Raw genomic sequence first — 51,756 nt, forward strand, 5'->3', positions numbered from 1 at the left:
AAAACTTCCTTGATGAATGTAAGGTTAAAACTATGAAAGAATGCTAGTTCCAGTGTCCAATATGCTAATCAAATTTACGTTACCACCACTCATGTCAAACCCAAGTATCCAGATGTGTAAACAGTTGCCTAATTTAAAAAAGGCAAGGCTACAAAACCTCTACCGGCATCATGACTTACATCGCAACATGCACTTCGAGGGTTAACAGTTAAATAAAAATTGTAAACCGCAGAAAGTTCATTTTTATATGTGTGAGATCATTGTAAATTTAAAAGAAGGGTGTAGCACTCCTCATGATGTATTTGTATATTAAGCCTTTAGGCTTTAATATCCAAGAAACAGGTTCTGATACAAAGATAGTTACAGATGACTGGAGTATGAAATATAACTCACAGTGGCCTAGTTATGACTGAAGGTGCATAGCACTAATCATGATGTTATCTAAATAACACTTGACAAGATTATGAAGGAAAGGGCATCTGAGAGACAACAATCAAGATAAATACAAACAGTAAGTGCTGATGTTAAATAAGCAGCATACAAAAAACACAAAAAAAACAGCAGTAGTAACTCATTAGTAAACAATAATTTCAAATACAACAAAACTTAAATTTCAGCTGGAGGAGATAACAGGAGAGTTACTGACGACTAAAGAAGGTAAACAAAATATAGTACAGTCAAATGATGATGCAAGATTTATTTTTTTATTGCTTGACATAAATATTCATACAAGTACTAACTACCTTGCATCTGCAAATAATGTGTATGTAGCAGTGAACACAAAAAGCTATAGAATCCGTACAACTCTTAACAAAAGGCCCACATCAGCCTCAGATTACTGACCTGGCTGATATGTGCCAAGTTTTAGTAACGGTCATGGCAGGCTGGCATCATTTCAACAAAATTGTACGACTTCATAATACAAATTTTTCTGTTAAATTTTGCTCAATTTTCTACGCAGTTTATAAGATCACTCAGTAGTTAAAAGGTTTTTCTAATTTTAGTAACAGCAGTCACATTTCATGGTTGACATATCATTTGTACAAACATGAAAGGCCTATATGGCAGAATGCTTACAAATCTGGTAAAAAAGTATGGTATCAGTTTTTGAGAAGTCATCATTTAACATTGTTTCTGTTTTAGAAACAGTGGCCATATCTGATGCCAGATCAGCGTCTTTTGTATAAAATTGGAAGACCCTCACATGAGGATGCTCTCTTTCAAATTTGTTCAAATTCTATTAAGCGGTTTTTGTGAACAAGTCATTTATAATGCTTTCTTTTCTTGTAATGGCAGACAGGTGAGCTAAATTGATTATGTCATGAATTTCTGCATCTGGTTATCTGTTTAACAATAACATATTACAATACAAATACATAATTCACAAAAAGCAGTATAATTTGACTGCTTCATTGTTTACAATAAGTATATATCAAGTTTATTCTACCAACATGACTACAAGTGTTTCCATTTAAATCTACTTACACCCTTAATGCACACATTACTTTTTCAATTTCAGATATGTGATTGAGATCAGTGTCAAACAAGAGTCCCTCAAATGGACTTCTGTTCTAATAGCCGAAATGTATTTCCAGGGATTCAAAACGATTTCTTCTTAATAATTACTAAGTGTTGAAACCATCCCTGATATTCTTGAGCAGTAAGATCATCAAATCAGCCACGGTGTCAGCCATAATGGATTAATAAGATTGGCACCATTTTCATTTAAGACTCCATGAAAAGACTCAAGGTGAAAAAATCCAGGTTGATAATGCCATCCATTCTGGAGAATTAATGACAGGATTTGTTAGTATGTTAATTGTGCCAGCCAGACATACCTTTTTTTATAGGTCAGATTGGCATCATTTTCACTGAGAACCAATCAGGTATTAGATTTTTGGTGAAAACCCCATATTAATAAGACTTTCCAAAGATGGTAGCTTTGGTGGCCATTTTTGATGCCTGGGCAGCACCATTTTTGGGGGACTTGGTGAAAACGCCATGCCAATATGACTCTCTGTTCAGGCAGAAGAACAATAACATAATAAAGATGGCTACCATTGCAGTCATTATTATGTCAGATAGCATTTTCATTTAGGCCCCCCAAAAACATCATGAAAAGTCTCTTAGTGAAAGTCATGTTGATATGACCATACATTCCGGAGTAACAGGTGGCCATATTGGATATCTAAGCAGAAAAATTTCATTTAGAATCAACTAGACACGATAAGAAGTCTTCTGCTAAAAAAAAAAACAACATGTTACTATGACTCTCCAGTCATGAGAAGAGATAAGATTTTAAGATGGCTAAATTGGCAGCCATACTTGACACTCTTAGGACCAATTAAGCAGCATCAGAAGTCTTTTAGTGAAACCCCCATCTGAAAAATCATACATACAGGGTAACACAATTTTCAAGATGGATCCTATGGTGGCCATGTTGGATGTCCAAGCAAAACCATTTTATTTAGGACCAGCTAGAGATAATGAGAAGACTTCTGGTAAAAACCCTATGTCGATACACACATCCATTTAGAAATAGGAGGATTTTTCAAGATCTTGGAATTAATGTGTGCAGAGTTTTAATGGCAATCCTCCAAGTAGTTCAGGAAGAGTAGTGATAACAAACTTCTGCTAATGGACAGATGGACAACAGACCATCACTGACCAGGAGAGATAAATTATTATTGGGGTTTCATCTCATATATTGTCTAAGTTGTCTTTGTTTTTCATAAAACTGTGATTTTCAAGTTCTCAATTGCATTCTCTCTCACTCTGTCCCTCACCTGGGGAGTTTCAGTAGCTCAGTAAAGTATTGGGCTCATAATTCATGGGCTGTTGTTTCAATACCCACCCTGGCCAGTCCAGATTAGCTGCCTCTGCAGGTCTGTCATTGGGAAAAGCACTTGACTCCCATTTCCTCAGCATGCCATTAATAACAAAAACAAAACCGAACTGCTCTCTCTCTCTCTCTCTCTCTCACATTTACCAATACAATAGCCAATGAATCGCAGCATAATGCAAAGTATCAGTAGGGACATGATGATGGATCAAGAGTGGTGTTTTGACTGGACAAATGGCACACATCCCATGGTATATTACCGACCAATGAAAATGATTCTTCTGGGAATTTAATCTAGGAAGAGCCTTCAATATTAACCTTTCTTCATCTCCACAAGCACTGATTTATTCCTAAGAATTACACTTATGTTCTGGAAGGGATTTTAAATATGTGAAACTGAATGGCTATGGAATGTTTCTGATTGCATGTATCTATCCATTATCACATTACATAAAGGTATAACATCTAAAATACATATAGAAGAAAATATTAGGTATGGCGATATGACAAGAAAATATTTATAAAGATGAAAATGTGCAACAATAAATTCTTGTTCTGGAACTCACATCTTGCTTAAGTGACCATGATTTAATGTTTGCAACAATGGTGGACTAATCAGCACCAAACTTAAAGATTGCAGGCAATAATTAAAGTAACTGAGTAAGTTTGTCCAAGGACTGAGCTCAGTATGACCTAAATATAATCTTTTCTAATAAGTTAGTGTTAGAAAACCACCTGTTGTTGCCTTATCAATACCCATCCTCAGTCAACCATATAATATGAAGTTGTTCTAACAATACAAAATGAAAAGAAAAAAAAAAAATATGAAAGAAAATCTCTAATCTCTTTATAAGAAAAAAGAAAAATACATGAGAAGAGGAGAAATACTAAACTCATGGCCAAATTATCGTTTTACTAGTTATAATTTCTCCTTTTCAAAACATGGTTGAAACAAACCTTGAAGATCAGGTGCTTGAAATTTACATGTAAATATGAAAACTTGATTATGTAATGAACTTTTAAGATAAAGGCAGATGCACAAAGCTACCATACATATTTGCTTACAAGTCATGCAAAACTGGAAACAACAGAGGCCACAATTGGCCATCAAATAATGTATTGACAAATTAGGGTCTCTCTTATTTGTTCTACTGATCACTCCAAACAAACTGCATTGACCCAGATATGCTGGCACATATTGTGATGGTAGGTCTGGGTTTATGAAGCTGGATCCAACTTAAGCAAGTATGTATGATATATAAACTACTGGTTATAGTGTACCATATGTTCTTCTGTCTATACAAATATTAGACCTAAGTAATGATCAGACGATAATGTGAATTATCATCAGGGCTGTTTCAACCGAAAATACATAGCATCATAGAAAGCACATGAAAAGAAACTGCCAGGGTACTTTGATTACAAAAGGAGTTATATAAAAACTACAAAACTGTGAATTGCATCTATAGGTGGTTACTGCATGTCAGGATCGCCTTCTCTAGGTCCCAAATATATTTTACTGGAACAGCACTTAATACAATCCCTTTGAATTTATTGATATTATATTTTAAAAGAACCATGACATATCTGACTGGATGACCAATCTACTTTGACAATGTAAAAACTTTTTAATGTCAGTATAACTAGCTTCAAGATGAGCATCAAGTGCTGTATGATGAACATAAATCAGTACAAGTTTTTTTAAAACAGTTGAATTTTTGGACATTGTAGTTCAAACTACCTAGGCAGCAGTTTTCCATCTATAAAATATTTACAAGAACATTTTTATTTCAGAAATAATGAGAATCTGTCTTTTTTTGTTTACAGGAGGAAAAACAAAGATGACAAATGCTCAGCAACCAGTATGTGTCATACCCGACCATCCTTACTGTCCCTGATAACCATGTGAAAAAGTAATGGTTCTTCAAATTTTTCTCATTAGAATATTTCATAAATATTGTGATCAACCACGCATCACATACCAAATATACAGACAATATACAGACATCATTACTGGTTTTCTATGACTAAACTGATTTGTCCTCCAAATAAAACAATTCTTGCATTAATCTTTCTTCAGTCTGGTGGTAGTCATACGATAAATAATGCTGTCACGTCCTGGATCCATGTTCCATATTCCATAAGCAACAGCAAATACAGACAGAGACATTATGATCATCATCCACAATGCTATGTTGAATATAGCAGGATACATATAATTATAGTCCTGAGACAGATTGAGGTCTGTCTTGGTTAGTATCTGAAAAAGATTACCAAAAATTTTAGTTTACTGGAATATATATATTTAACTAACAAGTAAATGAGGGCTTCAAAACAAAGGTGGGGGGAAGGAACTGGTCTCTCCCAATATTTACAATGAAAAAAAATTTATCTTAAAACCCCCATCCTCCTTTTTCCCTCCAAAAGGACTTCAGGAACAAATTCTGTACATATTATTCTCAATGACAACAAGAAAAATATTTCCACCTACAGATATGGCAGAATATCTTTTGTTTCAAATCTGAAATTTTTGTGTGTAGTGTGTGTGTGATTTGGATTTTTAACACAGATTTAACAGCTTTTAAGTCATATTGCTACAATATCTGAAGTGGTAGTTTACAGTGATGCCTAGCACTGAGGCTTCATACCACAGATATGCAGCATGATGTCCCATCCAGTCACATTATCCTGACACCAGGCCAAACAGTCCTAACACTAACCTCTCAATGTTGAGCGCCAAGTGAGGCAGCTGTTAGTACCCTTTTTATAAGTGTTTGGTAAGACTCAGCCAGGGTTAGAACCTGCAACCTCCTGCATCCAAGGCGGTCGCTCTAACCACTACGCCATCGGAGCTGTCAAAATATGAAATTTAGTCTTGCCTATGATATATTGTCCTTTGTACTCATTAACTCTGACATCATAACCATGAGTTTCTTGAGATCTATGCGCAAAGTCTGAAGGCTACCAAAGCATTTGTACACAAAGCTTTTCACCGAAACAAATGTCAGACACAGATGAAACACCAGATCTTACCACCTGTGGCATTCATCAAGGCATGAAAAAAATATGTTGCTTGCTTTGTACAGTAAAAATCGCAAGCATGTTTAAACTAACTCACACTGACATACAACAGCAACTTAGAAATATAGTGCATCAGCCAAAACTGATGCAAGATATGTAATGAAATGAACATACAAAATACTATATTCTGCATTAATACAAACTAAAGTTGTCATATTTGTTAAAAAATATTCTGCTGGAATTACCCAAAAACAAAGCAAATGCTTTATTTTCAATATGAGAACAAATGATCAAATACTTCATCAGGGAATATATTTAACTGAAATGTGATGATGTTATATTTCTATAGTACAAAACTGCAGTCAGAAATTCAAAGAATATGTCAACTTTACTACATATTAAACTGTTGCAGCTGTCACCACAGCAATGATGCTTTTCTGTCCATGAGGATTTAAATGCCATCTATGTAACTATCATGGTACAGCTGGATAACATCTATATAGAAACTTACAACTAACAAAAAAGCTGAATCTCATTAGGTAACTCTGACAGGGTTAATATCAGCAAACAGACCTACACTATAAGATGACATTTTAATGCCTCGTCTGCATACCATGATAGCTATGTATGTAAAGAAAATGGAGAATATTATTTGTACAAGTGGTATGTCTTTAAAACAAGTTACATCAAGTACTTACTTTTGGAGTATCTGTAACATCAGCCTTCAGACTCCTGACCTTCCTTAATTGTCCCTGAACTGGGACAGTGGTCAGAACTTCAATTACAACATTGTCTTTGTACAATTTCCTAAAATCTTCTGTGATCTGAAAACATAACATTGTAACATTTTTAAAAATTAATGTTCAATACTCTGACCTCCAACTATTCAATTTACAGCAATCATGTGTAAAATGACAATCGAAATATGCCTAACTTTTCTCCCAATAAAAGAGAAGACAAATAATCCAAATGTTGAGAATAAATCAAACTTCTGCTGGTTCATAGAACCTCAATTCTAACAGAATTCTGTTGTGATTCTTTTGACTATAACCAGGTTGCCTGTAACTTAAAAAACCAAACATGTGCTTTACAAAATGACCCTGCCATAACGCACCACACAAAAATGCGAATTCAGATAGAATGCAGTCGTGGCATGGCTCCGAAACTTTGTGTATTCATTCGCACATGAAAAAATATTTTTTGTTCCAAGTATGTGAAATAGTGTATAAAAATTTTATTATTATTTTGGCGAAGAGATCACATTCGAATTTGAATACAATACGATCATGGCGTTGTTCCTGAAATTATAAATACATGTACATGTATTTTTCTCGTACCGGGAATTTTTCTTTTAAGTACAAGAAATAGTGTGTAAAATGTTTATTATCGTTTTGGGGAAGAGTTCATGTATGAATTCGAATATAATACGATCATGGCGTGGTTCCTGAAATTTTAAATACAGGTACATGTAAGCAAGTTCACAAACACAAGTCGTTCTCTTTGCGCAATGATTAGTAGAGTAGTTTTCACACGTTTCTTTTGATATTCACAAAATCTGAAGTAAAAGTTATATGCACGCTGAATGCATGTGTTGATTGTTAATTATTCTTGTTGTAGTCGTTCAAACGAATAGGCGTACAAGCGTTAATTATTGGAAATGTGCAATGGATAAATGTACATGGCAACCAATACGAGAAAATTTTATCAGCATGAAATTTGTACAGACACCGTTCATAGACCCTGGAATGTAATGAACCGTACACATGCTTAGTCTTTCTTGCATATGTCCATGACATGTTGGTGCAATGTGAGAGATGTGAAAGTACTGTCCAGAGTAATACCTAGATTTCATACTGACTGTGTGAATTTGATGTTGCTGATATTTATTGTTTGAGGTAAAGGATGTGAATGAGAAAGTCTCTGTGTTGTGATCAGAATGGACTCATTTTACCATTAATCATCTGCAGCTTGTTGCATGGCATCCATGATTTCACATCAGAAATGCACATCTCTACACCTTGGATGGAAGCATCAACTTCAGTTGGGTGGCTAGATTTGTATATTTGGGTGTCATCAGCGTACAACTGGTGAGCGAGTGAGTATATAGAATGAAGAGAACAGGTCCAATAGCAGACCCCTGTGGAAAACCACAACAAAGATCAACTGGGCTGGAGTGTATTCCATTTGCAGATTCAATTTGTGTCCTGTTGACCAAGTAGGACTTGAACCACAGTAAGGCTGTATCATGAATGCCAAATATATGCTGGAGACGGTGAAGTAATATATCATGTTCTATTGTGTCAAATGCTGCAGACAAATCAAGGAGGGTGAGGACTGTAATCTTTCTGCTATCCAAATCAGAGAGAAGTTTCAGTACTGCGGCAAGGGCGATATGCATATCGTACATTGCTAAAAAGACTGTTTAAATTCAGATGAGATACAAGTTGGGATAGAACAACTTTTTCTAAGATTTTTTATGTGAATGGGAGATTAGAAACTGGGCGGTAGTTCTTTAATCGTTATGGTCGAGTGTTGGTTTCTTCAGCAGGGGCTTTACAATGGCAGTTTCGAAAAATGATGGGAATTCCCTGGATGAGAGAGAGGTATTAATAACATCAGTTAGTGAAGGCAATACTGGACACTCAAGCAGCAGTGATGTTGGACTTTGTAATCCATGACTTTGTAATAAAATAACGTATTTATTTCTGCAAGCTTACTAATTTCTGTGTTGTGAAAGAATGCCATGGGTGATAATCTGTTCTCCAGATATCTTGTGGCAAACAAGACCAGATTTTTAAAATTCTTAATCCCTAACATGAAAGGATTATTCACTTTTACAGTCTTTGCAATCACATGATCTTAAGTCACACTGGTAATCCCAATGGGTGTGCCATATTCCAGTCAAGGGAATTATTTTCTCCATTTTTCATTAAAGTTAGATCCACAGTTACTCTTTTGTGTTCTTCTTTCACTTTCTTTAGTGGTTCTGAGTGTAAGCTGTTTTCATCTGGAGATCACTTTCTAGTCTGACAAGCATTGAGGTTGAACATCTGGACAACATCTTGCTGAGCTTGATAGAAATTGCGTCAGAGCACACATGATTTGGAGAAGCTACTCCGTCATAACATTGCCTATGCTCCAAGTATACATGATGCCATCCCTCATCGTAAGGATTGGATATTAAATAAATCATGATCGCATTATGTGAATCCTTTGCATCAAAAACACACATGGCAACAAAATGTGTGCATCTATCATCTCCAGTGCGAGTCTGATACACAAATCCTCAAATAAAACATAAATGTTATAACAGATATATATCTGTATGGCTATATAAAATTATTTTTGAGATGAAATTAATACAATGTTTTAACAAGAACAATCACTAAAAAATAAAATACATGTACAGTAATTGTGGGAATTCCTCATTCTCAAATCCAACTAATTTACGACTTTGAAAACTGGTAATTTTGCGCACACCTGTTATGAGAATCCACCTGTTTGAACGACTGCTCTTTACTGACAGAAAAAGTGGTCTATCAATGGCATGGATGTGATATGTGTCACACTGTCTATACATGGTGTATAATTTGCAAAAAAATATCAATAAATAACTTTAATTAATAAAAAATTACCCTCATGATATGTCGGCTAATCACAATATCAAATGTTCCCTTACTGTGGCCTTGACTTTGAGACAAGGGTCATAGCTATGATACTCAACACACCATCAAGACAGGATATATACTTGAGCAAAGCTTCACTGAAATATATTTTGCAATTCAAAAGGTATAATTTGGACAAGGATACAAGTCACTGAATTATATTTTCCCTTGTCATGACCTTGAGCAGGTGGCATGGCTATGTTATACAATGCACCTTCTGGTCATCATATACACTTCAGCAAAGTTTAATGAAAATTTCTACAGCTGTTAGAACATTATGAAATGCACATGATCATAATATGCCTGACTCTAGATGGCTATATAAAAGGTGATAGCAGGCAAAACAAACCAAAATAAAACAACGTACTTTGTGGATAAAATCTGTTACAAGCTGGGAAGCATCTGCTGCTTTGGGAGACTGACTGCCATCTTTGTCGTGAATGGCCTGCAATCCAGTCACACTGAAACTGAAAAGGTCTGGAGTCTTGCTTGCCAACAGGTTGGGGTTAGATGTTAACTGAAAGAAAAGTTTGTTTTAAAAATGAAGTGACACCATGAAAAAAAGTTTATACTTAATCGATTCTGAAGTTAAAGAGCCAAGCCTTCAGGCCTTTAAACGAAAAAGGTCTAAGCAGTATATGCCCTACAAGTTCCTGTGCCCTAGTACGCCATAAATAACTCCCCAATTTCATTCTCAATTAGATTTGTGCTTGTATAACAAGTATATGATAGTAAAGACCAAAAGTCATATCCAGCAAGGTTACAGCTTGTAAAAATAATCTCAAGAGCTGAAATAATGGAAATCTAACTGGGTCATCAACATATGCATGTCTAGCAAATTTAGTGTTTCTAACTGAAATGGTTTTTGCTTATGGCATGAACAATGTTTCTGCCAACAATTGTCAACATGCCACAAATTCCCCCACTAATCTAATGCAAGAGAAGGGCAAAAGTCAAACAAGAGCCATAAATTAGTCCACTTTCATCAGAAAATGATGAAAATCACACTTAACCTAAACCTTTTCTTATATAAAGCCTTATACTAAATTTGGTTTCAATCCAAGTATTCCTTCTAAAGTTACTTTGGAAAGCGGGGCTCCAAGTGGCCGAGTGGTCTAACGTGCTCTCCGTTATGGATCACTGCCATCTCACCTCTGTCTGCATGGGTTTGAGTCTCGATTCAGCCAATGTGGGTATGTGAGAAAGCTTGCCAGTAGCTTCTCGTGGGTCAGTGGTTCTTTCCAGGGTTTTCCTGGGTTCTTCCTCCACCATTAATACTGGCCGCCATGTATAGCCTATCGTGAGCTGAAAAATGGCATTAAACCAGACAACAACAACAACAAACTTTGGAAAGCAAACGTTTCTAGTAAATTATGCTTCTCCAAGAGTACATAGCTGATCACATTAACATTAGAAATATAGGCCTGCTATCTCCCAAATTCAGCCCTTAAAGACAAAAATTCATCTTTTCTGTCTATAGCCAGACCTGACAAACCTAAGATATCCTTCTCAGTACAGCAATCAATGTTTCCACATGTAAAACCAGATTTCATTAAGGCATAAGAAACTTGTCAAGTTGTTAAGGAATTAATTAAAAGGTTCACATGGTTCCCAAGCTTTTTTAAAAATAAATTTCCAGGTCATTTCCTGGATGAAATTACTTTTTTCAAGGTTCACATATGATCATTACTGAATGGAATTAAAAAACATTTCAGATTATAAAACATGCATTTTCTAAATCTAAAATTGTTTCTCTTTCAAGGCTCTCCAAAAACATCGAAGTCAGAAAAGATGATCATGTACAAAATCAATATTTACCACCTGTTTAGTTAGGAATATTAATCCAAATAAATCCAAACTTCTGTATCGATGGTTCAAATTTAACACTAATTTGGCATTCAATTCACAAGGTGTCTCATACGATGTTGTACAAAAGTTTAAAAGCTTGCGACACCTGGTGGTGACAAAGGGCAATAAAGGACAGAAGTTATTGTCCTTTGTCTATATGAGAAAGACAGAAAAGATAAATTTTCATCTTTTTATTGGGATGGTTTCAGGCGGTAGGACGCTTATATTCCTAATGTTAATGTGATTAGAGAATGTATTCAAAGGAGAATCAAAATTTGTGTGGTACAGAACATCACATAATGTGATGCACTGACATAGGCAACACCTTCCATCATTATGGTTGAGAAATCAATTATTGAAAAATTGCTACAATGGTTTAAAAAATGAAACAGGTCATCTTCTACATATGCATACCAATATGTCTGCCAAATTTCATATGCTTATGTTGTGTATGTTTTTGAATAATGTCAAACCTGCCAAACCTATCAAGACCTTCTTTGTAAGTCAATCAATATTTTTCTGAAGTTATGCCAATTTTGAACGAAGTGTTATGAAATATCATGTAATGCTAATGTCAACACGGAAAACACAAATTTGTTAAGTTCAGAAGAGTGATCTGATACAGCAAAGGCAATATCATGCTCAGCTAAATATTCTAATTTAACTTGTATTTTATTTTGCTATCATTTGTTACATTCATTAATTTAAGGTCATTTCGCTAAAACTTTAAGGGGCTTCCGATTCCCTTGCTTTCTGAAAGACTTGGGAAATCAGACGGGTTGGGGGAAAGGTAAATGCATCAAGACCATTGCAAATTGGGGACAGGGCATCAGCTGCCCAGGTTTTGGGATTGGGGTCTGGGTGCAAAAGAAAGGTCAGAAGGCTGGCATTCCACCATATTGCAAGCAAATGTATTGGAGGTCAATTCCAACAGGCATAGATTTAACATTCAACTTAAGACTGCGGGGTGACTCGACCATTCTATGTGAATTGGTTGATTCCATCAGGACAACAAGTCCATTAAACCTGCCTGAGATGTGACAGACTTAAATGTGGATTTGTTGATGATGACACATCCTAAGAAAATCCCAAAACCTAACGGCCGAGGTCTGAGGATTCGGTATCTCCAAGACTTCTTATGTAATTGATGATAGATGAGTTGCCAAGCAGAATGAAAGCAGAGTCCCTAGCATGACCAAAAGCATTCACTGCGGCCTTCATCTCTATAAGAATGATGTGCAGCAAGAGCTCCTGAAAGTATAAAACTATGTGCAGTTCTTGTAAGGTATAAGTTGGTCACTCCAGCCAGTCATGGTGGCACCTGTCAAAATTGTGATTTCTGCTGGTTGATCCTGTAGCAGGTTTCCTGGGTAGTGCAAAAATCTGCTATCAACTATTGTGGGAATGATCGCCAAAGTCAGTATTTATATCTGAAAGTGGTGAATGGAATGTCCAGGACAGGTTAAGGTGGGCCTCTGTACTGGTCCAGAAGTCTGGTCCATGATGGTTATGTTGTGGTTGTGACACAGTGGTAATGATATAACTGGGGGAGAAGCCCATAATGTTAAAGATTGTCAGATCTTTTTCTGAATTAATAATCTCTCCATCTCCAGTGACTTGTTCATTAGGAAAATATTAATGAGGTGGCATTAACAGCAAACTAATGGCATCTGCACCCTTCTGTGTGTGCTTTTTAGCTGTCTTATTTTCACAGGTTAACTAATGGACTGTGTTGGCCACCAATTTCTCTTTGAACCAGTGAGAGCAAACACTGTAAGTATGGTTCAGACTGAACCTCATACAATTAATATAGATGAAGTGATCATCTCCAGCCAGTGTTTGCACAACTCACTTTCGATCTTGACCATCAGTACCTGTAATCTGAGAAAGGAAAACAATGGCATATACAAATGAACTCTGTCAAGTATTGTGCTGAGTGAAGTGATTGTCAAATGATCATCAACTTGAAATAACTTACAAGTAAGTTAAAAGTATTGTGATAAACTGTACGTACTACAGATAATAAGGCAGGCAATTAAGATGGCACAAACTAACTTACTGTATGATGAAGTCTGACAACTAAAGTGTAATTTATTTGTCAATGATGAAGAAAGACCGTGATTTTGACAGAAAACACAAGTATTTTATTTCCTTGATGGGAAAGAACTCCAAAGGAGCACTCAAGCTGATGAAAGGCACAGTGTTGAAGTAGTAACTGAAAACTGATGGGATTTGGGGAAAATCTCTCTATCCAAGGCAATATCACTCTTGTCTGACTGCTCTCTTGGCAAGCAGACTTAAAAAACATTTTATTACTTCTTTTTGTTTGGGAGAGCTGGATTTGTTTGGTAATGGATGAACTCCTGAAGTATTATGATTGGGGAGGGCTGGATGCATGTACGAGTTGTGGATGTACCCCCAAAGTATTATGATTGGGAAGGCTGGATTTGTGTGGTAATGGATGTACTCTTAATGTATTATGATTGGGAAGACTGGATTTGTGTGGTAGTGGATGTACTCCTATAATTATTATGGTCAGGTAATGTATCTGAAGAAACAAATATCCATGCATGGCTCACAGCTAGCTACATTTTGACTGTGAGTGTCTGTCATCTGATGACACTCACTAACATTCTGTGCATATATGGCTCACAGTGAGCTACCTATCAACTAGCTACTTTTCAACTGTGAGTGTCTGTCATTTAGCGCCACTCATTAACATTCTGTACACACATGGCTCACAGGGAGCTACCTTTTGACTTTGAGTGTCAGTCGTTTAGTGCCAGTCGCTAACATTCTGTGCACACATGGCTCACAGCGAGCTACCTTTGGACTTTGAGTGTCGGTCATTTAGTGCCAGTCGCTAACATTCTGTGCACACATGGCTCACAGCGAGCTACCTTTTGACAACAAGTGTCTGTCATTTTTTGAAACACAAACAAGATGATAATGTAAGGGTCCCCATGGTGACAATAAGGTAAGAAATGGAATTACCAAGTTCTGTGCATTTTTTTTTATATCCATGGTTTTTAAAATCAGTAGGGGAATAGAAACTGCTCTTAGGGTGTAAAATATTGTGATGCTTACCATGATAAACACAGTACTGGCAATCCTTTAAAAGCTGGTTTAATAAACAAATGGTACCTTACTAAGGCTTAGCAAGAGAACCAGTGTCTACTAAAGCTTAGCTTCAGGACTAATGTCTTACTAAAGTTTAGCTTCGGGAAAAACAACAACAATGGACAAGGTCAAAATCAAACTACCAATCTCAAGGACTGAGCACTGGAATCGAGTTCACAGCACCAAGCTGCATCCTCCTCACTCGCTCTGTGACCAATGAACATGTCAGAGGGTTTGACCATGCCTTTGTGTTGAGGACTTTGTTCAAGGGCAAACATTCAATGCAGAATGGCACAAAACTGGACTGTCCATTGGCCCATGACAACCTAATTATTTTGCTCGTTCAATAATTTTTATCATTTGCATAGATTTTTTGAAAAATATATAAAATATGAAGCAAAAATCCAGACTTTTGTGCATATTCATGAAAATATGGGTGCTTGGCAAAAAGACTCTTTAAGAACTTTTTCTTAATTTTTGAAGTATTCATCACAGGGAACTGATCAAAAGTCAAACTGACAACTTTGCTCAATTCTAGTCTTCTTCTTACCATGCTGATGACATCTTGTATCATCTGTAGCTCTCCCATAAGGGCCAGATCCTGATCCAAACTGCTGTTTAGGGATCCAGTTTTAAGGGTCTGCAACAGGGAGTCTTGGTTCAACAAGCGGTCTGCCATTTTCAGTATAGTATTTGGCAACTTGCGGAAAACATCAAATTCAGTTCTAATATTAAACATCTGCAACATAAAATAAGTTATTTCAAATTATGACATTCATGAGCAACTGCTACATTTTGTATTAACAAATATCTGGTTATTTATAAAATCATTCAATTTGTGTATGCTGTTATAATTAGGCAACAAGTTTAAAAATACAAAAAAAAGCCTGAAACAAAGGTGGCATTAATTGTACATTAACTAGGAACAAAAATCATGCAAAACACAATGGCATTGACAACTGACCTTTTCACCCACAAATCTAAAGACCTCTTCTGTACCTTAAGCCCTCCACAAACTTTGACTAAGCTATATGGTCTAAACCTGAAGTTATTATACAAATATTTTACTTCTTTCAGTGAGTGACCTTGACCTCTAACCATCTGATTCAAAAACAGACTTCTTGTATAAAAAAATTTAACTTAAGTCAATTTTACATTTTGAAAGGTCAAACTTTTCACAAATCACAGATTGAAAAATACGCATCATACAGCAAAAATTTATGGAAATTATGAGACATGAAGGATTTTGCAGTCATAGAATAATATGTATAAAAAAAACTCAGTAAATATGTACCACCTTAAATAAATCAAAATCCGTAACTGCTATAGCATTTTATGTCTGTGACATATACCTACAACATTACATTGTACATAACATTTGGAGTTATTATATTTTATACATTAGTTTCCAAGATGAATTTACTGATATTTGATGGACAAAAGCTGATTCATTGATTGAAAGAAGAAATAATTTGCAATTAGAAGAAAACAAAAGTGATTATCTCACATTACTGTCCAATGCAGCATCTAGAAGAAGTGGGTTTTTATCATAGAAAACACCTTGCATAACTGTCATAAGATCGGACACATCTGGCATTGGATCATTCTGAAATAAATAAATTTGTATACATGCTCAATCTGAGAAAGAAAAACCAAGAACAATTCCAAATAAAATCCTTGAAACACTGAGAAAACCCTCTCCATTTTCTATAAATATCACTGAAGGAATTTGCGACAAGGGTTCCTGTGTACTATACTATGTTGAAATATGAATTCGTCATTATTCATAGGGTACCAATGTTTTATGGATTTCTTTCCTATTACAAACCATAAATTCTATGACCCAACTACACCCAAAGTGTAACCTACTTTCGACAATGCACAAACTTAAGTACCAACAGTTTTCTTTGCCAAACCATGAAGCCTCAAAAGTACAATAATTAACAACATTGTACTATTCACACTGTGTTTAACAAACAAAACATTAAAACATAATCTTTCAGATTACAATAACGTCACCATTGATGCTGCAAAATTGATACTCACATCTGGAAAATTTGCTAAAACAGGTGACGCATAATTCTGATGCTAAGTTTATATTTTGCAATGAATGTACATGCTGTAGGAATGCGATAATATTGTGCTCTAATAACTTGCTCTAATAACTACACACTAATGTAAGACAATATGGAACAGAGTCCATGCTAGAGAAACAGTCATCCCATTGCCTACCAATTTTGTTCTGGCCTTTAAATGTTTTCATATTCTGAGACCAATATCAGTTCCTGTGCCTTTATCTGTTCAATGACCAATGTAAAGCAGTTTAAAAAATTTAAAGATTATCAACAACTTTTGTCTCAATTTAATGATTATTTATGTCTGCAATTATGTTTTAGTCTACGAGATTACATGCAGTTGTAGCAAAAATAAGCAAATTATTAATCTGCACATTTTTATAGACTGACTTCTGGTAAAGGTAAATCTCATTCTGTAAAAACTGGGACTTGTACATGTGATGTCTTTATCCCTCATAAGATCAGGTAGAGAAATTGTATACTTCAATAACTGTCACCCTTCCTGAGGTTAACAGTTTTGTAAAAGGAAAGGCATGCAACAATTTTGCTACATTAAACAATGAAAAATGTTGATATTTATTTTTACATTTAATATCTTCTGTTTTCATATTATTTGGCTGAAAGTTTAGTAAAACTGCAGTTTTAACCAGCCTACATTCTGACCTCCCCATATTCACTTCACTTTGTACTATCTGTCCACAACTGTGCCCTATTCTGACAAAGACAATGAGTAGCTTCACTCAAAACTTTGCATCCAGCAGAACCATCATGAAAGACTTGGAAATGGCTAAATGTCTGAATGGTGCCGTTTTAAGTACACCTGTATCAAGAGCTTAGTGATGGAAGTATCACCAAGGTCCTGTACTTCAATTTGCTCCATGGGGATAAAGCAGAGAAAACTGGGTTTGGAGTGATTTGAAATGCTTAAAATCCAACTACTTCAAGAACTTATCAACCCAAGGAACATCCTCTGCAAAGATATGAAATTGAGACACCAGCACTACAGCTCTCTCCAAAACAGAGCAGACAAGAAAAACCGTTAAAAGACCATCGAGGTTAATGAAACATTATCAAACTGCATCATAATAGGCTGCATGGTTATTCTGTCACGCTTATTACAATCAACATCCCACAAATATTCTGAGAATATGGTAAACGATTCCTGAGCTGGTTACAAGGATCTGATGCAGTGGAGATTTATAATCAATGGAAAAAAGGCAATAACTCTGTAAAAACTGGTCATGTAAAAGATCAAATATACTAAAAAGGCACATTCATGTGTTACAGGCAACTCATTCACCAAATGGCATTCAACAATGATCTTTGCTGTTACAAGCAGAAATAAATATGGAAGGGCCCTGGAAAATGTCCAATATTTGTTGTCTTCTTCTTAAAAGTTTGTTTTATATATTCTGTATAGACATGCTTTGTCTTTAAAATTTTTTAATTTTTCATATTTTTCACATGTGACGACATCATCGGTGGCCGTGTGTGAGGTGTCGAATAGAGAAAATGTGAAAAGTGCAACTGATTGGAATGTATTAATACAAATTAAACTAGCCATCGCAGTTATGAAACAACACGAAACTTTCAAAGTTTTCTTTATCAGACAAGCTGAAATCTATGAGAAAGCAAATTTTAAAAAATTATGTTTCTCCAAGAAGACCCATTCACATTACCTTAGGAATATTAGCCTGCTACCTCACGAATCCAGTCCTACTAAAAGATGAAAAATGTCTTGTCCTGTATATGTTTTGATAGACAATAGGCAGTAACTCTTGCCCATTACCTGCTATTGATAGCACCAGGTGTGGCCAGTTTTTTTTAGATGAGTGAGACACTAATGCAGATGCAAGCATGGTGGGGTGGTTGGGAGGGTTTTTAAGTAATGTGATTGGGAAAGTATTCTCTGAGAAACATAATTTACTTAAATTTTGCTTTCTCTGAATCAAATATTTTCTACGATCACATTATGTTAGGAGAAAAAGTAATAGGAGGAGGGATACTTAGCATCTGACCTCTACCTTGGGTATCATTGGTACCTCGGTTAAGACATGATGCTGCCGGAAGGTATCTGATTTTGTATGTTGATATGGAGATTGTTACACCCATGCAGAAAATGACAAATCAGAACACACCAGTCAAGTGGTTTGATAACTCCCCTTTTGAGTAGATAGGTCCCCACCAGAGTCGTTGGACCGAAAGAGGACTGTTATCGCATCAGAGGTAATCTTTTCAGAAGTGAAAGGTATTTATGACAGCCTTCATTTCTAGGTGTGTTGATGTGTAGAGGCCATTTCCTTGGTGTCGCTGATGGTAATGTAGGTCATCAACAGATGGGTGCCCCCCCCCTGTGTGCACTGGCAGAGATACCTTCCATTATTTCCACCTTTGGGTTCTTCAGCAGGATTCCAAAGGTCAGCCAGCCTTGGATTGCCCCACTTATGTGGGAATGATCAAATCTCAGGCATGATCATGACTGTTTGATTAAGAGGGAGGAAAACGAGGCACCAATGTGCTGACAAGGATCACAGAAAGAGACAACCAAGTCTGATGAAATCCAAGTCCTGTTGGAAAAACAGACTCGATAAGTTCAATAATTCTGGTAATGAGAACACAAGAGGCTGTGCCAAATTCCAGCTGGTTAAGAACTGCATACCCAGATGGATGAAGTTCTGGGATGGACAGAGGCCTGGCTTTCCCAGTTCGTGAAAAGGTCTAGACGATCTTGAAGAGAAGAATGATCATTCCTGCCTTGGTGAAGGATAGAACTTGCCATGTGTTTCTGTAGGAAGCTACCCAGGTAAGCTGCCATCAATGTAGATGGCTGGAACTGAGATATGACACAATCAAGTCTAAGTGAAAGCCCATCATCTAATGTTGAGGCCAAATGGAAGAACAGTGAATTGATAACTGTGTGGTGGTAAGCAAAACAGAGAAACTTGGTGTTTGGGGTGGATAGGGATATGAAGGTACCAGTCTGTCAGATTGATACAGACAGCATATGTGCCAATTTGATGGAATGGTGGAATGACCTCCCTGTCTCCATGCTGAATTGGGTGTGGCGACTCAAATCAATGGTGGGTCTCCACCTGCTGTTTGCATTCCAAAAAGAAAAAGCCTTGAATAAAATGCTGGGGAGTTTTGGCCTTTGCACAAGCTCTCGTGCCCATATATCCTGTTGTTCTAGAAAGGCATCTATCTCCCGATCTGACAGTGTATTTGTGAGGAGGGGAGAGGGGACTGTTGATGAAAGAAACCCGAACCCCCTCTGAATGATCTGGATCAGCCCTCCCTTAAGGGTAAATATGAATAGCTACACATTCTTGTCAAGTGCTAGGAGATAAGTTCTGAAGGCATCTGTTGCTGTAAGTCCATTCCTTCTCAGTGAGATCTACCGATTCTTTAGAGCAGTGGTAAGGGTGGGACATTCTGAAGTAGCCAGTACCCCAACAAAAAAAAAATTGTCCTTGATGGCAGCTGAAATGTAACCAGAAAAAGAGAAACCAATATAGTCACCCATCAAATGGCAATCGATATTTGAATATCAATTTTGTTTAAAGAAACATAGATGTTGCAGACATCCAGTCTTATGTTACGTGTTTAGGCTCTAACAAACAATAGCAAAAGAAAGAATGAAATCAACAAGCTTTGAAAAATTTAACAAATAATTTACTTCTCTGGAAGAAAAAAAAACAATGAAAAAAAGAAAGAAAAAAAAAGAACTTACGGTTCTAAAAATCAAATCCAAAAATAATCCACATATTAAATTTTTGAAATCCTAGTAATGAAATATTCTAATGAATTCAAGTTCCAGTCCTGACAAAAAATCCAAAATGGAAGGTGATGACGTATACTGCAGTTAGTATAGAGCTGATGTGCACAGTCCTTTGTGAAACTACAGAAAATAATATTCCGGTCTTTGAATTCTGAATAAAATTTAAATCCAGGAATAAGAATTATCCTTTAGAATCCAGATAATCTGAATAAAAATTATAACTCCAAACTAGTTGCAACATACACTTTCCAGTGTAAAGAAAAAGCCCAGCTCTGAATTTCTCTATAAATAAAGGTCATACAGTAACTTGAAATGCAAAACAGAATCCCGGATGAGGCTCGTCTCCAGAATTTTCGAGAAGTAATTACATCTAAAAGCACATAGTCCCAGTATGACCTTGACAAAAACCAATCATTTTACTCTAAGAATAAGATAAAAATAAAAAGTCATTTACTTGACTCAGTGATTTCTGAATTAAGGTCGGGAACTAAGTCAAAAATAGCAGTGTATCCCTCAGGAGTGTAAAACTGAGGTTAAAAAAAAAAAAAACTTGGTGTCAGAACTTGTGGTCAAATAAAAAATGTGGGGGGTCAAAAATATACTGACAAATTTTCATCCAACTCGTACTTTTTCAGCTTGAAATAGGATATTGCAACTTGCACAACATACTCTCCCTCTCTCTCTCTCTAAACATACAAATAAACCAACATGCACAATTAACAAACAAAAGCATTGTTCATTTAAAGAATAATTTTATTAGTTCATTTTTCTTTTAAAATCGTACTTTTAACAGTTTTCTTATAATGTTTTTGAAGCAATGTTATAGACCAACATATTACATACAAGCCCATACAAAAAGCCTAATAAATCTTTTTAACCGAATGGCAGTCAATTTACCGCCTGTCATAAAATGTGCACTATCATCGGTTTCATTGTACTTCATCCTAGAACAAATTTATCCAAAAATCAAGGAGGCTAATGATTCATCATGTTTCTAATAAGTTACACTTGAACTTTAAGGTCTTTTTTATTGCAGCAAAGTAAAAACTAACAAAATCTGCAATGACCCCCTGACTGTGTAATCCAAATAAACGCATCTGTCTCGGCAAGTTTACTGATTTCTTTGTTGTGAAAGAATGTCTTGGGTTATAATGTGTTCTCCAGATATCTTGTGGCAAACGAGGGCAGATTTGTTAAAATTCTTAAACCCTGTCACGAAAGGATTATTCACTTTTGCAGTCTTTGCAATCACGCTATCAGCAGTCACACCGGTAATCCTAATGGATGTGCTGTATTCCAGTCAAGGGAATTATTTTCTCCATTTTTCATTAAAGTTAGATCCACAGTTACTCCTTTGTGTTCTGCTTCTTTCACTTTCTTCGCTAATGATTTTTACTGCACGACGTTTTAATCTGGAGATCACTTTATAGTGCAACAAGCATTGAGGTTAAACATCAAGATATCTTGCTGAGCTCAATGGAAATCGCACGAGAGCTCGTGAGATATGGGGAAGCTACTCCGTCATAACATTGCCTATGCTAGTCTGGTTCCTTATTTCGTATATCCCCTGCGTTCCACTCCGCTATACGAATAGAGGAGCCCAACACAGGGAGTAAACAAAGTGGGGAACCAGTCAATGCCTATGCTCGAAGTATACACGATACCACCCTTTGTCCAAAGCATTGGATATTAAATAAATCCTGATTGCATTATGCGAATCCCTTGTGTAAAAAAAAACACACAGCAACAAAATGTGGGCGTCAATTTTCTCCAGAATGTATCCCTGACGCACAAATGTGCGTAAAGGGAAACACTGAATAAAAACAATGTTTCTATTATTAGGCATTTAGAAAAAGAATTAGGTCAAACTGAATTTTCTGGAAAATATCAAATTCCTAGTAAACAAATTTACATTACATTGACATGTAATGAAATTAAAAATAAAAAAATGTTAAACTTACAAACAATTAAATTAAATCAAATATACGTAATGCTCGGCAACACCCATTCTTGGAAGGCTAGGGTCACTGACCAGGGCTGCTCACCATACCATGGCCAACTCTTTGACACATTTCGACCAGTAGCAATATGACTGAAAAATTGTTAAAGCTACATTCAAAATCCAAATCACACACACACACTTTCCATTTACTAAATTTTCCCAATGCTGCAGAATAATTTCCTTATCTGTTATGATGTTGGTCTTCCCAACATAAAATGTTTCATCAGGAATTCATCAACTCTCCCTCTTGTCATCAAGTCGAATAATTTGAACTCTTTCGTATAAAGTATTAATTCTCCATTTATGTGATGACATGTTCAAGTTTTGTGATGATTAACTCCTATGTTGCTAATTGTACAGTACAGCAATTAAATTAGCAGTCAAAACTTTGAAGTCAAAGAATTACCTTGCTTATAAAGGAAGTTATACGTGTACTGTCACCTTATTTTGTCAAAATCTGTCTGGTTCCCTGTTCTGTTCATGACTAACTTCTGTGTTAATCGACAAAATCTATATTTATCCTATGATGACCATGTTATGATCTTGACAATTATGTCAAGTCATAATCATCAAAGACAAAAACTCACGGCTGTGTCAAGCCCCAAACTCTATCATAACACTGTTGACCCCATTTCCTGCAAATGTCAGCATTAATATTATTAACCGTAGTGGTAAATGTTATTTAGCCAAAACTTCCTTAAGTACCAAAAACATAACATTGGGAAACAGACATTGGTAAGAATAATTGGATTACTTACCTTACAGTATGAATTAAATACTGGTTCTGGACACTTATTAAAATAAAATGTGTCTGCTTGTAAGGGGTATACATGCTCTAATGACACTTGCATTCTCATTACTCCTACAGACAATGTTCTTTTGCATATCAGGGTCCAGATATTTCGAACAAATTGCTCATTGATGTTAGACACAAGAACATGGTATTTCAATGTAGAGTGCTCTTAAAAACCACCTGACTACAAGAATTGACATAAAATCAATAATATTTACTTCCTTCATTATTGTCATTATGTTTTGTAATTTCATGGTGCTTGATTTTGTAATCTTGATTTTGATGCTGTGTAAATTTTTATGTTATCCAATATTGTAAAGCACTAACAGCTTATGATTAGATGCTGTACAAAGTCCACATTATTATTATTATAATCATTATTGTTATTAATACTGTGTGCAAATGTGTGTGTAAATGTTTACATACACATGATCAATTATCATTTTGCACCTAATCGATGTGTGATGTAGAGTATAATTGTTTAATTTATTCTGGTAGAGTACAACAAGACAGCCTGGCAGACATATCAAAAGGTTTTATTATACATTGCCATTTTCCTGGAAATATGTACAGATGTGTTCCATCTGCTGAAATCAGTGAGAGTTATTCAGGAATATTACACAAGTACAGTGAGAACCACACGGCAATGTTCACAAACTTACTGGACTGACTTGGAAGTTGGCAATATTCCTTAGCTTATTGGTCAAACTGCCTGTGGAATCTACAACTGTAATCAGTACATTGGCTTTGGGCCTCTGAAAGACTGATCCCTGGAGAATACCATTCCAATCAAGACCCTGCAAAATATTAAAAAAGTTTAACAACCATGAGTAGACAAAAAAGATATAAAACAGACAAGAAGAAAAAAAACCCGGCAAAATCATATATTCTTCTGCGATGCCAGCTCCTACTGATGTAAATAGGAAAGCCAGCTTTACAAAAATTAGAATCTGAACATACAAAATAAATATTTCAAATCTGTATCCAATAATTTCATTTATGAATTAAACCAGACTGGTTTAAAAGCGGACTTTTGTTGATACATGCTTCCTACAGTCATCTTTATCACTACATAAACACAATGAAGTCTACTGAGAAAATAAAATGCAAGGTATGGTGTTCATCCAATGTTGAGGTCTTGCATATTATATTTAGATATATAATTATCACTGGTCACTTCAGATTCAACATCTTTACTAAAGCTTCTCAGGTCAACCAGGGTGCTAAGTTGACATGATTTCTTACTTGTAAATATTCAACTGCACTTAGGCAAGCTTTCAGACCATAATTACCAACAAAAATATTTCTGAGACTTTTTCATGACTCATTATTGGTTTCTTATATAAAATGTTCAAATCCAGATCTTAATGTTCACAGATGAATTCTATTCATAAACATGCTGCGATGCTATGCTGGTGAATTGTTGTAAAATAAAGACAAGTTTTTACATGTATATAATATAATAGCAAACATGTGAATCCTTCACCCTTCCTGCATAGAACAACTTACATTTTGAGATGAAATTCCCAGGGTATGAGAAATAACTTTCGGAACATCACCAGTTTCTAATGGTTTGGCCTGCTCTTGGAATGATACATAAGATGGTGCATGAGTCACTATTAGCTTCGAACCAGAGCTAAAACCTAAAAAATCTGAAATAAGAAATTTTCACAATTAGCTTAGCCAATTTTGAATCCTAATTTGAATATAAAACAGAAAGTGAGATGTGTGTAATCAAGCTTGGAGCAAATTAATGGTTCATATTAAACCTTGGTACATATACAATGTTGCTAGCTGATTCAATGTTCTGAACAAGTGTCCTCATGTCAACAGAAGAGTTACTGTACATAAGTGAAATCAATTGCTCAGTAAGAGAATGTTATGCAACCTGTTAAATATTCAATATGGTGACATTCATTATGTCTGCATTCCATCACTCAGGAGAACATATGTGTGAAAAGTCAAACTGGTCAAACATGTTGCTTGCATGTGACCTTGTCGATATAAACCGTTCAATTGTTACATAATTACCTACTTCTGTGATAGCAACTAGCAATCTCATTGGATCAGATTCTTTCAGCTGTATCAAATCAGAGTTGGGGAGTATATTTTATTTCAGCTAGATATATATGCCATGGGTCTGTGAAATGTATGTACTTGTGCCAGAGTTTTGCTCACTATTCTCAAAATAATTACATTATTATATCAGTATGAAATAAGATCTAGATCCAAATCAATAATTTATTATTACTTCATGAAAATAAAAATATCATGACCTGTAAGAGGGGATAAACAAGGTGTGAACAATAGTGTCCGGTTGCCATATAATGTGGTGTCATGATGAATAATGTTTAATAACTGAAAACAAATGTGTGAATTATAGGATCATCTGACAGTCACAAAATTTTCTGCAACAATTGTGAAAAAAGGCATGTATGACTCGACTTACAATACACTCAGAAATAACAAGTTTTCATAGTATTTAAGCACAGGAAGCTGTTTTTTACTATCTTTTCAAGGATTTTCATGCTTCCAAGCAGTTCAGGACTAAATCTGATGACTTTTAACTCTGCTAAGATTAATAACATTAAATATTAACTCTTCTTAATTGATCAATTAATTCTAAAATGACTTATAATTAATAACGCTGAGTCTATTCATACAGTGCTATGCACCTTACCTAGGATAAACTATTCCCACTCAACAATGTACATCTGCTGGAATGACTACCGTATATACTCGTGTATAAGCCGAATAATTTAGGAAAAAATAAAGGCCTGGAAGAAAGGGGGGTTGGGTCAGCTTATCTGTGGGCCAACGTCTAAACTCTACAATTTTTAAGTCTTTTTGTTGTTTACTGTAAAGGCTTTAAATCTTGGGACACGAAAAAATAATTTTTTCTGTGTCCTAAGACGTGTTTGTAAAAAAAATAAATCATTTTCAGTGACCCGAAACTTATTCAACTGTTATGAAGTACTATGATTTGATTTTGTTATTATTTTGCATGTCCATATTTCTGATTTCTCCAACATGAAATTTAAAAAGGTAAATACAGACTTCAGAATTCGCAGGCTGGTTGAGTTTACCTGGGATACCAGGCTAAACTATAATGTACAGTACTTACACAGCATAAAGCGTGCATAGCGTCACTTAAATCCTTATTTATTCCCAAATATATTAGATGCAGATTTTGCTTTATTCATTGTTTCGACCAAACTGCATTCTTTGAGATAACATTTCAGCTAGTCCTTAATGGCTGTTCCATTTACAATTAATCACACAAACAAGTTACTCATTTTCAATAATATAAGCGATCCTGCAAACTGAGGTAATATTTATGAAAAGGTATACACGATTAATTGTACAAGGCACATAACTAATGAATCTCAGCCGACACGACCCTATTTCTTAACAGACATATCATTCTTGGCGAAAAATAAACAAGTGGGTGGGAGTGGAGGAGGCGTCATATAGCGAGAATATCAAGTGATCGCTTATAAAAACAACATTCAACTAGCTAACATTTATCTACGATGAATTTCCGATTCATGTGTAAATGTAGTCATAATCTAGCGCTGAAACCAACAGAGGTCGCAACTCCAACAGTATGAGGACATCGATTTATAACGCCGTGTTTCAACTGAAACTCATTCTTAAAAGTTGTTTAAGTGTGCTCTAAATAAGATGAAAATTAAAAGACATATAAACACTAAAATCTTCCCCTTGTGGCAATTAACAAAATTAGAGAAAATCATAAATACACAGAAATATCGATAAAATTATCATTTTCGCCGGAACAGTCCGTCTGCTGACAGCCATCTTTATTTTCATGTGACTTGACGTTATTTCCGGTGAGTATTTATTTTAAACCTATCCGCTTCCGTTGAGGGAGAAATCATTACTTGGTGATTGGAAACAATATCTAATGGATTTACCGGTTTTAATACGTTTGCATAAATATCAAAGATATTACAACATTTAGCACGGACGTTTTGATGATTTGCCTTATCTCTGTAAAATTCAATGTTCCTTGCAACTTACAGTATTGAACTAATTTCAACAAGAAAACGTTGTAACTCTCCTAAGGAACGCATTATAATATAAATATAATGAACTAATATTACATTTATTTATAATAAAGCATGAAAACACAGCACATGTATGTCACATATGTTTAAAGACTTACTAGCCTTACTTTCACACTTTTTAAAGCATATTGAGGAGGTAAGTATCATTGAAGGAAACATGTTTTTTAATTCTGAATATTTGTGTGTGTGCGTGTGTGTGTGTGTACACACACACACACACACATACATACATACATACATACATGTATATATTATCATATTGTCCGAGAACCAAAGTGCATGATAATATTAATTTAGCAGAAGCATTTTTCAAATACACAAGATCGTTAAAATTAAAAGAATTTTTCTCACAATCATGTACATCTTCACAGTATAAAAATAGTTTCCGTCTAAAAAATAAGCCCTTTTACAATAAAAAAGAATCAACATTTACACCTTCTAGTGGACGAGATATTTATCTCGATTTTTATATTGAAGCAACTAAACAAGAAATTTTAAATAGCAGTCCTAAAAGAAAACATTTTACAAACATATCTAAAGAAGAATTAAATTCTTTACGTAGCTTATCGCAAGATGAAAGTATTATTATAAAAAAGCGGATAAGTCTTGCACCATAGTAATAATGAATAAGGAGGATTATATTAAAGAAGTAGAAAGACAATTAAATGATGAAGAATATTACACAAAACTTTCCTATAATCCTTCTGAAGAAACGAAAGAAAAAATAAGCCAATGTATTAATCAAATCTCTGTACACAATTGTTCCATATATGATGAACTAGATATCTTCCCAAATAAAATACGCACACCTCAGTTTTATATTTTACCAAAAATACATAAAGCGGTTGATAAGTCACTACCTTTAGGATATCCAGGTAGACCCATTATTTCTACATACAACTCAGTTACAAATAAATATCGCAATAAATTGATCACATTTTACAACCAGTAATGAAATCACTACCTTCATACGTCAAAGATACTGTTGATTTCATTACCAAATTGAAATCTTTACCGAAACTAACGGAAAATTCATTCCTTGTTACACTTGATGTGGTTTCACTCTACACGAATATACCACACAATGATGGTATCGAAGCGTGTAAATATTATCTTGAAGATAACGAATATACATATAAACTATCAAAAGAACATATTTGTGATTTGATAAAACTTGTGCTCGAAAATAACTTTTTTTCAGTTTGGTAATACAAACTATCTCCAAAAAATGGGAACAGCAATGGGTAGTCCTATGGCACCTGCTTATGCATCTTTATTTATGGGAAAATTAGAAAGTGATCTTCTAAATAAATGCCTCTTAAAACCGGATGTATGGTTAAGGTTTTTAGACGATATCTTTATGATTTGGAGTTATTCATTAGAAGACGTTTATTACTTTATAGACAATTTAAACAAATTACATCCAACAATAAAATTCACATTCAATGTCTCTAAAACTAAAGTTTCATTCTTGGACGTTGATGTCATGAAAAATGAAAATAATGAAATTACTACATTGGTTCATGTTAAAAACACGAATATTCATCAATATGTTGAATATTCTTCATGCCATCCTAAATCATGTAAAAATGGGATACCATATAGTCAAGCAAAAAGATACAGAAGAATTATTTCGGATGATGCTGTTTTTAAATCATCTGTGACAGAGCTAGGTCAGCATTTTTTAAATAGAAATTACCCTATTGACATCATTAATGCTGCTTTCCAAAAAGTATCTTCTCTTACACAGCTTGAATCTTTACAATATAAAATCAAAAACAGAAATGAACATATCATTCCTTTTGTTATTGAATATAATCCAAGTTTGCCTAATATATGTATGATTATCAATAAATATTGGGATTTATGAAACTTATCATGTAAAGCAAGTGTTAAATCGCTATACGAAAGCAAACCCACACTTGTTTATAAAAGGACTAAAAATCTTAAAGATTTCCTAACTAATTCCAAATTAGAAAAAACATCATATAAAATAGGATCATCAACTAAATGTAACAGACCTAGATGTTCACACTGTTCATTTATTGATGAAAATACTTCTTTCAATAGTAATAATACGAAAGAAACTTTTAATATGCGTTGTGACATTAATTGTGCAACATCAAATGTTATTTATTTGATAACATGCAAAAATGTGGCATCCAATATGTTGGACAAACCAGTCAACAAATATCTAAACGTATGAACCAACATAGATCAGATATAAAAAAATCGATCAATCATTTTCATCTCATGTTGCCGCACATTTTAACAAAAATTCCCATACACTGCAAGATTTCTCCTTCCAACCTATTGTTAAAGCTGATTCTGAAATGGAACGTCTACTAAAGGAAACCTATTGGATTCACTGTCTTAATACGGTATATCCAAAAGGTCTAAATTCAAAAACACTATATGACATTTAGTAATTTTTTTAACTTTTTTAATTTTTTTCTGAATTATGTCCCCTGTTTACAATTAGATATGAATATTTCATATTATTTTACTTTGCAGAAAATCTTAATTGGTAAAAGTATAATCTAATAACATAAAAATAAGTTTACTTGTTCTTTAAAAATGAAAGTGAATTTGTAAATTAATTTTCAATGTAAAATAATTAATTATTTATAAAATACTTGATAGTAAGCGTTTTGCACACAATATTTTTATTATATAAATTGAGTTCTGATAACTTCTTTAACAGTTGTAAAGATTATATTAGTATATATGTTCTACACATTTATCTTTTTAATTTTTCTTATTTAATTTTTTTTGTAATTTTTTCTATTTTATATTATTATTGATTTTTTTTAATTTATTTATTTTCTATACCTCTAGTAAGCATGTATCGTACATAATACAAATATTACTAAAACTGTTTATCTCTATTTATTAATAAATTTTATATATTCGTGTTTTAATTAGGCAGAAGTAGGTATTTATTATTTTATGTAGTTAATGTTTATTGATGAGTGAAATAAAGTCATCAGTTGCAATTATTGTGTTATACTTATTTTACACATATTTAGCCATTTAGGTAACCCTGAACCATGATTACCTGTTCGAGTTTTGTTCACTGAGCAATGAAGCTACCCTGATTACTGTTCATGCTGGGTTGTTCTATTGTATGACTAGTGGTAAGTAACTTTCTGATTGGTTAGTTTGCTACTTGTCTGTATGAACAGCATATTAGTGGTGGTCATTCCGTTGGAGCTTATGAAGGTTGCTGGTCATGGAATTGCATTAAGAAAAGTGCCTGATGATTCTTTTGCTTGAAGGAAAATGTCCCATATGATAAGGTAAATAGATTTATAATATGGTTTATGTAAGTTTATTTTATATTTACTCTGTTATAGTTCTCTAGGATATATGTTGATGTATTTTAGTACCTGCATATTCTTTTATGAGCCTATCATTCTGTCCATATGCTTGTCTGTCCGTATGCTCTCTACTTTTGCTCTACACACTGATTGTTCTATTTAGGTTTATTTGGTCCACTATCTCTCTAGATGGATAATCAATAAATATATGGTGTAGTAAGTTATTTGTATTGAATGTGCTGTAAACAGAATCAATGTATACATGCTGAACAATAATGCACTGATGACGGTATTATTTATTCTTGTAATAAATGTATTTTTATTGTATTTGCAGGGTGTAACAAAGTAGGATAAATTTATCGATCTCCACTTATCAACCTCATGCACAATAAAACCCAATTTTTATAACATACTGGACTTGTAGCGTCTATTCTGTGAGTAGAAGGCAAGTGCTGTAACATATATATATATATATATATATATATATATATATATATATATATATATATATAATTGTTAGTTTTACAGATTTAATTCAGTTACATGCTATTATAATGTAACATTTGTTTACAGGATTTGATATCGTCCAGAATTGAAAATTTTTTTTATTTCATTAATGTAAACAGCTAATTAATGAAATACTGTATATGTCGCTGACCTTGTTCCAAGATCAGTGACAGTTTTGGTAAACAACGTTTTTTTTATTATAAAAAAATATGATCTTAGAGTAAAAATCAGTAAGTTGTGTCAAGGTCATACGTGGACTACGTGTCATTAAGCATGTGTCAATTGATAAACAGATTTTTATTTTTTCCAGAAGGATAAACTTTTGACCCTCATCCGGGAATCTGTTTTGCGTTTTACTTAGTCGTATAACTGATGTGTTTGATAAACGTTGATCAGTCTTACTTTAACAACTGACACGTTTTATTATGTTGTAACCAGCAAATTATTGAAGTCAAGTGATTGTTTTCCCTGGAAATACAAAAGTGCTCTGATAATTCTTGGACAAAGACATTTACCGGAAATTATACGGAATTCAAAAACTCGAATATTTTCTGTGCTTCTTGTTGACACACCAGTACAACGCTGACTATTACTGATGTCATCGCCTTCCATCTTGAATTTCATCGGGATTTTAACTGAGAATCCTTTAGAACTTTTCATAGATAGGACTTGTAGTTTTTTTTTGTTTTCATTCTTCGATTATTTTTGGATTTAATTCGTAAAACCGTAAGTTCATTTTTCTCATTTTTCACTTTGTATTCTAGGGAAATAAATTATTTGCTAAATTTTTACAAAGCTGGTTATCTTCACTCTTTACTGTTAATTTTTTTTAAGAGCATGTATGCTATGTGCGAACAGTGTGCCTTGCACAGGGAGCCGTTTAAAGAGGGGAGCCAAATACGAGATGAAAAGGGTCGCCAAATTCAAACGACGGCGCAAAAATAAAACAAAACCTTATATATATATATATATATATATATATATATATATATATATATATATATATATTTGGCACAACTTACATCAATTTCGTACAAGATTTTCTGATCAGCAAATATTTTAATGAAGATTACGAGCACCAAATTACTGTTTCGCATAGCACGTAGTATTACCTTGCGCCGATGTGTGTGTGTGTGTGTGTGTGTGTGTGAAAGCCTCGAAACGGGGACATCAGCGTGAATACACACCAACATACCGACGACACACCTCGAAACGGGGACGTCCAGGTTTTGTAGTAGACGCTAAAATGGAATGCCATGACCTTATTGAGTGATAAAAACCTTGAAATAAGCGTCTGAGTATCTCCCCGTTTTTTATGTATTTTTTCACATTATGCTATACACAGCGATGCATACGTCCTGCACGACCTAAAACCCCGTGTGTATCAGTCGAAAAACCACGTCCTCTTTTACGCGGTTAAAATTCACACTGCTTCGTTTCGCTGTCTGCTTGTGCACTCTGCTTCGAATTATTGACAGCATTGTATCTAGATCTAATAGCATTGAAATGAGATCTGTAAACATAGACATATTTATTATATATTTCTTTTTTTTCAACAGATGTATATAGATGTATGTGTTTAATATTGGGTAGTCCAACGTTCATATTTCACCTAATTAGATCGGGAACACAAGAAAACTGAACAGTTTCATGCATATATTATGCGTGGTTTTTATGACCGTTTATCTGTGTTTGTACATATTATCTTTTAGTTAACTGAGCCTACATTGGAAAATATCAGCATGTGTTCATTCGGATGTGGTTATTTTGTTTTAAGTTGGAACGCTAGGAATCATGTTTTAATTTGATTCGTTTAAAAGTGTTATATTAAATATTTTTGTTGTTAGATTGTGTGCATGTGTGCATTGATTTTGATTTTCGTTAATAATTTGGAACAACGACGATTTGTGTGCTCGTATTTAGTTCATATATTTGCCTTCGTTTCGTTTGTTGCAACTATTACACAACTACTACTGCCACGAACTAACATTATCATCCCTGTTGATAAGAAGCACAATGACGACGTCTACATAGTAACCAAAGATTAATACAGTTTATTTCCTGCAATTAACCGCGTTATAGTTAAATCCGACAAGTTAATTTTGAGCCAGTAGGGAAAAAACCAACACAAATCATTCATATAAATTCTGTTTGACTCTGCAGTAAATTATCAAACATTTTTCATTCTTTCCTCCGTTTAGTCAGTACTTTTTCATATTCTCTACAGATTTCCTGATCGCTCTCTCTCTCTCTCTCTCTCTCCAGGGGCGTATGGGGGGGGGGGCATTTGCATGTGCTGTAAAATTGCTGTAGTCTAAATACGAAAATTAACAAGCCCGTCAAGTTTTGCTCCACCCCCAATCAAGTTTTGCCCCCGCAATCAAGTTTTGCCTCCACCCCCCGAAAAAAGTTGAAATGACATCCCTGTCTCTCTCTCTCTCTCTTCAAGCTAGCTTGTTTTATTGCTTTGCCAAAAATCAACAAAAAGAACACACAAAAAAAACAACATAAAAGCACAACAAAAAACATCCAGAGATTAGTAGGGAACGTCTCTGACAAATCTGAGCACAATCTATGTATTTAAGTTTGGGAAGTTTAGTCACCATGGGTCTACCAGTACTTTATTATGCAATCCAAATAAATTAGATTAAAATTTCACAGAAATGTACACGAGTTTAAATTGTATGTATATGAACTATAATTTTGAAGCAGGAAATGCTGTATGTACTTCTTCCGACAATAGATATCATTAGTAATTTGTTTATGTGACGGCACATGACGATAACCCGTCTGTTTCACATGGCGATAACTATGTTTATATGAGCCCATAAAAAGGCGGGAAATCTAAACAAAGCGTATAAAATGAACGTGCCCACCACCCCATATTATATGAATGATTGAAAAAGGCGCGAAGCTACACCATTTTGTTCATACGCAGGTACAAAATAACCAGGGCCGCGCAGTCCCGGCCCTAGGATGTTCGGGGCCCAAGGCAGCATGCGGGACCCAAAGCAGCAGGGCCCCAAGCAAAAAAGACTGCATTGCGGAGTTGATTTCCTGAAAGCGCGGGTCTAAAGGCGGTTGCCTCGTTTGCCTAGCCCTAGGGCCGGGCCTGTCGTCTAGTAGCGAGGAGAGGGGAGCTGTGGGATGTGATCACCCTCTACCGTTAGAGGGAGTTCGAGGCCTATCCAAAGATTTTTAAAAAATAAATCATTAACAAATCATTAAGATATTAGGTCTGAAATGCATTATTTTTCTTGTCAAACTTTTCATACGCAACTACGTGTCTACCTATAGGCAGCTACACTCATTGACTGTAAAGTATTCGCAGAAATGTGATATCCAGGTTCAAAGTTATAAGGTATTATTTTTATGTTATTTAGTTTTATATAATATTTCATTGACGTTAACAAGTTAACAATGCCTATATTTGTTAAAAGTATTTATGATAAAGTTGCGATGCGAATAAGGGAGAAGAAAAAACTAATTCAATTACTGCATTGAGCTAATCAGACTTTAACTAAGGAATTGTCATTACATAATTACAAGGTGTTGGTCTGTATCACAGTTTTGTCAGTATGTAACGTCGCCCTCTTCAGAAGAGGGGTGGTTAATTGGATTTGGCTGGCGTTATCTAGGAAATGACCTACCTCGATTTTATAGCCCGGTGGGAGTAGAAAGACAGAATATCAATAGAGAACTGAGCAAGTCTATTGGGAAGAAGTAATGCAATACGAGCCCTTAGACAGGAAAATTAACAAAATTTAATCAATAAAAATTAATAGCGGCAAATCCAATTCAGTCTAAGTTACGTCAACAGAATTTAATAGCAGTTTCTAATTTGGATTTATTTCATCATAATGAGTGGTGAAAAAAGCGCAACGTCCACGACTAATTGCATCACCTTCCTTCCTTGACCATGTATCAACGTCTTCCTATTTCCTCGAGTCAACCTATTCTCTACGCTTCACCTCTTCCTGGACTTCCTAGTCCTTTATTCTGAACTCGTCACTTTATTTTTCGGACTTCCGTCTTCGGACTGTCCCGTCTCGATCCAGAAAGCTGTTCCTTAAAGGACAAAATTACCCCTAAATCTCTATATGTACCACTTTTTGCACTTACAAAAAGAAGAAAGGTCGAAGTGACCCTTCAAAGATTTTTCTGACTTAAATGTGATAAAATTTTAATGCTCAATGCATTCAACTTTAAGATTCAATACTTCTTCAAAATTCGACACTTTACACAGTCCATGTGTGAATAATGTAGTGAATCTACGATACGATCCAGTAAGGGAATGGTGGGGGTGACGTTTGCTTCCACCAAACCTTTTCCGTGTTAAAACATGTTTTCAATATTTTAAAGATGAAGAAAACAACGTCATTTTAGGCAAAACGAACCACTCCATTTTAACCTCGAATGCCATTAGAAAAAATAGCCCTAGCTTTCAGTTAATGACATAATCCGGTAAATATAATGACAACAGAACATGAATACCGGAAAATGTAACATTAGATACGAATGACCTCTTTCTCTCTCTCTCTCTCTCTCTCTTGTTTTCTTTCTCTTTCTCTCTCCTTCTCCCTTGGTCTCTTTCTCTTTTTGGACTTGGTCTCTTTTTCTCTTTCTCTCTCTTCCTCTATCTCTTCCTCTCTCTTTCTATGTCTCTTTCTATGTCTCTCTTTCTCCCTCTCTTTCTCTTTATCTCTCTTTCTCTTTTAATCTTTTTCTCGCTCTTTCACTCTCTCTTTCTCTCTCTCTTTAACTATCTTTGATTCTTTCCTTCTGTCTCTCTTTCTGTCTCTCTTTCTATCTCTCTATCTCTATTTCTCTTTTCTGTCTCTTTCTGTCTCTTTCTCCTTTTCTCATTTTCTCTGTCTTTCTCTTTCTCTTTATTTTTTCTCTTTTCTCTCTCTCTCTCTCGTTCTCTTTCTCTCTCGTTCTCTCTTTCTTATCTCTTTCTCTTTTTCTCTTTCACTCTATCTTTCTTAATATCTTTCTCTCACTATCTTTTTTCTTTCTCTTACTCTCTCGTTTTTTCTCTTTCTCTTTTTCTTTCTCTTTCTCTCTTTCTCTTTATCTCTCTCTTTATCTCTTTTTCCTTTCTCTATTTTTCTTTTTCTTTCTTTTTCTCTTTCTATATCTCTTTTCTTTCTGTCTCCTGTTCTCTTTCTCTATGTATCTTTCTCTCACTCTCTCTTTCATTCTTTCTTTCTCTTTCTCTCTCTCGTTCACTCTCTTTCTCTTTATCTCTCTCGCCTCTTTCTCTTTCTTGCTCTTTTTTCTCTCTTTCTTTAGTTCTTTCTCTTTCTATCTCTCGTTTTCTTCCTATCTTTATTCTTTCTCTTTCTCTTTCTTTTTCTCTTTCTCTTTTTCTCCATAATTCTTTCTTTTTCTATTTCTCTCTCTCTCTGTTTCTTTCTTTCTTTCTTTCTTCTTTCTTTCTCTTTCTCTCTCTCTCTCTCTCTTTCTTTCTTCTCTTTATTTCGCTCTTTCTTTCTCTTCTTTCTTTCTCAGTGTTGAGCAATTTATATTTACCATTATACGAACAGCCCTGTGCGTGCCAAAAGTGCTTTCATCGTCAATTCTTTTTCTTTCTCGTTTTCTTTCTCTTTCTTTCTTTCTCTCTCGCCTTTTCACTCTTTCTTTCTTTCTCTCTTTCTTTCTCTCCTCTTTCTTTCTTTCTCTTTCTTTCTCTTTCTTTCTTTCTCTCTTTCTTCTCTTTTTTCTCTTCTCTCTTATTTCTTTCTCGTTCTTTCTCTCCTTTCTCTCTCTCTCTCTTCCTCTTCTTTCTCTCTCTTCTTTTCTCTCTTTTCTGTCTCTGTTCTGTCTGTCTGTCTCTCTCTTTATGTCTCTTTATCACTTTCTCTCTTTCTCTCTTATTTCTGTCTCTCTTTCTGTCTCTATGTCTCTTTCTCTTTGTCTTTCTTTCTTTTCTCTCTTTCTTTCTTTCTCTTTTTTCTCTCTCTCGCTCTTTCTTTTCTCTTTTTTCTCTCTCTCGCTCTTTCTTTCTCTCTCTCTTTATTTCTCTTCTTTCTTTCTTTCTCAGTGTTGCGCAATTTACATTTACCATGATACGAATAGCCCTGTGCGTGCCAAAAGTGCTTTCAACGTCAATTCTTTCTTTCTCTTTCTCTCTCTCGTTTTCTTTCTATCTTTATTCTTTCTATTTCTCGTTTTCTTTCTCTTTCTCTTTCTTTCTATCGCGCCTTTCACTCTTTCTCTTTTTCTCTTTCTCTCGTTCTCTTTCACTTTCTTTCTCTTTCCTTCTCTCTTTCTTTCTCTCTCTTTATTTGTTCTCTTTTTTCTCTTTCTTTCTCTCTTTCTTTCTTTCTATCTTTCTTTTTCTTTCTTTCTCTTTTTATTTCTTCCTCTCTCCCTTTCTTTTTCTCTTTCTTTCTCTCTCGCCTTTTCACTCTTTCTCTTTCTTTCTCTTTTTCTCTTTCTCGTTCTCTCTTTCACTTTCTTACTCTTTCTTTCTCTCTCTCCTTTATTTTTTCTCTCTCCTCTCTTCTTTCTCTCTCTCTCTCTTATTTATCTCTCTTCTTTCTCTCCTCTCTCTCTCTTCTGTCTCTTTCTGTCTCTTTCTTTCTGTCTCTCTTTCTTTCTCTTTATTTCTTTCTTTCTTTTCTCACTTTGTTTCTTTCTCGTTCTTTCTCTCCTTTTTCTCTCTCTTCCTCTTCTTTCTTTCTCTCTTCTTTCCTCTTTTCTGTCTCTCTGTCTGTCTCTTTCTCTCTTTCTCTTTGTCTTTCTTTTTCTCTTTTTCTCTCTTTTCTCTTTCTTTCTCTTTCTTTCTTTCTCTTTCTTTCTATCTTTCTTTCTTTTCTTTCTTTCTTTCTCAGTGTTGCGCAATTTACACTTACCATGATACTAATTGCCCTGTGCGTGCCAAAAGTGCTTTCAATGTCAATTCTTTCTTTCTCTCTCTCTCTCTCTGTCTCTCTCTCTCTCTCGTTTTCTTTCTATCTTTATTCTTTCTATTTCTCGTTTTCTTTCTCTTTCTTTCTTTCTCGCCTTTTCATTCTTTCTCTTTCTTTCTCTTTTTCTCTTTCTCGTTCTATCTTTCACTTTCTTTCTCTTTCTTTCTCTCCTTTCTTTTTTCTCTCTCCTCTCTTCTTTCTCTCTCTCTCTTCTTTCTCTCTCTTTCTTCTGTCTCTTTCTCTCTTTCTGTCTCTCTCTCTCTCTTTCGGTCTCTCTTATTCTCTCTTTGTCTCTTTCTCTTTCCGTCTCTCTTTTTCTCTTTCTTAATTTCTTTCTTTCTATCTTTCTTTCTCTTTATTTCTTTCTTTCTTTTCTCACTTTCTTTATTTCTTTCTTTCTGTTTTGTTTCTTTCTCGTTCTTTCTTTCTCTCTCTTCCTCTTTCTCTCCCTTCTTTCCTCTTTTTTGTCTCTCTCTGTCTTTCTCTTTGTCTTTCTCTTTGTCTTTCTCTTTCTTTTTCTCTTTTTCTCTTTCTTTTTCTCTTTCTTTTGCTCTTTTCTCTTTCTTTCTTTCTCTTTCTTTCTCCTCTCTCTCTTTCTTTCTCTCTTTCTTTCTCTTTCTTTCTTTCTTTCTTTCTATTTCTTTCTTTCTCTTTCTTTCTCTCTTTCTTTCTCTTTCTTTCTCTCTTTCTGTCTCTCTCTTTCTGTCTCTCTCAGACGATTCTTATTCTTCAAACTCCTGACAAACAATTTTACTTGTATACAGTAAACGTAATGTAATCGTTCAACATATTTAAATTTAATTTTTTAATACGGAAGGGAACTATGTGCATGAGATGAGCTTACTGCAGTACTTGGATGAAATTGATACATTTTTAAAATCAAAATACATACTTAGGGAATATCCCTCATTTGACAGAATAATTTCTGACACTCTGTGTATATTTGCATGTCCCCTCTCGGATATATTGCTTCCTGGAAATCAACCAAAAATTCAATTATAAATGACATGTATATATCAAATGCATAGTAAAACAGATCTTTATGGCCCGAAATTCGTCAAAATAAAGATGTCCCCGTTTTGATGGTAAAAATCATGTTCCCGTTTTTGTGTTTTTTACAAGTTTGTGTTTGTGTGTGTGTGCGTGTGTGTGTACGAGTCGACTCTTTTTCTTCTTTGATAAAATTATTTACTTATTTACTTTAAACTGTGCTTACAGAGTAAGCAAAGTCTAAACAAACTAACACTAATATTTATAAATGTATTCAATTCCTTTAATATTATCTGAATGTTACATCTCAAATTATACCGCTAAATGATAATTATGTTTGGTTATAAATTACACTAACAACTCATCTTATAGGTTCTCTGTGTAATTACTATGGACAAGGGCAACTGCTGTGAATATTCAGCATTTGATGAAAAGCACATTCTACTAGATTTAACTTGTTGCGCAACTGAAATTTAATAAATATTTTATGCAATAAAATAACGATAGTTATAAAACTGTACAATATTTTTTTAAACTATATTTCCAAACTGCATAACATCTTGCTCTATTACTTTTTTCAACATTCCTGAATTTCATCTCCATCTTCACCTTTAGTAGCTGAAATATCACCACTGAATGTGTGATGTATTTATACGGTACATTAATGTCCATTATTATTATACATTTCTTTATTTTGTTTGACCGATACATCAAACCAATGTCCTGGGAGTTTATAAATATCCGCACGAGCGCGCGCGTGTGTGAATCTAATGTTAAAATAACTAATGTAAAGTTAGTGATTCATGCGATGAAGAATATATCAAAGTTGGAATTAATTCGATGCAATTTAACTACTTTTAAAAACTATGATTGCTGGCCCATTTAATATCTTAAATTAGGATAGAGAACAAATATGATACTTATTAATTTTAATTACCTCCGTCTCAAGTGTATACAGTGGCGTCGCTAGGGGGGTGCGGACCTCACCGGGTGACACCATCTCAGAGGGGTGACACCAAAATGAAAAATTGCAAATTTTACAGAGCACACACTGCTCGGTCTAGTCGGATTTCATAAGCGGATAACCGATCATAGTTAAATACATGACTAGCAGGCACAGGGTGCCACCATGCAGTCTGGAGGGGTGACACCATGAGTTTACCGCCCTGGGTGACACCAACCTTGCGACGCCGCTGAGTGTATACAATTAACTGAGCGAGCCCACTTGTAAATTTACACCAGTAGGCTACGACTGTCTCCCATGCACAATGAACGAGGAAACTGGTATTTTCCAGTTTCACTGGTATACTCTAACATAGATGAACGTATCTCAAGCGAAGAGAAGACCAAATGATGTCATATCTTTGTTTATGCAACATAAATGACGTATTTGGGATAATTTTAAGTTTACAAAGAGGTGATATAAATACTTAGATATTAAAATCTACAATGTCTGTATCAAAGATAACGAGTGTTTATTTATTCACAAACTGAGATAAAATTGTGGTCACATCTAGTTATGCCACAAAATTTCATACAGAAGAATAAAGATTGATCTATTTGTTGATTTCAGATCTATTCGGGAAAAAGGCCGTGTCAGCCCTAATAGAAAGACGATCAACAAGGTACAGTACAAACAAAGGACAAGGGATCTATATGGGAAAAAGGCAGTATCAGCCCTCATAGAAAAACGATCAACAGAGAAGAGTACAAACAAGGGACAAGGGATCTATTTGGGAAAAAGGCAGTGTCATCCCTGATAGAAAAAACAATCAACACAGTACTGTACAAACAAGGGACAAGGGAACTATTTGGGAAAAAGACAGTGTCAGCTCTAATAGAAAGACGATCAACACAATACAGTACAAACAAAGGACAAGGGATCTATTTGGGGAAAAGGCAGTATCAGCCCTTATAGAAAAACGATCAACACAATAGATTACAAACAAGGGACAAGGGATCTATTTGATCTAGATCAAAATACTATATATATATATATATATATATATATATATATATATATATATATATATTTGAAGCAAGCATGGAAGAAAACAGAACAAAACTATGGGTCAGTCTATTAGAATACATCACAGTTTACACATCTAGACAGCTAAGTTTAAAACTGGTTAAACAAAAATTTGAATTAATATACAATATATGTGAAAGGGTAATTTCCTAACGTTATTAAACAAAAATATTTAATATCAAGCAATTAATTTTAGATGATGCGGTAGTTTACAAACTGGAAGAATGAAGGGAGAGGATATAAAATGCATGACTTATGACCAAGAATTATTTCTGTACGTCAAAGAAGATGACAAACATGTAGTTCCTGAAGAGCGAATGGTTAAGGAAGGTAAACAGTATAATTTGAGGACGGAAATTGCTCTTGGGAAACAATCGGAATGAACACTGCGGTTGTCATTTTGAACTGGGGAGTTCTAAGTCGAAAAGGGCACACTTTTAACGTTAATGTGATTCTGTGGGAATTTAACATTAAAGGGAATTTAACATTAGTCATTGGCATGGCATTTCCTTTTGTACGCATAATTTGTTTTGAAACAATGACACTATGGAAAAAAGTATGATTAAACTTTCCAGGGTCAGAGTGAAATGTAATATTTAGATTCATATGGATAAGGGGATATCTATTGGTAAAATTGATAGGAACTTGCGAAATGTCCTGTTAAAATGATACTTACTGACCAACAACCACACATACGCCTGTTTTTTTCGGCCGAACTGAGTTATCTGCTGTATGTTGCATATACTTTTTGACTACACACCATCTGACTGACCAACACCCAATCATCTACTGAACAACACGTACACTTACTAACGAACACGTCGTTTGAATGAACAGCACCTATACCAACTAACCAACCAACGGGAAGGAGTGTTTACACACACACACACACACACACACACACACACACACACACTCTCTCTCTCTCTCGCACATAGAATAACGGGAAGTTTTCTAGGTTACGTACCAATCCCACTATTTAGCCCCTGCTGAATTTCATGATAGCATATTCAAATATTGTCGATCCAATGTGGATATCCTTCGACCTTTTTTTGAAAATATTGACAGTTATTTCTAGAGCACGGTGATATCGATCTCTTGAAGGAAGCTTTTATAATTATCAAGGGTGTGAATTAGTGTTTCGAAAGCAATTCATGCTTGATGACAAACTGTTACGCATATTTAACTGAATTGTTTGTTTGTTTGTTTGTTTAAAATATTTTTATTTCATTACATGCTATTGTAATGTAACATTGTATGTTGGGTTTTCCTTTGTCAAAAACTGAATTAATTTCTGCTTGACCTGATTGACATTTTTATTGTATTTATTGTAAACAACTAATATATAGCTAAATTATTCTCTTTTTGTGAGCTTAATATTAGGATCATTATTAATAGAAGAAGTAAATATGTTTATTTAGGTCTAGTTTTTGCAATTTCCTAAGTGAAAGTTATTTTTGTTTTTATTTTGTAAACATCAGAATCATTCTAGAAGGTTATATTCCATTAGGTAATGTGTTTTTTAGAGAATGCTAATTGTGACCTGAGGTCAAGTAGAGAACTATATAATCTTTGTAATTGTACTTGGTCATTCTTGCTTTAACATCTAGCAGTTTCAAGTTGTATTATGTTGTGTCCAGATGGGATGAATATTTTTGTTCAAATTATTGAATTCAAGTGATTATTTTCTCTGGAAATACCCGGGTGCTCTGATAAAATTTTTGGAAAGAGACATTCATTGGAATTTATGCTGAACTGAAACCTGGAATTATATTACTGTGATTCAATAAAAGACTGTTGACACATAAACACTCTATAAGTTATAACAGACACGTCATAGCCTTCAGTTTCTGGATTTATTCAGGAATACTGTAAGTTGTTTCTTTTTCTTCTCATTTTCACTTTGTATAGTAGGAAAATAAATATATTTGTTAAATTTTACAAAGCTTGTTGTCTTTCATTCTTTTCTGTCACTTATTTTAAAAGAAAAGACTCGTAACACTAACCATTATACACCTTCAATAGTATAAATATGCCGATATTCAGCTTAGCACTGGTTAAATCATGTGAAGCTCAAGACAACTAGATACAAAATGCTAGAGACAATGAAGAAAAGAAGACTGGATCTTATTCGTTGGATGGTTAGGACTCAGAGATCACAACGCCGTGTACGAAGTGCACGGTTGTTTATTTCGTGGATACCCCACGTATTATTTTCACCGAGAATGGAAACATTCGTAGACACGGTTGACAAAGGAAGCGTCGTATGACAAACCTAACAACCAGTGTCGCCAGAGTTTGAAGGGTCACGGACACTAAGTGTAGAAATGATGGGAACACGACTACTATCGACGCCAAGGACTACGAAATGGTGGAAACTGAACCTTTGAATTCACGTGACAACTTGTTTGGTGGACGAATCAGTTCTACACGCTTGTTGAACGAATTCCACAAGACGCAAAGAGAACGAATCAAGTATATTGATGTATGTTCTTTGTATCCATGGGCGTGTAAGTGTACTTGATTTCTTACCAATCACCTTGAAAGGTTGACAATACATATCTACGTAAAACATAATCGCTAGTGTGAAGGATTGATACAATTTAAATTTCTTCTACCGACGAACTTGTACCATCCCTTGTTGCCTCATCATTGCCACGGGAATGTGATGTTGGACAGGAACGTGCGTTAGTGTCAAATTGTTTCTTGCTCTATATCGTGGATACCAATTGGATTTTTTCAGGCTTCGAATCTTTGAAACTAAAAAAATAAAAGCAGCTATCCCTCCTGGAATCACCCTACAGAAAATAAAACCAGTTCAAACATCTGATATCGTTTAAGGCCTAATACTTGGTGGATCTAAATCAATACTTTCAGCTCAATGAAGGTAACGGAAAACTCATTTTCTCCTCGACATCATAAGTCAAAATCTGATCTTGGTGAATTAAGAAGAGGTCGTGGATTCTACTCTATCTCCTTCCTGTGTTTGCAATGTCATTGTTGCTGCTTGCGTGATAGCCAATGCCAGTTTAAATTGTACCCGGGGTTGGGACCTTTTAGATATCGTGTTTTTACACTGACATTGATAAGTTGCATCTACATTGATCAACCTGGTGATTATTGTGCACACGTTGAAGACGAAAGTGTAGAAGCGTAGATCGACGAACATCACGACGACAATATTCTAAATTTTGCCAGTGGTGGAACTAAACTTAACTCTATCACTATATAGATAAGAAAGGACAAGTTTATACCAAATTTTTAAGTGAAAAGACAGTCTTTCAGCTATCTTTCGAGTCAGGTTCAAACGCGGACTTGTCAAAAGAAGCCTTAAAGTCAGATTAAGATTAAGACTTCTGGGTCAGTATGGTCAATCATCAAAAGAATGTAGGTTGGTCTTATTATCAAGAAGTCAATCAACCCTTGCAAAAGTGTATCAGATTGTCTGCGAGAAACGAATGCGAGTTCCCGATCAAAACACGGTATCGTACGAGTACCGCTTATTTAGTATTATAAGAGTGTGTGTGTGTGATTTGGATTTTTAACGTAGCTTTAACATTTTTCAGTCATATCGCTACAATGTCTGCATAAAAGAGAGTTCCAAGAGAGATAGATCATTTCGAAAAGAGATGTCCACCAAGAGTCTCGAATTCCGAATAGGAACAATGTAATGGACCTCCAACTCGAAGATCAATGAACTCGAGTACTATGAAGTGCCTTACGACAAGGTTGATGTTGTACCATGTGGTATTAGCGATGCAGCATAATCTTGCCCCTCCACTATCGAAGGAATGCCACCCTTCAGTCTATCTGTAGAGGTCATCCCCACACTTGCAAACAGCTCAGGATACTACAAACCCATCGTGTATCACGAAACAAAGAACACGCGTTTTTCGAGTCTTTGGTAGAATGTAGTGATTTTGTCAGTCAATACCATTGATTTTAAAAGGAAATGCGCAAAATATATGGAAAGACACACTCCCTGCTTTAAAGCGATAGCAGAATTTGTCAACTTGTAACAAAGAGACCAAGTACTGTGATTCAGTTGCAGTGCAAAACTCAGATAATATGAAAATAATGGTACAGCTAACATTTGACAACTACCTTCCTTTGGCCCGTCCAGATTATTATGTTTCTAGATACTTTAGAATAGGAGAGGATTCGTTCCTTACCTACTGAGCTGCGAAAAGACAATTAACACTATTTTGTACAGATGCAAATGAAATGCAAAGAAGAACTGCCCCAATAAACAATAAAATGATTATATTTTGGTATCTGAATGCTATCAAATGGCTGACTGAAGACGGCTCTAGCATAGGCAGAAAGAGAGGTTTTGTGAGAACACGTATTAAGACTCTTAGAACTGTAAATATTTCACCCAACGTTTATGCCATGATCTCTGTCATCAGTGTTATATTGAATTCAGTGATTTCACCTGACGCACATGCCACACTCTCTATCATCAGTGTTATATCGAATTCAATAGAGCAGGTCAGTGTCCCAATTCTAGATTTAGTGGATTATCAACTACTTTTATAAGATTTGATTCCACAAAATGATAAGACTCATTCGAATTTAGGACGACGTGTCGTGTGTTTTAGTTTTTCTTGGATTTCTTTAAGCAACAGATTCTCTATGACAAATTTGTAAACATTTCCAGCAAATGCATGTCCACCACATTTTATCTGTGCACAAAGGAACTAATTGTTTTAAAAGCACAACGATTAGTGACGAATGTGACCTCTCCATCAGTGTGAATAAGAAATTCATTGCACTTTATCTACCTTTCATTCTTACGCCAAAAAGAGTGCGTGGATGATTGGATTTATAACTTTAAGGGTGTATATAACTGGAAAAGTCTTGGGCACTTGAGACAAGTGGTGGGTGACTATGTCAAAGGGCGTTTGTGATTGACATAATAAACATCACATGAATATTTGTTGAAATGTGAATATTTGTGTATACCATGAAACTAGTAAACTTGCATAAAATGTCTTGTTTTATTAAGGGCTGGATCTGACCACGTTTGTTTGCAACCACAGTAGATTTGACAGAGTTTACAAACCTAGTTTTAATGTTGAAGTTGACCCAAAGGAGCTAGTGATTTTCCAAGATCAAACTGGAAAACTTCAAACGTCCAACGCGGACATCAAGGATGTTGTACTGAAGCCGCGAGGTGCCATCGTACAAAACCTGATTGAAATCACTGAGAACCAGGACACAAAATACATTTGTGTGTCTGTTGTTTTAATCAAGAACTACTGAATAGTAACACGATGACGATGTTAAGGAATTTACCAGAAGGGTGTTCGATCAGTTGGAGGGACATTCATTCCAACTTCGATGGTGATTATGTTTGACTTGTTTACTGCATTACAACGACGCTAACAAACCCTTAGATGCGCTCATATATAATCTACGGGATAGAAATCTAATGCTGGAACCACTCTGATATACGAATATCAACTCAACGTCAACGTGGAATGATCGAATTAGCACATAAAAACGCCCAGTTGCTGGAAGCTACGTCACAGTCGGGTGAAAAAAATACAGATACTGTTTCTAACAATGATGTATTTATATTGGCCGACGAGTCCCTCTTAATAAAATTCTCCATTAATTATATCGATTCACAACTAACTCGGCCAAGAAAAGAAAACTCGATTGATATTCCACACACATGTTCGCGTGATAGTTCTTGGATGAAAACAAGAACGTTCGTTGGAAACACAAAGCAAATGCGTTATCAGTATTGTTCTAGGTGAAGGTGGTGACATATCTCGAGAGCCTACACTCGCCAGAAGCACAAACATTACCCAGAATAATCTTTCCTACGATTGTATGGCAGCTGTACCAGTGAAGAAAATGCTTGGTTTGAAACGCGTTTGCGTACTGCACCCAAACAAGGGAAACCTGTTGCTCAGTTACATTCCACGATGACAATATTATTAGAACAAATGTGATGGACCCTAAGAGCTACCGAAAATAAAAATATAATCGAAGCGGAACAACAGTTGCGAGATGTAGTTACCAAATAAACTCGAGAAATATAAACGCGTCTTTGGTGTCGTGGATGTGATTTGTGGAATAGGCTCTTAGACCACCATTGGCCTGGGTGTTGCTGGAATTGTACTAAAAGCACCTATCACTGGAACTTCTGTCAGATTTCCTGTCGGGGATATTTCGACAGCGAACTGTGTGACTGGTGGTGTTAGCAAACAAATCTCAGCATAAATGAATACGTATCCTTTCGGAACTTATAGCCGTGGAAAAAATCTCAACACAATTACCAAATAAACCATGTTCAGTGACAATCGAAGAAAAAGCAATAGGAGATGGAAATATTCCGACGACTACTCTCGCGGATGTTCCAGTGGGTAATCACAGATGCCCCGAGAATATTTAGTTAGAGGAGCATATTTTCCAGGGGGAGGCGTCTGAGGTTTTTTAAGCTTAGCTCAGCTCAGACGATCACCGGAAAGCAATCGTGTTTGTTAAAAGGCTAAAGCCACGGGGTAACGAAGGGACGGGCCTTAAATAGTGTAAAATCTGAAACTCGTAATTTACATATACTACAAATTACAAGGTGATTTAGAGGGAAACAACTCTGTTGAGACTACAATATAATCCACTTGTTTCCGTATGTGTTTGCGTGTCAGAGACAGAGAGAGAGAGAGAGAGAACACTGTAAACTCAATATAATATAACGTAGAGACCTGCATGGTAAAGAGCATTGATAACAAATGACAGAATCTTGACAGGACCTGGGTCTTATTTTTAAAAAGCGAACACTATAAATTATATCAGGCCTGGCCCTAGGGCAAGGCGAACGAGGCAACCGCCTTGGGCCCTGCGCTTTCAGGAAATCAACTCCGCAATGCAATGTTTTTTGCTTGGGGCCCCGCGCTCATCGCTTGCTGCCTTGGGCCCCGCACATCCTAGGGCTTGGCCTGAATTATTTCATCGTTTGTAATGGATTTATTCAGTTAAAAATGCGCTCTATTTAACATAATCATTTGGACTACTGCAATCCATTAGGACATGCACGAGAGAGAGAGAGAGAGAGAGAGAACTCAGTGTGAAATATCTACATAATTTAGCGAAATATATTTCAAATGCTTCGCTTTTTTCATCGCAGTGTTTTACAAGCCTTGGCAATCTTTGAACGACTTGGCCGTAGCTTTTAGAGTCTGTTATGGTTCATATTTATGCGAACCATGTCACCCAAAGATAGGGAGAGTGAGAGATTATAATCGTCTTGTGAAATGCCGTGATAAGTAATGGCTTCTAGATGTTTTATGGCTTCAAACAAAATTAAAGTAAAATTTCACAAATAAAGTGAATCGTCTAGCCACTTTATAATCACCACACTCTCTCCACTGGGGCGTCATGCTGCAGACATGCAGCATAATGACCCAGCGAGTCACATCATCATTAGAGGGCCTCAAAGGAGAGTAGTCCTTGACTAATGAGTCACCCTCTATAAATAAAGCATTATTATTATTATTATTATTATTAACATCCTGACACCAGGCAGACCAGTCCTAACACTTACCTCTTAATGGCGAGCGCCAAGCGAGACAGCTGCTATGATCATTTTTGTGTCTTTAGCATGACACGGACAGAGTTCACGCATCCAAGGCGGATGCTCTAACCACTTCGGCCACCGGAGTTGTCACAATACATGACGTTAAATGATTTGTCGATATACGCACCTTTGGGTGATATCCATAACATTTACGAAGTTTCGTGGGAAGCCATCAAAATATGAAGGATTAATTGCGCTAAAGAAATTGTACCATGTACTGCCTCATTGTATCATGTACAGCCTCCTTGTACCATATACTGCCTCACTGTACAATGCAATGCCTCATTGTATCAAATACTGCCTCATTGTACCATGCACTGCAGCAGTGTACCTTGTATTGTCTCAAGACGAAAAGACCAATAACTCGAACAGATCAACGGATCATAGTGATTTGTCGATACGCATACATACAACTTAGGACCATAATATTTACCAAGTTTAATTGCACTCCATAAAAAGACTGAGACATATTGTGGACGAACGGACGATTAGACGGACACGATGACCCATCTTGTAACGCCGGGTTTAATGCACAGGTGCTCAATGCGAGCTTGATGTTGAGGAAAAAAACATAATCTGAAGGGGAAAAATCATACAGTGACAAAAATACCTTAGATTACTCCCATGACCCGTTCCGACATAGGACCCTCTCCATCATACTTTATAAGAGAGAAGGTACGTAGCTTCCAAATACTAGTACTAATAACGTACCACATGAAGAAGATAATACAGGTTTAACAATGATTTCTAAAGATTTTGACATAAGGCAATGTATTCATGGATTAATGAAGGACAATGTTCAAACTCCCATGCAGAAAAATACTAATGACCTTGCAATGCATCTATGAAAGGATGAAAATTATAAGAGAGTCCAGATATTCATCGGTAAACAGTTTCAAGTTATTATGAAGTTAACTGAAGACCTGCAGATGATTAATGATGCTATAAATACCGTATCTGAATTCTACAAAAAGTGTCACGTGTACCAAACAAGTGATGAGTACAAGCTTTCATGCTTTTTGCTGGTTGCTGATAAACGTGTACATTCACATGCTGCATTGTGTCATGTGTGTTTTCATTTAAGAATAGATGTTAGAAAATACTTGTTGAAGGAAAAGGAGAAAATTTTCCTCATTTCTTCAAGAAAGATTTCAGAAAGGCAGAGTTCTTTATCTGATACAGATAGTGCCAGAAATAAGGTTCGGTATGTTGGTGGTTATTGTCTGGTCAAGCTGCAATTCAAGTATAATGGTATCCAACAATCTAACTGCTACAACACATCAGAACAAGGCCAATCAATGTTATGCAGAGGCCAATGGATTGAACCAGATGGAGCATCATCTCAAAGAGTCGACAGATGACCCCGAAAGTTTGAAAGAAACCGGAAGAAGAAAACCGTGTCTCACAAGATTATTGGCCGATATTTCTGATGACCTGTTTAAATTTTTCATGGAACTGTATTCCCAGTGACTCAGATTATTAATTGATGAACAACATTAATTTGTATGGGTCAAATCTGCACCAGTTTTGTATAAGTGAATTGTTGGGCTCAGGTGCACTGTATGATCTCTGGTCTGGAATGATATGCAGAAGATGTTGTGAGGAAATTTCTCCCTCTAATTCAGTTGAAGATCTGGTTTATGATGCATCACTAAAAGCCTCATGCATACAATAACTTTTCGAAGAGATAATTCAAAATTGATTTGCTGTCATGCTAAATCAATTTAGAAAAGACTTTCTGCTGGCAATGTCATTTGAGACGAAAATAGCACACCGAAAACAAATCAGAATTTCAAAACAGATTTGTACCAAATTATCACCTATTTCCTACAAGAACATCACTGAGGATAAGTCAAAAAATAAGTTTCTCATCACTTGCTGAAATCTGGTATTTTGAACGACAAGTCGTTTTTATGTCCTTCAGGAAAGAAGAACTGAAAAACGTGTGTAAAGCATATGGGATTAAATGTTGCGCTGCTGATGGAAAGAAAAAAAGAATGTCCGAAAAGCTGTTTGAAGGAATAATCCAGTTGGAGAAGATGACGAACTCTGAATTCCTTAGAAGACCCACATCTGTTGAAATACAGCATGCACAAGAAAATGTGTCAGTGCATATAGTTCATGGCATGCATAAGTCAGATGACGACACAGATACAGAAAATAAAACTGAGCAGCAAGTGAAAAAACAAGCATCACTGAGAAATGAGTGTAAGAAAACATTAGCAAGTATCAGTGAGCCTGTAGCAGAAACAAAATATATCAGGCATGAAGGCCAGGAAGAAAAGGAAAATGAGTTCAGTACCATACCATATGAATCAGACAAAGAAGATGACAATGAATATGATGAAAGGAGTTAGAAGAGAAGAATGATGAAACTTGCAAACTCTGCCAAAGGGAATACGTGGAAGGGGAATTTTTGGATACATTGTGATGATTGTTCTGGCTGGTATCATAGAACATGTGAATGGTTAAGTAATATTAAGAGATGGCAAACATTCAGCAAGACTAGAATAAAATTTACATGTTTGGTGTGTCAGTAAATAAGTATGTATTTTATGTCACGGACACTCACTAATATTGATTAGTATGATTTATTTAGCATACTGTGTATTGAGTTTACATTCATATGACATTGAATTCTGCTTGAATTGTTTTCTATACAAGGTTTTCATTTAAAGACCTGCCTACCCTCCCTATCACATGTGATCAATCTATACCCATTATTTAAGCCTGTGTAAAACATTAGGGTATTGCACTGGCAATGAACATTTCTTTTAGTAATTACATTTATTCTTACAATTGGAATTGCACAATAATTGTATGTTCCAATATGTAGCTCATGTTGTGTGTTCTTACAAGTGTGTTGACCTTTGGGGTTTCGTGGGAACAATTTTGTCATTATTTTTAGGATACTATGAACAAACTTCATGCATATTTATTTTGTTGGAGACAGTTATATCAGTTAGTATAGTCCTTGACTGTGAGACTATTTAGACTATTTTGTAATGTACATAGAGGGAAAAACCAACAAAATCATACAGTTTTAAGTGACAAGTATCGTGAACCTAAGGAATGTGACTTTTACCAGTGATGATTGAAACAAGTTTTATTACATGTACTTTCAGGTGTGCTGTGACGTTAGATCGAAGAGCACACTGCTTTTCTATAAAAGT

The 51,756-nt window shown here is 35.3% G+C and overlaps 1 protein-coding gene across 1 annotated transcript; it reads right to left on the bottom strand.

The window, feature by feature from the left end:
* Positions 1 to 682: 682 nt before the first annotated feature.
* LOC149798722 (renin receptor-like) lies at positions 683 to 26,979 on the bottom strand. The gene is made up of 8 exons (XM_089957586.1): positions 26,906 to 26,979; positions 24,654 to 24,796; positions 23,807 to 23,941; positions 16,004 to 16,102; positions 15,047 to 15,235; positions 9,896 to 10,045; positions 6,562 to 6,687; positions 683 to 5,102 (listed from the first exon to the last, which is right to left on the bottom strand). Exons 1-8 carry the CDS (start codon positions 26,973 to 26,975, stop codon positions 4,908 to 4,910), a joined length of 1,107 nt encoding a protein of 368 aa, XP_089813712.1. The 5' UTR covers positions 26,976 to 26,979; the 3' UTR covers positions 683 to 4,907.
* Positions 26,980 to 51,756: the final 24,777 nt, after the last annotated feature.

The sequence above is a fragment of the Sinohyriopsis cumingii genome, chromosome 5 (assembly GCF_028554795.1).
Source record: "Sinohyriopsis cumingii isolate HCF-2022 chromosome 5, ASM2855479v2, whole genome shotgun sequence".
NCBI classification, from domain to species: Eukaryota; Metazoa; Mollusca; class Bivalvia; order Unionida; family Unionidae; genus Sinohyriopsis; species Sinohyriopsis cumingii.

What these genes read in the sequence shown, in the direction of transcription:
- LOC149798722 (XM_089957586.1), bottom strand. Translation starts at nt 26,975, where the DNA reads ATGAAAATAAAGATGGCTGTCAGCAGACGGACTGTTCCGGCGAAAATG. An exon ending in AATTTTATCGATATTTCTGT is followed by an intron (nt 24,797 to 26,905) that starts GTATTTATGATT and finishes TTCTTATTTCAG; the next exon opens with ATTTTTTAGGTTTTAGCTCT. An exon ending in ATGCTGCATTGGACAGTAAT is followed by an intron (nt 15,236 to 16,003) that starts GTGAGATAATCA and finishes TTTATGTTGCAG; the next exon opens with ATGTTTAATATTAGAACTGA.